This window comes from Palaemon carinicauda, chromosome 9 (assembly GCF_036898095.1).
Source record: "Palaemon carinicauda isolate YSFRI2023 chromosome 9, ASM3689809v2, whole genome shotgun sequence".
NCBI lineage: Eukaryota > Metazoa > Arthropoda > Malacostraca > Decapoda > Palaemonidae > Palaemon > Palaemon carinicauda.
In genome coordinates this window covers 113,345,222-113,417,310 of record NC_090733.1, presented here as the reverse complement: position 1 = coordinate 113,417,310, position 72,089 = coordinate 113,345,222, and the positions used below count along the sequence as shown (strand labels likewise).

Here is a 72,089-nt window from a genome sequence, read left to right as displayed (position 1 = left end):
TAACTCACAGAGATCGCGTTCTGGCGGAATAGGAAGCTTCCGGTAAGAATTGTGTGTTACGTCTTCGGAACACCATCAACTACAGATGGTTTTGGTTGCTGCCGAAGTTGCCGATCGTTCGTTTTATATCGCCCGACCTATAGAAAGACACGGGATCTTCCGTTGGCAGCTGAGCTATGAAGATTATAATTTATGTGCCTTGAAGGATCCTTTGCTTGGGCTTTTGCGACGATGTCTTATTAAAGGAGACTCTTGGAAAAAGTACAAGGCTTTGTATCGGTGTAAAAACGGAGTGCGGGGAATGAGGATGGAGGCAGAATGGTTCAACTGAACGGTGAGTGACGTGTAGTTCTTCAACAGGATTTTCCCAATATTCGCCATTAAAGTAAGGACATATCCAGATGACATTGGTAAATATATCATGTTGCTCGTCATTTACGTTGGCATGATAGTGTATGCGGAGAAATCGATAGTATTCATCTCTTTACTCATTGCCCAGATAGGTAAAGTTTATATAAATGCCTTCGATTTCCCTGAGGAATCTGACGAAGTGAAGACTCGCGGCACTGAAATCTCTTTTGAAATCTAGAAGGACACTGACGAACTAAGGAAAAGAGGCAATGATATCTCGAAAGAAACAGATAATCTAATGAAAGAAGATCTTGAAAACTAGAAGACAGGAGAGAACAGCGAAGAGGAGCCTCTAATGCCAGAGGTAAGACACCTAAAAATAGAGAGCTTCTAATGCTAGAAGTAAGGCACCTCAAAATGTAGATCGAAGACCCTCTAATGCTAAAAATATGGAACATGGAAATATATGTCAAAGAACTTCTAATGCTAGAAGTGTGGGAGCTAAAGAGAGAGGTCAAAGAACTTATAATGTTAGAGGTGTGGGAGCTATAAAGAGAGATCAAAGAACTTCTAATGCTTGAGGTAAGGGAGCTGAAAAGAGGTCAGAGAACTCCTAATGCTAGAGGTGTAGGAGCTGAAAAGAAGTCATAGAACTTCTAATGCTAAAGGTGTGGGAGCCAAAAAGAGGTCAAAGAACTTCTAATGCAAGGGGTGTGGGAGCTGAAAAGAGGTCAAAGAACTTCTAATGCAAAGGGTGTGGGAGCTAAAAAGAGGTCAAAGAACTTCTAATGCAAGGGGTGGGGGAGCTAAAAAGAGGTAAAAGAACTTCTAATGCAAGGGGTGTGGGAGATAAAAAGAGGTCAAAGAACTTCTAATGCAAGGGGTGGGGGAGCTAAAAAGAGGTCAAAGAACTTCTAATGCAAGGGGTGTGGGAGATAAAAAGAGGTCAAAGAACTTCTAATGCAAGGGGTGTGGGAGCTAAAAAGAGGTCAAAGAACTTCTAATGCAAGGGGTGTGGGAGCTAAAAAGAGGTGAAAGAACTTCTAATGCAAGCGGTGAGTGAGCTAAAAGAAGGTCAAAGAACAATGCAAGGGGTGTGGGAGCTAAAAAGAGGTCAAAGAACTTCTAATGCAAGGGGTGGGGGAGCTAAAAAAAAAAGGTCAAAGAACTTCTAATGCAAGGGGTGTGGGAGCTAAAAAGAGGTCAAAGAACTTCTAATGCAAGGGGTGGGGGAGCTAAAAAGAGGTTAAAGAACTTCTAATGCAAGGGGTGGGGGAGCTAAAAAGAGGTCAAAGAACTTCTAATGCAAGGGGTGTGGGAGCTAAAAAGAGGTCAAAGAACTTCTAATGCAAGGGGTGGGGGAGCTAAAAAGAGGTCAAAGAACTTCTAATGCAAGGGGTGTGGGAGCTAAAAAGAGGTCAAAGAACTTCTAATGCAAGGGGTGTGGGAGCTAAAAAGAGGTGAAAGAACTTCTAATGCAAGGGGTGTGGGAGCTAAAAAGAGGTCAAAGAACTTCTAATGCAAGGGGTGTGGTAGCTAAAAAGAGGTCAAAGAACTTCTAATGCAAGGGGTGTGGGAGCTAGAAAGAGGTCAAAGAACTTCTAATGCAAGGGGTGTGGGAGATAAAAAGAGGTCAAAGAACTTCTAATGCAAGCGGTGTGTGAGCTAAAAAGAGGTCAAAGAACTTCTAATGCAAGGGGTGTGGGAGCTAAAAAGAGGTCAAAGAACTTCTAATGCAAAGGGTGGGGGAGCTAAAAAAAAAGTCAAAGAACTTCTAATGCAATGGGTAGGGGTGCTAAAAAGAGGTCAAAGAACTTCTAATGCAAGGGGCGTGGGAGCTAAAAAGAGGTCAAAGAACTTCTAATGCAAGGGGTGTGGGAGCTAAAAAGAGATCAAAGTACTTCTAATGCAAGGGGTGGGGGAGCTAAAAAGAGGTGAAAGAACTTCTAATGCAAGGGGTGGGGGAGCTAAAAAAAGGTCAAAGAACTTCTAATGCAAGAGGTGTGAGAGCTAAAAAGAGGTCAAAGAACTTCTAATGCAAGGGGCGGGGGAGCTAAAAAGAGGTCAAAGAACTTCTAATGCAAGGGGTGTGGGAGCTAAAAAGAGGTCAAAGAACTTCTAATGCAAGGGGTGTGGGAGCTAAAAAGAGGTCAAAGAACTTCTAATGCAAGGGGTGGGGGAACTAAAAAGAGGTCAAAGAACTTCTAATGCAAGGGGTGTGGTAGCTAAAAAGAGATCAAAGCACTTCTAATGCAAGGGGTGTGGGAGCTAAAAGAGGTCAAAGAACTTCAAATGCAAAGGGTGTGGGAGCTAAAAAGAGGTCAAAGAACTTCTAATGCAAGGGGTGTGGGAGCTAAAAAGAGGTCAAAGAACTTCTAATGCAAGGGGTGGGGGAGCTAAAAAGAGGCCAAAGAACTTCTAATGCAAGGGGTGGGGGAGCTAAAAAGAGGTCAAAGAACTTCTAATGCAAGCGGTGGGGGTGCTAAAAAGAGGTCAGAGAACTTCTAATGCAAGGGGTGGGGGAGCTAAAAAGAGGTCAAAGAACTTCTAATGCAAGGGGTGTGGGAGCTAAAAAGAGGTCAAAGAACTTCTAATGCAAGGGGTGTGGGAGCTAAAAAGAGGTCAAAGAACTTCTAATGCAAGGGGAGTGGGAGCTAAAAAGAGGTCAAAGAACTTCTAATGCAAGGGGTGGGGGAGCTAAAAAGAGGTCAGAGAACTTCTAATGCAAGGGGTGGGGGTGCTAAAAAGAGGTCAAAGAACTTCTAATGCAAGGGGTGGGGGAGCTAAAAAGAGGTCAAAGAACTTCTAATGCAAGGGGTGTGGGAGCTAAAAAGAGGTCAAAGAACTTCTAATGCAAGGGGTGTGGGAGCTAAAAAGAGATCAAAGAACTTCTAATGCAAGGGGTAGGGAAGCTAAAAAGAGGTAAAAAAAAAACTTCTAATGCCAGGGGTGTGGGAGTTAAAAGGAGGTCAAAGAACTTCTAATGCAAGGGGTGTGGAGCTAAAAAGAGGTCAAAGAACTTCTAATGCAAGGGGTGTGGGAGCTAAAAAGAGGTCAAAGAACTTCTAATGCAAGGGGTGGGGGAGCTAAAAAGAGGTCAAAGAACTTCTAATGCAAGGGGTGGGGGAGCTAAAAAGAGGTCAAAGAACTTCTAATGCAAGGGGTGGGGGAGCTAAAAAGAGGTCAAAGAACTTCTAATGCTAGGGGTGTGGGATAGATGTTGCCATCGAGGCTTTGGGGAAGGCGCGGCGGCGTCTGTGTTCTTTCTAATGCGTAAACTTAATTAAATACAAGTAAAAACAGGGCATTAAATACGTACTATAAATACTAAACTCTTTCTTATCTTGACAGCATAAATGAAATCTTACAAGTTCCAACATGTAACTAAGCGCTCCCGAAACACGAGTCAACCTTTTACTTCTGCTTGGAGGATATCCTCGCAAGTAAAAGGTAGAAGTACAAGGTAATTCTCTGAAGCAAACTTCTCTAGCTTTAGCATTTAGTCCCAGGTACAAAGAATGCATTAGTCTAGTGAAGAAAGTCACATGATTTGAAATGCTATTCTTTTCTACCTTCCTTCCGGGGCAGTAGCCATGCCGAGTATGTTTTTAACTGACAAGCATGCACAGGTCACACATTAGAACATATTTTCTTTTATACTTCCCCTTCCTCCCTTTAATAAGAGGAGAAAGCAGTGATTGAGTTTCCTCCCCACTCCATATTTACTTTGTATGGGGTAATGATAACAGGCTTGAACTTTCTCTCCTTTTACTTAATGGAGAGAATTTTCCCTTTTCCTATGTACGAATTTTCCTGTCTAAAAATAGTAGGCTACAGTATAGGAGTAGGCTCTAACATCTTCAATATCCCATATGTGTGGCTGATTAGGACGCTATTGTAGTCATCCTTTCTCATTACTTTTCTGGAAGGAATGAACCTTCGCCACTAGGTTCAAAGAAAAAGACCTCCTGCCAACAAGTGGATCTAGTATGCTAAATGATGAGGGTTTGTACTCTGCATAGGAGCAAATGACAAATTCTTTAAGCAACTGTTTTTCTTAGCTATATAAACCATGAGTTTTTTATTCAATTTTCCCACCCGTACCAGTCCTGTATTCTTATCTCAATAGATTAACAAGTAGCTTCCCCTCAATTATCTCTTGCCAACAACTACCACCTTGTTTCATCAACTGTTCCAGCTCTCCTGAAAAGGTTTAAAGGTCACTCATGAATGGCAGAGGCAAAGGACAGAGACAATACCTTAGAGACTGCATATTGTAACTTGTAGTGAACGGTAGACATATAGTTTGGGAAGATATAAATGGAAATGATGTTGCAAATTATGAAAATCTTGAGCAGCATGCTCAAGGAGCTAAATGCAGAAAGGTGCCAGATTTTACTGGCCAGATTTGGGATAAGGAATTTAATAAACTTTTTTTCTAACATGTTCAGATGTGAGTCAGCTGCTGAAAACCAGGAACTTACAGTCTATTAAATTTCTTATTCCTGATCTAGAAATTAATCTCTTCCACCATCGTTCAATTAGTTTGATATGCATGTTGCATAAGATTCTTCATAATTTTGACCATCCTTTACCTTTAGCTCTTCCCAGACAGTACCATCCTGTTCGTTATACTAGGTATGTAGTTGTGAATGTTTATAGCCTGTTGTTGGGGTATTATAGCCAACACTTGTTGTTGGCACGGGCCTTTCCCTTGGTTGGCCCCGGACATTCTGGTTATATACAGGTGTGCGGACGGAAAGGAAGTGCTCGGGTCGGGGCAAGCTACCTCCGTCGCACAAAGGTCAAGTCTGACCAGCAATTTGTGTTTCTCATACAATTTTACATGGAAGATGCGGAGCATCAAATACATTGCATGAGATGATACATGCATTGGCTGAAAGGTCTGGAAAATCTGCATTGATTGATTATGTACAAACAGACCGTAGCAAGTACGGGTAAAAAATGATGAATATAAACTTGGATTCGGCAAACCAGAATGATGTCTTTACATAGTTAATTCTAATAGTCAGCCCTTCTCCATCACGAGGCTCAATACTACACAGTATTCTCGAAGTTTTATTCCAGCTATGACCAGGATGTGGAATGATCTTCCTAACCAGATACTACAGTTGTATCGGTACAACTTCAAGAGTTCAAACTTGAAGCAAATGTTTTTATGTTGAACAGGCTGACATAAGTCTCCTTTTTATAGTTTATATATGAAAGAGGTTTCAATGTTGTTACTGTTCTCAAAATATTTCATTTTAATTGTTTATGACTTTTCATATAGTGTATTTCCTTTCCACACTCGGCTATTTTTCCCTGCTGGAGCCCTTGGGCTTACATCCTCCTGCTTTTCCAAGTAGGAATGTAGCTTACCTAGTAGTAGTAGTAGTAGTAGTAGTAGTAGTAGTAGTAGTAGTAGTAGTAGTAGTAGTAGTAGTAGTAGTAATGATAATAATAATAATTCAAGCCGATAAAAATTAAATAATTTCAAGATAGATATCTCCAAAAACCTTGAAAGATTCACCATATTATTATTACTTTCTAAGCTACAACTCTAGCCGGAAAAGCAGGATGCTATAAGCCTAGGGGCCCCAGCAGGGAAAATAGCACAGTGAGGCAAGGAAACAAGAAAAAATAAAATATTTCAAGAACAGTAACAACATTAAAATAAATATTTCATATATAAACTATAAAAACTTTAACTAAACATGAGGAAGAGAAATAAGATCGAGTAGTATGCCCAAGTGTACCCTCCAGCAAGAGATCTCTAACCCAAGACAAACTTTAATATAGGACAGTGGACGGCCATGGTACAGAGGCTATTGCACTACCAAAGAGTAGAGAACAATGGTTTGATTTTGGAGTGTACTTCTCCTAGAAGAGCAGCTTATTATAGCTAAAGTCTCTCTTCTACCATTACCAAGAGGAACGTGGCCACTGAACAATTAAAGTGCAGTAGTTAACCCTTTGGGAGAAGAAGAATGGTTTAGTAATCTTAGTGTTGTGAGGTGTATGAGGACGAGGAGAATATGTTAAGAATGGGCCAGACTATTCGGTGTATATGTAGGCAAAGGGAAAATGAACCGTAACCGGAGAAAAGGATCCAATGTAATACTGTCTGGCCAGTCAAATAACCCCATAACTCTCAAGCGGTAGTATCTCAATGGGTGGCTGGTGCCCTGGCCAACCTACTACCTGCGCCTGCAACCTATATCAATAATATGTACACTTGAAAGAGATGTATTAGTTACAGAAGTATTGTCAATGAAAATGATCCAGTGTCCTGGACCTACTTGGAATGTTACATTTGAGTTTACACTATACCCAAATTTTTACCTAGAACTTTGTGAGAGGATTCAGTAACCTCTGGTTTACTCTCAAAGCTTGGGTCATTGCAATAAGACAGCATGATCTCCATAAGGAAACAGTTGGTTAAACCACAATGTATGTACAGTACACTATATGGAAAGTAAAGGACCTATTGGTTAAAAATTCAATAACAACACTAAGAAATGATCCACCAACTCCCATCTGTTCAAGTTGATGGAGAGTCTACAGAACGAAAGTTCGGGTAATAATATAGTAGCATTAACTGAAACAAAAAAAAAATAGATTAGATAAATGTAAGTGATGGAATGATTAAGAAAGAGAGTATAAGAGCTTTTAAAGATAAAAAGTGAAGAGGAGGGGTTCATGGTGCTCTGTAAAGACAAAAAGAAAATAGATATGGAATCGAAATACACATAAAAGGGAGTATCGTTAAAAGAAAAAAAAATAGATTTACTGTATTACATGTGGATTGTGCAGGGGACAGGGAAGTTAGAGCGAGAAACGTGGCGATAGGGGCAAAATGACAGAAAAGGTCGAAGAGGTGGAGGATGAAGAGGGCTTAAAAATAATGGGATATTTCAATGGCCATTTTTAGGATATCAAGTAGAAAATATAATGAAATTGCTAGAGTTAACGAATAATAAAAATATACTACTACTGAATAATGATGAAAAATGTAAAGTAATGTATACCTTGGAGAGACGCCACTAAAACAGTGATGGTAAATGTATAGAAAATGAATAAAAATGTAAATAAACGAAGAAAAAAAGAAAGTGGATATAGCCCATAATCTTTTCCATGTAGAGGTAAGTATAAACACTAGGACAGAAATATATATATATATATATATATATATATATATATATATATATATATATATAGAGAGAGAGAGAGAGAGAGAGAGAGAGAGAGAGAGAGGAGAGAGAGAGAGAGAGAGAGAGAGAGAGAGAGAGAGAGAGAGAGAGAGAGAGAGAGAGTGTGTGTCTCTGAGAACATAGGGAAGAGATGATAAATATCATAGAGAGTAGAGACGTAACAATGATAAACAATTTGATGAGCTAGAAGAGACAGCAAAAGGAAACCTTCAAACGAAGTACAGACGGAAAGACTTGGGAAGACGAGACATTTATAGAACCATATTAGATTAATAATAAAATCCGAGAGAAAACGAAAAAAAAAAGAGGAAAATAACAGACAAAAGAGATACTCGATAGGAGAGGAAAAGTAAAGAGCGTTCCAACTGTTTAGTCAACAAAAATAGAAATTATATATGATATAATAAAGGAAGCAATGTGGCCAAAAGGAAGTATATGGAAAAATATATAAAAAAATATATTGATAAAATAAAGGGTGTAAACAAAGAAAAAAGGGGAAGAAGAAAAGCAAATATATGTTAAAAGTGGATATAAATTGCCAAAGGAAGAAGCAAAAAGAACAAATAGATATATTCTGGGGGAAATCTACAAAATAAAAAAAATAAAAATAAAATGAAAGAGGTATGGAATAATGAAGAAAGATCGAGATACACAGGAATTAAAGAATGAAAATTCATTAGGACATACATTTCTAGAAGAAATACGAGAGCACGTCGATATGATAGTACCAAGAATAAGAAAAACTAACAGGAAAACCTTAACATAACTGCGGAAAAAGTAAAGAAAATTCCAAAACTAACTAGAACTAAAAAGGCAGCATGACCCGATGGACTAAAACATGAGCTAAAGAAAACGTTAATTAACAAAGGTAAATGTTTAGAAATAGTTACTAAAAGTCATCACAATGGGATAAAGGAAAATAAAAAGCTATAAACGTGTAAAACATTAAAAAATCTATAAAATAAAAAGTAAAGAAGCACACAATTAAAGTTCTAAGGCCATGAAATATTTATGAAGTAGGGCAATGCACATAAAAGAATTTAAAAGTCCAAACTGAGCACAACAGGTTGCCAAAGCTGATGATAGCAAGGTGTTAGCCTAGCTGATTTCAAGGAAGAATGGGATAAACGTAAAGATTGAGAGTTTCATTATTAATTTTTTATGGTACATGTAAAATAAGCATAATTACAATAAGAACAAGATTGGAAGTTTTGCAGTCATCTATAAGGCGATAGAGTGCCCGCAAACTAATTTTGCGGAGTGAGCAATTAGGAACCAGGAACCAGGTCTGTTATGGAAGACGAAACAGAAGACCACCTAAAGGAAAATATGGAAATGAAGGAAACCCAAGCTGGATTTGCTAAAGGGGAAAAAGTTGAAGAAATTTACAAAAGAAAAGAAAAGTTTACAGAAATTTCAATTAACTTTAAAAAGACATATGACTCAATTATGAGAGAAAAATAATACAAATCATGAAAGAATACAATATACACCTAAATATAACAATAGAAATCTATGAGGGGCACAAAACGAAAAACAAATTAGGATATGAACTAGAAAAGGATTTTGACCCAACAAGTGAGATAAAGCAGGGATGCACAGGGCCAACTACTTTATTTAAATGATTAGTTAATTAGAGAGAAAATGAAACGAGTTTGAAAAAGAAATAATAAAGTTTTGGACACTATTCTTTGCAGACGATAATTTGATAACAACAAAATATATAAAAGAGGGAAAAGAAACCTAAGAATAATAATAGGATTATTTAAGTACTGTGGGTTAGAAAATAAAAATAAGAGTCATATACAGATATTACATGGATAAAACCGGAAGAGATAGAAAGTATAATAGTAATAGAGAGTATAAAATGTTCAGGAACAGAGAGAGAGAGAGAGAGAGAGAGAGAGAGAGAGAGAGAGAGAGAGAGAGAGAGAGAGAGAGAGAGAGAGAGAGAGAGAGAGAGAGGGGATGGGGGGGGGGAGAAGAAACATGTTCAAGAAACAAAAGAAGAAAATGGAAAAGACAGAAAAGCTTGCAAATTTAACTTACATGTATTATATCATAGCAAAAATCTGCCATAAATTATCCACAGTGGAAACTTATATGAAAATGTGGCTTTACAAGGAATGCTATATGGGACGGCATTAATGAGCATCAAAGACAATTAAATAAAAAGTTACAACGAATAGAATATGGGGTAGGCAGAAAAAGTATAGCTCTACCATAAGCAACAGTAACTATTTATTGGAGAGATATACGAATGTCAGAAATGAAGACTAGGATAACAAGAGGAAGGATAGAAGAGGGAAGAGAGATGATATGTTAAAAAAACTAATTTAGGAAGAAACTGAAGAGAATGAAATAGAAGGATGAAAGATACTAGGAAATGGACGAAAGATATGAATATGAACGATAGAACTTTCAGGAGAATTGGAAGGGAAGAGATCAAGGCCAAGATTAGAGAAGTAGATAGTAAAAAAGGAAGGAAGAAATTAGAAATGTTAATAATGCAAAGGAAGATGAAACATCATTGGAAGGAGAAAGGATTAATGAGGTAGAATCATTTAAGTGTTTAGGAACTATGATCTCCAATACAGTGTCTTTAGAACTTGAGTTTAGTGAAAGATTGAAAAAAGCAAATCAGACGATGGTAATCAAATCGACTGAAATTACATATAAAAATCAGATTATATATCAGTTTAATGAGATCGGTGTTACACTATGGACATGAGTCATGTTATGACAATGAAATAATCTCCAATAGATTTAGTAGATTTGAGAACAAAGGCCTCAGAAGGATATTGGGAGTTAAATGGCAGGACCGGATTAGAAATGAAACCATAAGAGAGATTACTCGAGTGCCGTGTGTTGATGCGATCATGATGAGGGGTAGATGGAGATGGTTTGGGCATGCTCTTCGCCCTCCCCAAGAGAGATTAGTTCACCAAACGTTCAGTTGGGCTCCACAAGGCACTAGAAGAGTTGGAAATCCCAGGCCTACATGGCTGAGGACTATGAAGCACGAAGTAGGAGATGAATGGAGAAGTGTTCAATTAAAAGCTCAAGCTAGAGACGACTGGATAAAATCTAACCGATGCCCTTTGCATCAATAGGCGTAGGAGGAGATGATGATGATCATGAATATTGTTGCTTTTAATGTGCCAGAATATGAAAAGAAGAACTCAGAGCACAGGAAATGTAAAGACAAATAAGGGTAAATCCTTATTTGAATATGAAAAACACGTAAAAATGTGCAAAATTTATCATATATATATATATATATATATATATATATATATATATATATATATATATATATATATATATATATATACATATGTATATACATGCATATATATACATATACATACATACATGTATACATATATATATATATATATATATATATATATATATATATATATATATATATATATACACATATGATATATATATATATATTATATATGTATGTATATGTGTATGTATGTATATGTATATATATGTATATATATGAATATATATATATATATATATATATATATATATATATATATATATATATATATATGTATAATATATATATATATATATATATATATATATATATATATACATATATATATACATATACATACATATGTATGTATATGTATATATATGCATATATATATATATATATATATATATATATATATATATATATATATATATATATATATATATATATATATATATATATATATATATATATATAATCGAAACTACCATTAACATCCCTTTCAAATCGCATTAATTGCTGTAAATATGGATTTAAAAAATTCTCTCTTGCATCCACGCATTGTCTTAATCCTTGATTTATGCTTGTCCCAATAACTTTCGGTGGCCTGTGTGTACTCCTGTTTCTGTATCAATAAAGTCACGTGAGTGATTTACGGTCTGGTGTTGAAATCCTAATGTGATTGAATTTTTGAATAAGCTTTCCATTCATCACTGTATATTACTGATAGAAGGTAGTTTAGTCCAGTTCATTGAATTTCGGCACTGAATGCGCTTAATTTCTCTACCCAGGAGATTCTTGTTCTTTAACCAGTTGATAGCAGGAAGAGGATCATCCGTTAAAAGTGGCTGCGCAACTTGTTCATAAACTGCACGGTCCATGAGGGATTCTTTACCGCTTGGTTTTATGTTGAAGAGTAAAAACATTTTATATCTTAGCCATTAGAGAAAAATAAAATTTTTCTTTAAGTACCGTCATTGTAAAATAAATATCTATGTGCTAACTTATAGATTAGTTTGTTGGCACGTTTATTGCTTAGTCTCACTCGTGTCGTTACACTAATAACAATTAACTTATAAACTGGTAGTTGGTAGTTAGCTTGTTAGTCCCATTATTAGATTTAAATTCCTCACCTGAAGAAAAACGACCATAATTTTTTCACCTGAAGATAAACGACCTCGGCGTGAGTTGGGGTTCCCAACCTTCAGGTGATCCGAAAAAATAACGTTGAACGAACTCTGAATCATTGGAAAAAGTCAAACGTAAAGAAAGAAAAACTACACAGGGTCGCCGTTACAAAGGCTACAGCCCAACATTGTGCTCGACAAGATCTTCAGAGCTCAGTTTGTTTTGATTTTGCCCCTTCTTTTAGTGACTTCGTATATCTTTGTTTTCTTGGCTTTCTTTTAATTTTCATTCCTAAATCTTGTCATCCAAAGGTGAAAAACGAAAGCGTGTTTTTCTTAGCATTAGTGCTAAACTGGAACTTAAAAAGAAGTTGGAGTCTGGTGCTTCTGTAGCCAGTGTTTGCGATGAATATGGTATAAAGAAACAGTCAGTGATATACGCATTTGCGACTCGTTTTGGTGTTACCCATGATAAAGATAATCATATTGGACATTTACGTAAGAGCATAAAAGTTGCTTACAATAAGGAATTACAAGAAGCTGTTTATAAATGGTATGAACAACAGCGTTCTGTTAACCCACGAAGGACGACGGGCGGCGCCGTCCTGAGTCCTGACGGTTTATTGATATTTATATAAAGAAAACATCTGTAAATAATATATTTTTCACTCTAATATATAAGTATTTGGTATAATTGAAACCGCAAGAAGATGAGCTTTTTGAATAGGGCATTTATTGTTTAATACATATTTAATTACTTTGGATATTAAAAAAAATATCTTTAGCAATCACAGTTGCAAAAAATCAAAGTCACTTTGAAGCTGGATTATTACAAAACTTATTATTCCTATTTGTTATAACAGTGCTAATTTTGTAAAGAATGTAATTTTGAAAAAGTCCTAAAAAAAAACAGAATATTCTATTTAGTGATAGCGTGGTAAAAAAAAAAAATATATCAACATATCAAGTGACACCTTTTCACCATTTGGTAATGCGGATTTACAAAAATATTACATTCATAATTATCAAGCGAGTTCACAAAAGTAGCCGCAATTATTGACTTGAATTTACTGACAGTTTTCGTGGTCATCATTGTCCTCATGTTTTCTCTTAGGACGACCTTTCACCCTTTAGTAATGTTGCAGCTTTGGCCAGCATTGCTCATGAATGCCAGCATTGCATCCAGGACACCAGTGCTTCGAGCGCTTGGGACAAACTGCACATAATCTTTGCTTGCAACCATCTAACCTAGCATATACATGGCTTGAACCAGGTGAACTGACAGGAATAGGATTACGACCTGGCGACTGTGGAATGAGAGGGTAAGATGCAGCATCCGGGATTGACAGACATTCAATAATGTCACAAAGAAAATCATCTCTCTTGAATTGCCTATCAGTATTTTGCTGATAGATAATATAAGCATTTACAACTGATACATCTATAAGATTACTATAAATTTTCTTCCAGTATCTCCTGGTTGACCTTTGTGCAGCAAAATGATGAAGTTTTTTGTCCAAAAGGTCAACACCTCCCATACCAACATTATAGTCATTTATGACTTTAGGCTTGATTTTTTCTCCATGTCTTGGCTGCAATGTGACATTTTCAGCATGAGCATATGTTGTCAAAAGGTAAACAGGCTTGCGAGTTGCTTTCTCTTTGAAACAACAGGTAAGCAACTTTAATTTTCTTTCAAGGGGAGTACTGGATGGCTCTGGAGATTTCGTAACTTACTTTTACGGGTTTATTTCTCGCCCTCCATCAGACAATAAAAGTCTGTTCAGGAGGGCTTTGGTGTGTGAAAATAATTTCTTTCTAGTTAATATTTTGCTCTGTATCTTATCAGTTATTTCGCTAGCATTTGTATTCAGGCTTAATAGTTTTCAGGTCACTATTATAACACTTTCTAAAAAGATAAGTCTTCAGGTTTTTCTTGAAAGCTGCCACATTTTTGCTATTCTTGACATCAAGTGGAAGGTCGTTGAAGAATCTCGGTACAGCATAACTAAACGTTCTTCCTCCTATTGCATGATTCACACTAATTTCGAAAAGTCTATGTGGGACATCAGCATGTCTAACTCTTACAGCAGCGCTGGTAACTTGAGGATAGGGGACCAAGCAATCACGAAGATATTTAGGCTTATTACTTGTAAGTGCTTTGTGAGTCAACAAGCAAATCTTAAATTCAATTCTAGCCTTAACAGGTAACCAATGTAGATCGATCAATGCAGGAGTTATTCTCTCCCAAAGTTTAATGCCTTTTATCAGTCTAGCCGCCCGGTTTTGCACATTTTGAAGCTTTCTTAGTAGTGTATTTGGCAATTTATAGTAAAGAGAATTGCAATAATCAAGCCTTGATATTACGTGACTCATCACTAAAATTTTTGTACTGCCCTCTGTTAAATATTTTCTAATAAATGCTATTTGTTCCGTAACCGGAATACAAACCACGCTATTTACATAGGGTTTCCTTTCGGCGTAGCTGAAATGATGAGCCATTAAAGTTTTAACGAGGGTTTAACTAACCCCGCGCTAGTTAGCACGGGGGTAGGAGAGGGGTAGCTAGCTACCCCTCCCTCCTGCACACACCGGTGAGCTGCCTCACTTTACTTTTGGCTCGGACGATGTACAGACGTTTCTGTCCCGTCCTCGCATATTGACAGCCTTAATTTGTTTGCTTTTTCTTCCAGTGTGTGTTTGTTTGAAGTTGGCCTCTACCTTTGCTTTCCACCATGCGGAAATGCCTTGGACTTGCCGATCGCCCATGTGGAACTTATATGTCGGCGATTGAGACAGACCCTCACACCCTTTGCCCGCAGTGTCGAGGTCAACGGTGTAATACAGTGAACCCTCGCTACTTCGCGGTTCGACCATCGCGGATTCACCACTTCGCGGGTTTTTTCCATAACCCATATATATATATACATATCGCGGATTTTCTGGAAATTTCGAAAATACCGCGATATCTGAAGACCCCAAATACGATATTTCGTTACCTGTAATTCCATTAATACTGTAATTAGTAATATCTGCTCTTAGTGATTGTTCATTGCATTACATATGATATATAATTTAGCACAGAAAGAAATAAAACACGAAAAGAGAATGTGATCATACGATAATTCAGTACTGTATACAGTACGTAGTAAAATTAAATCGAACATAAAACGCAAATCAGATGCAGTCATACCATATTAGAATGGTGTAAGGCTGCTGATGGCTACTACTGTACTACAAATGTAATGGATGTGCTTCTTTTCCATGAATCTTTTGTATGTATACGTACGTAGTACTGCATCCAATAATATTCTGTTGCAAAAATCACATTTCGAATAAGCGTACGAGAGAGAGAGAGAGAGACACATCCTACAAAAGAATAAAATAGCATACGTAAAGCTATTATTATTATTGTTATTATTATTATTATTGTTGTTGTTGTTGTTAATAAAATTATTGTTATTATTATTATTATTATTATTATTACTGTATTATTATCATTATTTATTATTATTATTATTAATACTGTACGTACAGTATACGCGGGGTATCTTGTACTTTGAGTTGGTAACCTACGCATCATATAAGACGGCTTGTGATTGGTTCAAGCGCTGATAGATGACGAATCAGAACTCAAGTTTTGTTATCTAGCCTGTGATTGGTGTTTTGCCCGCAGCATCTAGGTTCTCGCGGCGGCCACTTTCTCTTACGCCGTATCGCTGAGTAGACGTTCTTAAGTTTGTGAACTTTAATCTGTGCTGTGTGCGACTGTTTTAAGTTGAACTTTTTGTTGAACTTTCTGTGTAAATCCTACTGTACAATGTCTCCCAAGCGTTCTGCTTCTACTAAGGCTGGTAGTGAGCCTAAACGCCACCGAAGGATGATGACGATTGCTGAGAAGGTGACGCTTCTCAATATGTTGAAAGACGGTAGAAGCTACGCGGCCGCAGCGCGCCATTTTGGAATCAACGAATCCACTGTTCGCTATATCAAGAAGGACGAGGCGAACATTAGAAAGACGGCTGCAATCACCTTTAGCAGATCAGCAAAGCGAGTCGTTACAACGAGCAATAAAACGATCGTACGCATGGAAGGTGCTTTAGCTGTGTGGATTGCCGACTGCCGGAAGAAGAACATAGCCTAGGATACGAACACCATCCGAACAAAGGCTTTGAGCTTGTATGAGAATTTTGCTGCAAAGGAACCTCAAGACGACGACGGCAACCATGCTGAAGAAGATAATGATGCAGATGAACCTCAACCAGGGACATCCACTGATTCCCAGCCTCAGAAACAACGTTTTTCCGCCAGCAAAGGATGGTTCGCGAAGTTTCAAAAACGCTTCGCCCTGAAAAGCGTTTCCCTGCATGGCGAGGCTGCTTCGGCTGACACTGCCGCTGCTGAAACTTACGTGAACCAGACGTTCAAGAATATTATCGCCGAAGGTGGATACAAGCCGGAACAAGTGTTTAATATGGATGAGACCGGCTTGTTTTGGAAGAGAATGCCGTCGCAAACTTTCCTGTACAAAGAGGAAGCCAAAGCCTCTGGCTTTAAAGCATTCAAGGATCGCGTTACCCTCGTGATGTGTGGCAATGCTGCTGGATTTTTGCTAAAGCCGGGGCTTATTTATAAATCGAAAAATCCTCGCGCTTTGAAAAATAAGAATAAGAATCTCCTTCCCGTGTACTGGATGCATAATCCAAAAGCATGGATTACAAAGATGCTGACCTCCAACTGGTTCCACCAGTGTTTCATCCAGCAAGTCAATGAATATCTCGTAGAGAAGGGCTTGCCATTCAAGATCCTTCTCCTTATGGATAACGCTGGTGGACACGCAACTGACCTGTCGCGTGAGGGTTGAGTTCCTGCCACCCAACACCACGTCATTAATTCAACCGATGGACCAGGGGGTTATCAGGGCGTTCAAGGCCCTCTACACGAAGAATACCTTGGCGGACCTCGCTGCGTGTGTGGATGCTGCCCAAGATGATGAGGATGAAGATTTTAACTTGAAGGCGTACTGGCGGCAGTACACCATAGCCACGTGCCTGAAGAATATCCAGAAGGCACTGCAAGAGATGAAACCTGCAACTGTGAATGCGAGCTGGAAGAAGTTGTGGCCCCAGATTGTTTACGACGACGAGGGATTTACACCTGCTGAGATTCAACACTCTGCAATACGGAAATCTGTGCAGTTGGCTGCCATAATTGGAGGTGACGGGTTTGGCGACATGACGACTGAAGACGTCGACGAGTTGTTGGACTGCCATTCCCAGCCGCTAACTGACGCAGACCTAGAAGACCTGACGAAATTGGCAAGCGAAGAAGAGAGTGAAACCCAGGAAGAGACCCAAGAAAATGTCGAAGAAACGGGCTTAACACTAGAACGGCTTGCCAAGGTCTGCAACCATATAAAGGAGGTGAAAGAAATGTTGCAAGAGTGGGACGAGGATATGGTTCGGTCTATGCAATTCTCCAACAAGGTCGATGACATCATGACTCCCCACAGGATGCTCTTAGATCGAAAAAAGAAGCAGCGGCAGCAACTTCCGTTCACAATGTTCTTCCAGCCTCGCAAAAAAGAGCCAGTTCCTCCTGCTAGTACACCTTCGGAAGAAATTGAAGAAGTTGAAGAGGTGTCCCAGGAAAAGACACCTCCGTCTGAAGAAACGTAAAATACTATCATTGGCTGCACAGTAGAAGACATCATCAGCTTCATCCTCATCATTTCTACTGTGCAGCAAATTCATCGCCATCATCATTCAAGTTTTTCTTGAACTTCTTTCGTGGTGAGTACAGTAACAATCTTCATTTTTTACTTTAATATTCTAACATTTTAATATTTGTGCCTGTTTTATAGTTTAGTACTGTATGCATTAAGTTAAAGGGAAGGTTTTAAAAGTCTACATGTTGTAACCTATCATATTTTTTTTGTTTAAAATTTACATTTACGTACGTAAAACAATCTCTCTCTCTCTCTCTCTCTCTCTCTCTCGTAAATTGTTTTCCTGCTTTGCTACGTACAATATGTACTGTACAGTACTGTATGATTTTATATAGATACGGTAAATTATATTTGTAAGGTAACATAATTTGTAAATGCTTTTACTGTAAATATCATTATTTATCACTTTCATCATGCGCGTTAAATGCCTTCTTTGTTCTGAGCGTGGTTGTTTACTGAGTGTACAGTACTTTATGACGCCGTCGTTTCAGGCGGCGTCATAAAGAAAAACATTTCATTTGGAAGTCCTAAGAAAAATTAAGTAAAACATTGGTAATAACAAAATCAACATACTGTATAATCAATATACAGTAATCGATGCAAAAACTAACATTTACACATATGTGTACACTAAATGAGTTTGTTTCTTCATTATGATCAGAGATGAATGTAAACAAAACATTGGTTGCCATTTTTTATCGTGCTTTTTAGCGTGTTTAGGAAACGCATGATATAAAATTGCCTTTAATATTTGTGCCTGTTTTAGTTTAGGGTACTGTAGTACATGCATTAAGTGTTCTGTACATTAAAGGGTAGTTTGTTAACAGTACTACGTACAAGGGATGGTTTTAAAAGTCCGAATATACATGTTAAATAAATAGGTAAGTATGATGTCACTACTTCGCGGATTTTCACCTATCGCGGCCGGGTCTGGAACCTATCTACCGCGATAAACGAGGGTTCACTGTACTTCTTTCTTCATCCTCCCCTCTCTTGGGGAATGCAGCATCCTGGGTCTCTGCATAGCTGACCTCAAACCTCTGCAGGTAAACAATGCTTCCTTGTGTTCCTAGTATTAAGTACAATACTATCGCGTCCCCCATACCCTGACGAGATGGTATGGGGACGTCCTAGCCTAGAATTCAATGTAAAGGACTTCAGGTCAACTTCCTAGGACGAGTCACACTTCATCTCTCCACACACACTTATGTAGGCCGCTCGTTTCTAGCGTAGCAATAAACTTGTGAGGTGCAGGGACTCTTTTTCTCGAAGTGCTACACACTCGGATTCTGAGTCCCCGGGTAAGCCAAAGCCAGTAAGGCTGGGGACTTTCCACCCAGCCTAAGGGTAAGTCACCCTATGTAAATAGAGTGGTTTGTATTTCGGTTACGGAACAAATGACAAATTCGAAGATAATTTGTAATTTTCCTAACCATACAAACCTTAGCTATTTACACATATTTGCCCTCCAGCCCTGTCCCCCGAGATAAGTCCTACCTCTAAGTGAAGTGAGGCAGCTCACCGATGTGTGGAGGGGGGAGGGGTAGCTAGCTACCCCTCCCCTACCCCCGTGCTAACTAGCGCGGGGATAGTTAAACCCTCGTTAAAACTTTAATGGCTCGTCATTTCAGCTACGCCAAAAGGAAACCCTATGTAAATAGCTAAGGTTTGTATGGTTAGGAAAAATACAAATTATATTCTAATTTGTCATGTTTCTCAGGTGATAGTTACACACTTTCACTGTGTTCACTATTTGATACCTCATTGACAAATTACAATCTATCAGTACACCCAAATTTTTCACAACAGGCACAATCCTAACATCAGCGTCGCCAATTTTTATACTTTGAAATAACTGGTAATTCTTCAAAGCCACCTTTGTACCAAAAAACATACATTCTGTTTTATCATTTAATTTAAGCTTTTTCCTCTGCATCCATGTTTTAATTTCAGTCATTATCTCATCAATTTTTTTCTTTGTATCTTGTGTTGTTGAAATTGAAAGGTAGAACTGAGTATCATCTGCATATAGTTTAAAGCCCACTTTTTGTTTTTTCAAGATGTGTGATAGCTCGATAGTATATATGTTGAACAAGATAGGGCCCAGAACACTTCCCTGTGGTACATCTTTCATAAGAATTCTCTCACTGGATCGGTTTCCAGAAACTTCTACAATAGTCTTCCTGTTCATTAAGTAACTTCGCAGAAATTCCAGTGCTTCCTCAGTCACTCCAATAGACTTTAAGTCGTCAAGTAAGTACTTGTGCACAACAGTATCGAAAGCAGCACAAGATCTAACATAATCAAAATTCCACACTTTCCCTCATCAAGAAGACCTATCATATCCATTATTGAGCATAAGGTAGTTTCTGTAGAGTGATTAGCCGATTGATTTTCCGGGAACATCTCTAACTCATCAATATGCGCCCATAATTGCTCACTTACGATTTTTTCAATAAGCTTCGACATGTAGGATAAATTTGAAATGGGCCTATATGAATTTAGCTCGTTTACATCACCTTTTCCTTTGTATATTGGTTTGATCAATGCAGTTTTTTCACAGAGAGAAAAACAGGATTGTGATATACTTAGGTTAATTATGTTCAGGTAAATATTATATACAACTTGCTTGTTTGGAGCTTCACTTATTGAACTGTTTGGGAAAGGGCCGTTTCCACAATATGTATTCTTCATCTCTCTCATAACCTTTAACAAGTCGCACATTTATTTTCTTAAATTTTATTGACTTCTTACCCTCCTTCACTGTCCTTCCAAGTGATTTTGGGGGAAACCTCTATAAATTTTCAATATTAAACTTACCCGATAATCATGTAGCTGTCAACTCCGTTGCCCGACAGAATTCTATGGAGGGATACGCCAGCTATCACAATACTAGAAGGGGGTGTATTTACCAGCGCCACCTGTGGCCAGGTACTCAAGTACTTCTTGTTGACACCTCCTCAATTATTCCTCTGTCGTGCTTCCGGCAAGACGTTCTGGGATACGCTTATGTTCTTGGAGTATTTTCACGACTTTGGTGAAGTATTTCTCTTTGATTTCGGCTGTCGCTTTACTGGAAAACTTCTATATTAGCTTAGTTAGCTTTTGGAATTAATTTGATTAATTTTGGTGACGAGAGAGTATGAACTCTCGTTCACCTTTCAATGGCCGACCCTTCCCTTAGACGGAAGTGTTGGTGTCTAAGAGAGTATAGACTCTCTTTCTTAATTTTGCTTAACAAAGTTATAGATTTATTTTATATCTCTCCGCCTCTTATAGGCCTCTTCGATTAACTTCCTTTTATTATAAACTCATTAAAATTAATTTTTATATTTGTTTATATTCGACCTTCCTAATAGTAGGCGGTCTTTTACCGAAGTTAATAAACTTTGAGCCCGTCATTTCGGTTTTACCTGTTAACATATTATGCTATTTCCGCCACAGAGTTTGAAAGATTTTCTTTGACAGTCTCGTACTGTTTTCAAAGCTGAACTAACGTTTTGTTTTGTCTCTGCAGTTGTTGACGTTCAGAACGTTCAACTTGCACTCTATCGTTACGATAGAGAAAGAATGTTCACGGTTTCACGTTGCAGTAAGAGTAACCGTGTCTAGCGTTTTGTTCATTCTTTCTTAACTTAATGGTTTTGATCCTAATAAAGGAACTTTTCAGTTTTTTCCTTTAACAATAATATGTTTTAACGATATATATGATTGGGCTCTTCTCTCAGGTTCTAAGTCAAGAGAGAGAGAGAGAGAGAGAGAGAGAGAGATAGAGACGGAGGGAGAAAGAGGATAAACGTTTCATTCAAGCCTGCCAGGCGTACGAGTAACGTCATTATCGATTTTTGCTCTTCTCCCTAGTCTCTTTAGGGGAAGAAACTAAACGTTTCTAGAGTGATCTAGTGTTTAGTCTCTTTCCAACCACTGATTTATCTTTCATTAGATTTTTCTGTTACATTGTAATTCTGTTTTCGCAATTACTAACTTTGAGAAAGGATAGAATTGCGTATTTCAGGTACAAACCACTTAAGTTTCGAGTTCAGTGAAATAAGTGCAAACAGAAATCAAAGTGATAAGTGATTGGTGCGTGAGGGTACTTTTGTGCGCGCCAGTCGTCCTCCCAGTCCGGGACCTCTTGCAAGCTCCCAAGCCCAGGGGAGAAGCAATGTCGAAGGGCATAAGGGTTCAGCAGGCCTTGATCGGCGCACAGAAGTATTCTCGGTGGTTGTGGGCGTGTCTTACCGAGACCGTCACTCCCACCCGCAGACGATTGAGCCCTTATTTTGCTCGTCTGCAGAAGAGATTAGGGGAGAAAATAAAGGCAGAGTAACGCTGGTCTCAGGTCTCAAGACTTCTTACTCGTTAAGTCCAGACCTATGCCAGACGTACGAAGTTAAAGTTCACAACCCGAATGCAGTCGTTGGGTTAGCTCTGACTCTCCTAAGTCATCAGTTGATTACACTCCGACTTAGAGGAGTAAGGTTCTGCCACAACAGATCTCTGCTGTTAAGGCTTTACCTCAGCAGAACTTAGTGTCTGCCGACCCCAAGTTAACTCTACTGCAGTCCATACAGTCACAACTTTCGGTCTTGATGCGTGAGTGTCGGGCTGAGAGTGTTGCACCGCCTGCACTCCCTCCACCTGTTCTCGCTGCACCTGTGCTCGCCCAGCCTGCACCTGCTCCGCCTGGTCGCAGCACCATCTGCCAGGCGTACGATGTTGTGAACTCTACTACAGTCCATGCAAGCACAGTTTTCGGACTTGATGAGTGAGTGTCGGGCTGAGAGTGTTGCTCCACCGCCTCCGCCTACACTCCCTCCTCCTACACTCGCTCCGCCTGATCACAGTACCATCTGCCAGGCGTATGATGTTGTGGACTCTACTACAGTCCATGCAAGCACAGCTTTCGGACTTGATGCGTGAGTGTCGTGCTGAGAGTGTTGCACCTCCTGCACCTGTGGTGCACCAACCTCCTGCACCCGTTCAGCCTGTGCTGCACCCGCCTGCACCGGTGGTGCACCAACCTCCTGCACCCGTTCAGCCTGTGCTGCACCCGCCTGCACCGGTGGTGCACCAACCTCCTGCACCCGTTCAGCCTATGCTGCACCCGCCTGCACCGGTGGTGCACCAACCTCCTGCACCCGTTCAGCCTGTGCTGCACCCGCCTGCACTCGCTGCACCCAGTCGCAGCTCCATCTGCCAGGCGTACGATGTTGAACCACTTTCGGAGTTTGCTGTTCACAGTGTTGTTCAGCCTCAGCCTTCTTTAAGGCAACCCTTGCTTTGGGATCAGGAGAGTTACACTCTTCCTCCTCCTCCCCTTGCTGCTCCTCCAGTGGTGCAACTCTCGGTTGGGGTACAACAACCTCTCCCCTCCGTGAGTCTGTCTGCTCAACCAGCGCTGCACCGAGTTCAACCCTCATCTAGGCAAGCTCATCTACACCATGCACTTGCGCCTCAGGAGCCTCAGCTTGCTAGAACTTTACCTTGTTCTGCGCAGCCTCAACCTTCTCATGCTCCACTCATCTCTCAGGAACAGGAACGGACTACTCCGCCTCCGTCCTCCGCTCAGCTGGTACAATCCTTGGGTGCAACTCTTGCTAGGAGTCAACCTCCTTCACCCTTGCACCTGCCTTCTGCTCCGTCTGTTGTTCAGCCTATGCAGTCTGAACCTCAGGTTTTCCCTCAAGTTGAGGAAACCTCTGTTGTTGTTCCAGCTCGTTCTGACTCTGCTGTTCAGCATACCATGGTTTAAACCCCATGCAAGCATGCATTAAGCACTCTAGCACTGGTCATGGAATTTCTGAGAAATGTTAAACGCCATGCACACGCTCTGCTTTCCTTTCAGCAGGCTCTGCTTACAGCAGGCTCTACTTCCTACATGCTCAGCATTCAGCATGCTCTGCATTCAGCATGCTCTGCATACAACATGCTCTGCATACAGCATGCTCTGCATTCAGCATGCTCTGCATACAGCATACTCTGCATACATCATGCTCTGCATACCTTACCGCATGCTTCTCAACACATCTTGGGTTGTTGCCAACTCACTAGACTGTCAAGCAGTTTCATAACGTTGCCTTCTAGTCTGCTGCTTTGCACCAGTGAACCCTCACTCAGAGAACTTAGCTTTTCTAGGATAAGGTCCCTGTAGATGAGAAAGTTCTTTTCTCCCTCCTTTTGATATTCCCTTGAGGACTCTGTCATTTGGAGGGAGCCTTTAGCTGCATAACCTCTTATGGACTTTTATTTAAGCATAACATGCTTACAGGGAAGGTAATGGTTACACTTCAGCCGCTAATCCCGTCTGTTACCACACCTGCTCCCATAGACCTTGAGCTGTGTTGCATGACATGCAGTCCAAGCTTAGTCCTTGTTAGAGGATTTTTTGTTTACGGAGTCAATGTGTCACGGGGAAGACGTTCAACAACCAACAGAAGGGACTTGTTGTGACGCAGTGGGCAACCTCAGCAACCCGTTAAGGAGTTGTCTGTACGACCCAGACAGTCTAGACAGATTCGGGTTGTCACTGTACTTCCTCGCTTGCCCATGATTGACAGTTTACAGACTGTGCAGCAGTATCATGATCTTGTGTCCGGCTCCGTCAGACGACTGGCTTTTAAGAGCTCCCTCAAGTCGTCGCTGTCTGGAGATTTTCAAATGGACTATGGATCTGACCAAGGAACTGGGCCTCCTGGTCAATTTTGAGGAGTCTCAGCTCGTTCCATCCCAGACCATTGTCTCCTTGGGTATGGATCTTCAGAGTCGAGCTTTTCGGACTTGTCCGTCGGCCCCAAGGATCTTCCAAGCCCTAGAATGCATCCAGAGCATGCTGAGAAGGAACCGATGCTTAGTCAGGCAGTGGATGAGTCTAACAGGGACACTTTCATCGCTGGCCCTGTTCATCGAGTTAGGGAGACTCCACCTCCGCCCCCTTCAGTATCATCTAGCTGCTCACTGGATAAAGGACATGACGCTAGAGACGGGCTCAGTTCCTGTTTCCGAAGAGATGAGGTCTACTCTAACGTGGTGGAAGAACAGCATTCTTCTCAAGGAAGGTCTACCATTGGCTGTTCAGTCCTCCGACCACCGTCTCTTCTCGGACGCATCGGACACGGGCTGGGGTGCGACACTGGACGGACAGGAATGCTCGGGAACATGGAATCAGGAGCAAAGGACACTTCACATCTATTGCAAGGAGTTGTTGGCAGTTCATTTGGCCTTGATAAACTTCAAGTCCCTCCAGCTTAACAAGGTGGTGGAGGTGAACTCCGACTACACCACAGCCTTGGCTTACATCTCCAAGCAGGGAGGGACTCATTCGAGGAAGTTGTTCGAGATCGCAAGGGACCTCCTCATTTGGTCAAAAGATCGAAAGCTCACGCTGGTAACGAGGCTCATTCAGGGCGATATGAATGTCATGGCAGATCGCCTCAGCCGGAAGGGTCAGGTCTTCCCCACAGAGTGGACCCTTCACAAGAATGTTTGCAGCAGACTTTGGGCCCTGTGGGATCAGCCAACCATAGATCTATTCGCTACCTCGATGACCAAGAGGCTCCTCTTGTATTGTTCTCCGATTCCAGACCCAGCAGCAGTTCGCGTGGATGCCTTTCTGCTGGATTGGTCCCATCTCAACCTGTATGCATTCCCGCCGTTCAAGATTGTCAACAGGGTACTTCAGAAGTTCGCCTCTCACAAAGGGACACGGCTGACGTTGGTTGCTCCCCTCTGGCCCGCGAGAGAATGTTTCACTGAGGTACTGCAATGGCTGGTCGACGTTCCCAGGACTCTTCCTCCTAGAGTGGACCTTCTGCGTCAACCTCACGTAAAGAAGGTACTCCCAACCTCCACGCTCTTCGTCTGACTGCCTTCAGACTATCGAAAGACTCTCAAGAGCTAGAGGCTTTTCGAAGGAGGCAGCCAGAGCGATTGCCAGAGCAAGGACGACATCCACTCTCAGAGTCTATCAGTCTTTATGGGAAGTCTTCCGAAGCTGGTGCAAGGCCAATGCAGTTTTCCTCAACCAGTACCAATGTAACCCAGATTGCTGACTTCCTGTTACATCTAAGGAACGTAAGCTCCCTATCAGCTCCTACGATCAAGGGTTACAGAAGTTTGTTGGCAGCGGTTTTCCGCCACAGAGGCTTGGATCTTTCCTCCAACAAAGATCTACAGGACCTCCTTAGGTCTTTTGAGACCTCAAAGGAACGTCGGTTGTCCACTCCAGGCTGGAATCTAGACGTGGTCCTAAGGTTCCTAATGTCATCAGGATTTGAACCGCTCCAATCAGCCTCTTTTAAGGACCTCACATTAAAAAACTCTTTTCCTCGTGTGCTTAGCAACAGGTAAAAGAGTAAGTGAGATCCACGCCTTCAGCAGGAACATAGGTTTCACATCTGAAACGGCTACATGTTCCTTACAGCTCGGTTTTTTGGCTAAAAACGAGCTTCCTTCCCGTCCTTGGCCTAAGTCGTTCGAGATCCCAAGCCTGTCCAACATGGTGGGGAACGAACTGGAGAGAGTACTTTGCCCAGTTAGAGCTCTTAAGTACTATCTAAAGGTCAAAACCATTACGAGGACAATCAGAAGCCTTATGGTGTGCTATCAAGAAGCCTTCTCTACCAATGTCTAAGAACTCAGTTTCTTACTACATCAGGCTTCTGATTAGAGAAGCAAATTCTCATCTGAAGGAAGAAGACCTTGCTTTGCTGAAGGTAAGGACACATGAAGTGAGAGCTGTGGCTACTTCAGTGGCCTTCAAACAGAACCGTTCTCTGCAGAGTGTTATGGATGCAACCTATTGGAGAAACAAGTCAGTGTTCGCATCATTCTATCTCTAAGATGTCCAGTCTCTTTACGAGTACTGCTACACCCTGGGTCTATTCGTAGCAACGAATGCAGTAGTAGGCGAGGGCTCAGCCACTACATTCCCATAATCCCATAACTTTTTAACCTTTCTCTTGAATACTTTTTATGGGTTGTACGGTCGGCTAAGAAGCCTTCCACATCCTTGTTGATTTGGCGGGTGGTCAATTCTTTCTTGAGAAGCGCCAAGGTTAAAGGTTGTGATGAGGTCCTTTAGTATGGGTTGCAGCCCTGTATACTTTAGCACCTTTGAGTTGATTCAGCCTCCCAAGAGGAACGCTGCGCTCAGTAAGGAAGACGATCTTATTAAAGGCAGAGTAACGGTTCAAGTCGACTTCCTTACCAGGTACTTATTATTTCATTGTTATTGTGGATAACTGATTATATGAAATATGGGATACTTAGCTATCCTTTAATCTTGTACACTGGTTTTCACCCACCCCCCTGGGTGTGAATCAGCTACATGATTATCGGGTAAGTTTAATATTGAAAAATGTTATTTTTATTAATAAAATAAATTTTTGAATATACTTACCCGATAATCATGATTTAATCGACCCTCCCTTCCTCCCCATAGAGAACCAGTGGACCGAGGAATAATTGAGGAGGTGTCAACAAGAAGTACTTGAGTACCTGGCCACAGGTGGCGCTGGTAAATACACCCCCTTCTAGTATTGTGATAGCTGGCGTATCCCTCCATAGAATTCTGTCGGGCAACGGAGTTGACAGCTACATGATTATCGGGTAAGTATATTCAAAAATTTATTTTATTAATAAAAATAACATTTTTATCAATTTTTTCATTGAAGATTATAGTAAACTTCTCTGCACAGACATTATCAGGCAAGACATATTTTTTCTTTAAACCCATCAAATCATCTAGGTTTTTGTGAAACTCCCTCATGTTATTAGTTTTTTTTACTTTCTCCGCTGTAGAATTTTCTTTCTGTTTTTTATAACAGGATGTTATAGTCATTTCTGGCCTTATTATATAGATTTCTGGCTTGTGAGGATTTGGCTCTTTTCCATCTACCTTCCATCTTACGTCTGTCTTTTTGCCCTTAATAGCTCACTATTTTACCATTTAACATTTTCGCGTACAACTATTTGTTTGCTCTTTATGGGACACATGGTATCATACATTTTTCCAAAATTGTCGTTATATTTCTTGGTATAACACCCAACACATTCTCTATCTACCATATGTTCACATTGTATGTTCTCACAAGACATTTGCACTACACTAGCTTCAATAAAATTCTCAGCATCAAAATTTTCCCGTTCCCTATATGTGATCCATTTTTTCAATACTCTGATGCAATTTAAATTAACATCAAAAGTGATGAGTTTGTGTTTTTGAGATATCAAAGTCTGGTTCCACTTCAAGGTTTCTTATTAGGTCAGAATCTTTCCCACATATGACAAAGTCGAGTGTATGACCATCTACTGACGTTAATACCAAAACACACTTTATTAAATTAAACATCTCAAATACTTCTTTGAGTTCTTTAGTCTTATAATCATTTTCATCATCTACCCAACAATTAAAGTCTCCACCAATTAATGTATATTTAATATCGTCCACCACACCCACAAGAATACTAAGTTCTTCAATGAATTTCCTCATATTACTCCCTGGTGGTCTTTACAATGATATTATATTGAATACTTTACTGTTTCTTGTCAGTTTTAAACAGATATATTCAAACATTTCAAATACTATTTCATTCATGATAGAAACCCTAAAGAAGGTTTTCGACACGAAGACACCCACTCCTCCAGTTTTATCCTTTCTTGGTACGTGGTAGAAATCGTGATTACACGGCGTCATCTCCTGAATCTTTGACTTATCACTAATATTTCCCTGCAACCAAGTTTCCGTTAATAAGCATAAATCTAATTCCATTTCATTAATAAGATTTCTAATCTTTATGGTTTTATTCCCCACCGATTGAATGTTTATCAGACCACACTTAACCAATGGGCTAGACTCCATGATCGGTTCTATTTTTTATCCTGGTAAGCTCCTCCTTGTATACTTTACAGTTTTCATCATATGTCTTATGATTCGTATCATTGTAATTCCTCATTGTGGAGTTAGGACACTTTAACGTATCTACACTACAATCCATGGTTCGGTGTTCCTGGCTACACTTGGCACACACCTGAGTCTTGCTACAACTATCAGCAGTATGACCAAATTCCTGGCTTTTATAACATTGAAATACATTGTAGGAATCATAAATTTTGCAGCATCCTTCAAGCGTGGTATATACTCTACCGTCCCTTTTACGGAAAACTTTCCTGATAGTTGGAGTACACTTTATAATGACATGTGATTTACCGCTTTGTCTTGATTTAAACTTCCTGATCAATTTAAAGTCCTCTTCATTTTCACATATATCATTCAACCATTCATTCTTCTCCTTTATAAAGGCAATTATATCATCTTCATTTTCATCAATATTGCAGACCTTGATCTTCGGTTTAAGTAGATCCTTTTTATCCACTTCTACCTTAATGTCATTCTTGACCTCTTCTAAGTAATTTTTAGCCTTTGCTAACCCAGCTTTATCCGCAAAATTAACTAGCAAGTGGCCTTGTTTAGAGGTTTTGACCTGTTCAACATTCGTGGTTATCTTCTTCATGATTGTTTTCTTGATCTCTGAAGCCTTCGTATTTTCCTCCGTAGATTTTATGATCAAAGTGTTTTTTCATTTCAACCTACTCGCATATGTGGTCTTGGTCGCATTCTCTTGTTCCTATTCCGTAAGTTTCTCTTTCAGCTCAACAATTTCTTGACACATATTGGTGTATTGAGCAGTTATCATATCCATAATACCAGAGATCTGTCATTGTACATTTACCTTCATCTCTTCTATGTTGATGCTTAGCTTCGTCATGTTTTCCCATGATTGCCTGACCCATGAACCATTGGGAATTGCAGTCTCAACACATCTTGGACATTTATAAATGATGTTCCTGGTTTGTAAAATATCACTTGTGCCATCTCTTAAATTTGAGCAAGCTTCTTCATCGTGGTACCATCTTCGGCATGCATCGCATTGTATCCCATATTCAACATACACCTCACAATGCCCACACATGCCATGATTGCCTCCGTCATCACATTCTTCATCAGCAGCGTTCACTTGCATGTAAGTTGCTTCCATTTTCTTTCCCTTGGAGTACCGTGTCAATTTCGGTAATAAATAGATCAAGATCATTCATGGGACTAGGTTTTTCTTTTCGTTTTCTAAGGAAGGGCATATTGAATAATTTTTCAATGACTTTTCAAGTAGCCCCACCCCAACACAAAAATGCTGGGTCAGGCCTTGCGCCACAGACCTCCGTGTTCCAAGTGTCGATCATGGGCTCTGGTGGAGAGAGAGTCGTATGTCGTGATGGGGAAGAAGCAAGCAAGGCGTTTGTAGGAGGGAGACTGCAATGCTCAAGAAGATAGCAGCAAAGTTTGTCACCACTGGTGTTTCCTTAGGGAGTGTCTGCTGCTGCTGCCCCTGAATTTGTCCCTGGGGAGTATGCTGATGGGGTTAGATCATGGATGGACTGGTTTTTCAGGCCTTGTTGGTGCACCCGGAACCCCTAGTATTCATTGCTCCCCTTCAAAGGATGAAAACTCTTTCTCTGTGACCTTGCAGGTTGTGGATGACAAGTTTGACCTAAGAATTTTAGGTAGGCCATCCATAACTTTTTTGAGGGCGTTGGTAGCCAAGGCTACCTCTCCTCGGGTGCAAGTCAAAACGTACCCCAAAAAATTGGTCAAAACGTACCCAATGGGAAGTCAAAACGTACCCAATGGGTACCCATTGCGAAAGTCAAAACGTACCCAATTGGAAGTCAAAATGTACCCACAAAAATTTAGTTCATATCTATCTATCTATCTATCTATCTTACAGAATATTATTTAGTTATTCTTAGTTTTTTTTATGGTATAATTGAAAACTAAATATTTGTACATTGATCTAGTATTAATAATAGTGTTACAAAAAAAGAGATAGATAGATAGATGTTGACCAATTTTTTGGGGGGGGGTTACATGTTAACTTTGAACTTTCCGTTGGGTACATGATGACTTTGAACTTTTCGTTAGTTACATGTACTTTAAAATTTGGTACATGTACTTTGAAGTTTTTCCAATTTCCATGCTGCATTTCCGTTGGGTACATGTTGACTTTCCGTAAGGTACGTCTTTTTTAGGCTGGCTACAGCTTCAAAATATTTCCAATTTCCATACTGAATTTCCGTTGGGTACATGTTGGCCTTCCGTAAAGTACATGTCCTTTTTAGGCTGGCTACAGCTTCAAAATATTTCCAATTTCCATACTGAATTTCCGTTGGGTACGTTTTAATTTCAGTCAGTTTTGACTGAGTACGTTTTGACTTCTGACTAGGTACGTTTTGACCAAATTTTTTGGGTACGTTTTGACTGTAACTCCCTCTCCTCTGGTGCCCCTGTGATTTTAATTATGTCCCAAGAGTACCCTGTGGCTAGTGGTGAAGGGTGTGGTGGTTCCCTCAGTGTTAGGAAGCCTGGAGGTTCCCTCCTTAAAGCTAAAAAGAAGGGCAAGTAAGGTTTGGTTGTCCCTCCCCAGCCCAGCTGGCAAGGTATCAGAGGTCAAGAGCCATGGCCACTGGGACTGGTAATGAAAATGGTAGGGGTAGGGTAAAGGAATGTGTTACCCTGGTCTTGACCAGGTGACACACGGAGTAATTGGAAAACACTGTTTTTAATTGCTTGGCATTTCATGCTGCTCTTATTCCTCATGATTACTGCCAGCACCCACTTGGTATAATAGTCGACTACCATCAGACACCCAATTAAACCAGTACTGGTTGTAGGAAGACTGACAAGATCCATACCAATCAACTCAAAAGGAGCTATGTTCACTATTTTTAAGGCTGGGGGTGCAACAACCTTCCTTGAGACCTTACAGGTCTTATATTGCAAATACATTCAGCACATAACCTTGATTACACTAATCAAGGATTTGTGCCAAATGAGTTGACCGAGCATTGCTGTCATTTTTCCTATCCTCCAGTGAGCATTTTGCAGGTGTCTCTGTAACCAGGTCTATCAGGACATTGAAGGTGACTACAGTGCCCTCTTGGTTTCGTTTAACTAACACACCCTGGTGCACCTCTAGGTTAGACTAACACCTATATAGCTAATAATAGCACGGAACCAGAGATGCAAAAACTCCAGAGTAGATAATTAATGAGACTGAATCTGTCATGATTTCCTTGGATCCTAGTTACCTGACTACTGTATAGGACAAGAGAGTATTCCTAGAGAACTCTCCATAGTCAGGTTCAGGGTCGGTCACCTTCGTGACATTGGTTCCAGCAGACAGCAATGAGATTGTGAATAAGGAGACAACTGAAGAACAGCAGTGCTGTCATACACTAACTGATCTTGGAGTGAAAACAGGATCAGATGGCTGCATCTAACATATTTCTGCAAAGGACAAAACAAAAGTTAATGTGTCTGTCTCTGGTAGCTATCACTTCATACCATTAATGGCGAGAGATCCCGCCCAGAGGAACACTTTAAATCTTACTGGACATAGCTTAGAATACTAGTGCGGGCACTAATCAACCCCTCTTAATTGTTCCCTGGACAGTACTGGATTAAGGGACAATCCACTACTACCTCAGGATTATCGGTCACTAAGACCTCAGTGTCAGTTACACAATGTTACACTTCTATCTTATGCCCCAAAAACCACATCAATTAGAGTAATGTAATTATGGAGCTCTAGCAGAAGGTTAAAGTGCACTCCAGCAAGACACTGAAGATGCACACACTGAGGTTCAGTCATTGATGGTTTACAAAAAACTATTGGGAAAGTGGGACCTGAATAGACCCAGATAGAAACTCCAAAGCTTGAACAGTACTGTACCTTGAAACTGGATAGCCTTGATCCAATTTCTGCAAATTTTGTCGAGTTTTAAGACTAGTCAACAGACATCTCTCAGAAACTGCCGAACCAAGGCTGAGAGTTGGCTGCGACATGTGACCCTTCATTCCAGCAGTTATGACAATCTCATCAGCCTAGACAGGTCACTCCTTCACCTGGGGATATCTTCCATCCTAGGATCTATCGGGGATTGAGATCTCGCCTAGAGGTCGTTCACACCTCCACTTCTGTGGCACCTTCTATCCTGGTGGCAGCCCTATTAAAACCTTCTGAGGCTTCATGGCAAGAAGAGGTTTTGTCTAGCATTCTCGCCTCTTTCATTGCAAAGTCCCGAGAGTGGAAGGATGCTAACACTCTTCCAAAGAATTTGGTGTTCAATCTCACGGAGGTTCCAAATCTTCAAAGGCAGATTCAGTTAGCGGCGGCTTCGATGTCAGTTAATGAGGTCAGCTCTAACCCTCCTAGACCTCTTTTCCCTTAGGTACAACCTGGTAATGACAATACAAATGATTTGAATGGCGCTTTCCTTCCACCTGCTCATCTAAGGCTCTTGACAGAGAGAAGGGCGAGTCTGAATCTGCTTTCAAGCAGGTTTTCACCTGCATTTGTGTGGTTAATGGAGTCAGAGGGGCCCCATACTCTTCTCCTCATGGGAGAGACGCAACCATAGATGTTCTATGTAGTGCTTTTAGAGCCAACAGTGGTCTAGGTTGGCTGCTGGGTCCATTTCTAAGGTAGACTAAAATCCTGGAAGAAAGGACTTCATTAGGGCAAGAAAAATTGTCAAAATTAGTCCCTCCTCTGTTCGTGAGACAGAGGAAGTACTATAATATCCAGGAATACTTCCCTTCTCCGCTGCCATTTGGCCAGGCAGGTTTGACCTTGTCGCAAGGCTCGACCACGGTGACGTTCTTGGCTGCAGAAGCCCTGAATATGAAGAGATTGGTGAAGGCGACCCCTTAAGTTTCTTCATGGATGGACTACTGGTCAAGGACCGTGAGCTATTTAGCCATGACAGAAGCTCTCTCTGACCCTGATAAGCATTGTGTGTTCAAGAACATTGTGCTCACAGGCACGAGAACTATGGAGTTCTTAACACAACGCTGTGAACCAGTGGGCTAACTGGATTCTGAAGAGGCATGACACCATCATTTCCGGGCGGTTACAGAGAAGTGGAGGAAGAAGAGCCAGGACTCCCTTCTTCATTAGGCCATAAAACCCCGACCCACCTTCTTGACACCTGTAGACCCTAGAGCTTCTCCTGTAGTGAGGCAAGCTCACAAGAGGCTAAGGATACTTCTAGGCGCCAAGAAGTCTATCCTTTTCTGGGTAAGAAGCAGAAAGGATGAGGGGGATGGGGGGAAAGCTGGTGGACGTGTTCTGTGCCCTTGTTAAAAAGGGCCTTTCTTCTGATATACCACCATTGGGAGGATGCCAGCAACTCATGTGGAAGCAGTGGCAACGCCACATGGCCGAATCTTGGACGGTCACTACCCTTTGCGAAGGTTACATTATCCCGTTTACCAACTCACCTACTCTGCTGTTTCTTCCTCCAACAAGATCACTGTCCTTTGCGGAGGGATTGGCGAAGGTCATTATCCTATGGGCAGAATCCAAACCATGATGGAGAAGGGCGCTTTCCAGGAGGTTGTTGACGATCTCCAGGTTTCTTCAGTTGACTCTTTCTTGTAGAGAAATGTCCTGAGGCTGGAGACCAATCATAGACCTCTCGGTCTTGAACAAGTTTGTCCGTCAAACTCTGTTCAAGATGGAGACCGCAGCAACAGTCAGGCAAGCTGCACGACTAAAGACTTCATGATCACGTTGAATTTAAACGACCCATATTTCCATGTCCCTGTCCATCCGTCATCAAGGAAATACTTGAGATTCATTCTGCACGAAAAGATACAATACTGTACAGTGAAACCTCTGGATATGAAAGATTCTGCTTACAAAATTTTCACGCTGCGAAACGAGATGCGAAGATTTTTTCCGGCTCGCATTGCGAAAAATGTTTCGTGATAAGAAAAGAGATTCGCCAGCCAGGCCAAGAATAAAATGGTCACCAATTAAAAGTATGAGCTCAGTTGAAGAAAATGGGTTGTTTATACATAATAGAAAATTTATCTCTATAGTAAGGGTAACTACTGTATAATAATAGTAGTGTATATGGTACTGTATGTTTTGTATATGTACAGTTTTGTATTGTACTGTATGTATTGTATTAATTTCCATTTATTACTCTATTGCATTATGTTCTAATAACTACTTAATTTACAGGTATCAATAGATAGGGTATGTATACTGTATTGAATGATTCAAATACATTTGGCTGTACAGTATTTCATTGTGGTTATACTGTAGCTTTATTTTAAAATTTAATCTGGTGTTTTTGTAGGGTTTGGAAAGAATTAGGTGATTTACATGTAAAATGTGACTCAATACAAATTTTCATGAAACGTAAGCCACTCCAGAACGAATTGATTTTGTATCTTGAGGCATTACTGTATACCAGTTCCGAGTGCTGTGCTTCGATCTGTCAACAGCCTCCCAAGTGTTCACTTTGGGCACACGCCTACAGCATTAGTCTCATTCCCTATCTAGATGATGGGCTAGTTCTGGCAGAATCAGTGGAGACCCTTCTCTAAGGCTGCGTTTACACCAAGCGAGTCGAGTCACGTCAACTCAAGGCAAGTCTTCACGCGTCATGAATCGCCACCCCAGCTTAACATTAATTTGTATGGATATTTGAAGAAACCGTTTACACCAGAAGAGTCGAGTCAAGTCAAGTCACGTCGCGTCGAGTCACATATAGGGCTGGACCCATTTTCTACATCAGTCACAGCAAGTCGTCGTCGTGTGATCATCATGAAAGTGGAGTCCCTAATAAGCTTGGTTCGAGAGCGCCCTCCTATATATGATCCCAGTGACCGCAGCCACCGGGATCGTGATGTCATAGCTGCCCTGTGGAAGGAGGTTGCTGCTGCACTGAAGTGTAGAGGTAAGACAACAGTTTTATTCTCATTGAACTATAAACTAGGCTATGAACTGTACATTCGCTATATTTACTCTGAATTAAACATTAGGCTTATTCACCATGAAATATACATTACTAGATCATTCGGTCTTGCCACTTAAGAGCTCCAGCCGGGGAAACAAAATATTCTTTCAAGAGATCACGAACTGCCATAGCTTCTGTTGTAGGCCTCGTGTTTCTTGTTGCTGTCAGGCTTGAGTTTGCATGGTTGGATTGTGTTGCATCATGAACATCATCACTTGGAGAGTAGTTGAAACTGTTTTCATGCTGAATGAAATTGTGAAGTACACAGATACTTTTCACCAATGATTCAGACACTTCAACACTAGTCTCCATCAATGTCTCAAGTACACCAAATTTCTTAGCTAGTATTCCAAAGGCGCACACTCCTGTTCTTCTAGCCCTGCTGATCTGATAGTTGTATACTCTTTTGGAGTAGTCCAAGTCCTTTCTACGATATGGTCTCATCAGATTAGGCTTCAGAGGAAAAGCTGCATCTCCCACAAGAAAGAATGGTATTTTGGTTGCAGTATTTGGTATTTTCTGTGACTGTGGAACACCTAAACATCCAGAAGTAAATGACTTCCCCATATTTGATTCAGTGAAAACAAAGCTGTCGCTGTTTCGTCCATATGATCCTACATCAATCAGTGTGAAGCAACAGTTGGCATCAGCAATGGCTAGGAGAACAATAGAATAGTATCCTTTATAATTATAGAAAAGTGATCCTCCTCCAACCGGACATTTCAGCCGACAGTGTTTGCCATCAATACTCCCAATACAGCAAGGAATACTGCATTTGTCGAAAAATTTTCTGGCTATTTCTTCCCACTGGTGTTCATTAGGCACTGGCAAATACTGTGGTTGTAGTGTTTCCCATATGGCATTGCTGGCTTCCTTGACAATCTTGTGTACTGTGGCCCTACCAACACGAAACTGGTAACCAAGGGAAGCAAAAGATTCTCCAGTAACCACATGCCAGGAAAGAAATATAATAACAAGCGTTAATTAAACATTTTTTACAGTAAATCGCCGTTCACTAGTGAAAGTCATTACCATATAATAGTGATCATGTAGCTTACTACTATACTTCGCAAAAATTATATATATATATATATATATATATATATATATATATATATATATATATATATATATATATATATATATATATATATATATATATATATATATATATATATATATATATATATATATATATATATATATATATATATATATATATATATATATATATATATATATATATATATATATATATATATATATATATATATATATATATATATATACTGTATACATATATGCACACACACAATGCTGATATAATACTATATTAGCCTAGCAAACACTATAAAATTAATAACTGTAATTCACTGTGCACAACTTTAATTTCAAATCTCTAACATTTCATGACAACTACTTAATTAAGATACTAAATTCTCCTTTAACTCTCTTACAGAAGGCGAATGTAAGGACAAATGGCGCCAGCTAAGAAGCAACTTCATGAGGGAAAGGAGAAGGATTAGTGACAAACCATCTGGATCAGCTAATACCGAAACAAGGAGGTGGGTGTACTACGATGACATGCAATTTCTGATCCCTCATGTGACGCCACGACCAACATTCTCAAACGTCCCTACACCTCCTGATGAAGACACCTGTCATGAAACGGAAGATACACCTCAAAATTCTTCAACTTCTGTTGCCATCGAAACACTAGACAATGTATCTCCTCAAGAAGCATTAAGTAATATCGAAACCTGTGAGGACCGCAGTACTGTCAAGCCTATTCTTCCCATGTCAAAGAAAACTGGTGTCACCAAGAAACGCAACAGAGATACTGCAGATGAGATGGATATGTGTTTTCTAGAAGAATTAAAACAACTGAAAGAACAAGCGTCTTCACAAAATGATCCAGATCGCCAGTTTCTCTTAAGCTTACTGCCTATGATGAAACAACTGTCGGCAAGGGACAACATAGACATTAAAATTGAAATATATGAAATCTTTCGTAGGAAAATGTTTAAACCCGCCCCCTCTGTCCAGTATGGCTACTGGACTGATCAGAATCAGTCACATACGCCATCAGCATGTACATCCGATGTAAGTGACAGTTACTCAGAGTATGCTAACCTTTGAAAAATAGCTTAGAATTTCATGATTCCTTACTTAAATGCCCAATTTATATAAAATACAGCATCAATGCACTCTGAGTGGTACCTTAACCTAACAAAAAAATTATTTATTAATATGTTATTTTCCTTAGTAAAATAAATTTTTGAATATACTTACCCGATGATCATATAGCTGTCAGCTCTGCTGCCCGACAGAAAAAACCTACGGGCGGAATACGCCAGCGATCGCTATACAGGTGGGGGTGTACATCAACAGCGCCATCTGTCAAGTAGGTACTCAAGTACTCTATGTCAACATAGAACCAATTTTCTCCTCTGTCCACTGGGTCTCTATTGGGGAGGAAGGGTGGGTCCTTTAATTTATGATCATCGGGTAAGTATATTCAAAAATTTATTTTACTAAGGAAAATAACATTTTTCAATATTAAACTTACCCGATGATCATATAGCTGATTCACACCCAGGGGGGTGGGTAGAGACCAGCATTACATGTTGACATTATTATGAGCTAAGTATTCCGTATTTCATTTTAGCAGTTATTCAAAATAACAAGCATAAAATAAATAAGTACCTGGTAAGGAAGACGACTTGAACAATTACTCTGCCTTTTTAAGTACGTCTTCCTTACTGAGCCTCGCGATCCTCATAGGATGCTGAGCGACTCCTAGGAGCTGAAGTATGAAGGGTTGCAACCCATACTAAAGGTCCTCCTCAAAACCTCTAATCTAGGCGCTTCTCAAGAAATGACTTTGACCACCCGCCAAATCAAGTAGGATGCGAAAGGCTTCTTAGCCTTCCGGACAACCCAAAAATATTTCAAGAGAAAGATTAAAAAGGTTCTGAAATTAGGGAATTGTAGTGGTGGAGCCCCCACCACTACTGCACTCGTTGCTACGAATGGTCCCAGAGTGTAGCAGTTCTCGTAAAGAGACTGGACATTCTTAAGATAAAAGACGCGAGCACTGATTTGCTTTTCCAATAGGTTGCGTCGAATATACTTTGCAGAGATCTATTTTGTTTAAAGGCCACGGAAGTTGCGACAGCTCTAACTTCGTGTGTCCTTACCTTCAGCCAAGCTTGGTCTTCCTCATTCAGAAGGGAATGAGCTTCTCGTATTAACAGTCTGAAAAAATAGGATAAAGAATTCTCTGACATAGGCAAAGATGGATTCTTAACTGAACACCATAAAGCTTCAGACGGGCCTCGTAAAGGTTTTTAAAATAGAACTTAAGAGCTCTTACAGGACATAAGACTCTTTCTAGTTCATTTCCAACCATACGATAAGTTTGGAATATCGAACGATATTGGTCAAGGCCGAGAAGGCAGCTCGTGTTTGGCTAGAAAACCAAGTTGTAGAACATGTAGCCGTTTCGGATGAGAATCCGATGTTCTTGCTGAAGGCATGAATCTCACTGACTCTTTTAGCTGTGGTTAAGCATATCAGGAAAAGAGTCTTAAAGGTGAGATCTTTCAGAGAGGCTGATTGAAGCGGTTCGAACCTGTCTGACATAAGGAATCTTAGAACCACGTCTAAATTCCAACCAGGTGTAACCAAACGACGCTCCTTCGTGGTCTCAAAAGACTTAAGGAGGCCCTGTAGATCTTTATTGTTGGAAAGATCTAAGCCTCTGTGACGGAAGACTGATGCCAACATGCTTCTGTAACCCTTGATAGTGGGAGCTGAAAGAGATCGTTCTTTCCTCAGATAAAAGAGGAAGTCAGCTATTTGAGTTACAGAGGTACTGGTCGAGGAAACGGATACTGACTTGCACCAGTTTCGGAAGATTTCCCACTTCGATTGGTAGACTCTAAGGGTGGATGTTCTCCTTGCTCTAGCAATCGCTCTGGTTGCCTCCTTCGAAAAACCTCTAGTTCTCGAGAGTCTTTCGATAGTCTGAAGGCAGTCAGACGAAGAGCGTGGAGGCCTTGGAGTACCTTCTTTACGCGTGGCAGACGTAGCAGGTCCACCCTTAGGGGAAGTGTTCTGGGAACGTCTACTAGCCATCGAAGTACCTCGGTGAGTTATTCTCTCGCGGGCCAGAGGGAAGCAACTAGCGTCAACTTTGTCCCTTCGTGAGAGGCGAACTTCTGCAGTACCTTGTTGACAATCTAGAACGGAGGGAATGCATATAGATCTAGATGTGACCAATCTAGAAGAAAGGCATCTATATGAACTACTGCTGGGTCCGGGATAGGAGAGCAAAGTATTGGGAGCCTCTTGGTCATCGAGGTTGCAAAGAGATCTATGGTTGGCTGGCCCCAGGTGGCCCAAAGTCTCTTGCATACATCCTTGTGGAGGGGCCTATCTGTTGGAATTATTTGTCCCTTCCTACTGAGACAATCTGCTATGACATTCAAGTTGCCTTGGACGAACCTCGTTACTAGTGAAAAGTCTAGACCTGTTGAACAGGTGAGGAGGTCTCTTGCGAACTCGTACCATGTCAGAGAGTAGGTCCCTCCTTGCTTGGAGATGTACGTCAAAGCAGGGTGTTGTCCGTGTTCACCTCCACCACTTTGCCTTGAAGGAGAGACCTGAAGCTTTTCCAGGTCAGACGTACTGCCAGTAGCTTCTTGCAGTTGAAATGCATTGTCCTTTGACTCGAGTTCCATAATCCCGAGCATTCCCTACCGCCTAATGTCGCACCCCAGCCTACGTCCGATGCGTCCGAGAAGAGAACGTGGTTGGGAACCTGAACAGTCAGGGGAAGACCCTTTCAAAGGTTGATAAAGTCCTTTCACCAAGTCAGACCAGACTTTATCTTTCCGGAAACCGGGATCGAGACCGCTTCTAGCGTCTTGTCCTTTTCCAGTGAAAAGCTAGATGATACAGAAGAGGACGGAGGTGTAGTCTTCCAAGTGACACAAAATGAACCACGGATGACAGTGTCCTAACCAGACTCATCCACAGCCTGACAGGGCAGCGTTCCTTCTACAGCATCTTCTGGATGGATAGTAGGGCTGGGGGTTGATCGTCTTGTTCAGCAATGTCCTCATCAGAGGGTTCCTCATCTGAAACTGATGAGGAAACGGCAACGGAGTGGGCAACGTCTGACTTGCTGAATCCGGTCGCACTGGTGGATGCGTGACGGAGCCGGACACAATATCATGGTACTGCTGCACAGTCTGTGAACTGTCAACCATGGGGACGTGAGGAAGTACAGCGTCAACCCGAAACTGTCTAGACTGTCTGGGTTGTGCAGTCAACCCCCTACCGGGTTGCTGAGGTTGCCGCACTGTATCACAACAAGTCACCTCTGCTGGTTGTTGAACGTCTTCCTAGTGCTTAACGTCAACGTGCGACTGGCAACCCACACTGGGTCGCATCGGTGGAGGAACCACCTCAACTGGCGGACGCGAGTAGGATACCTCAGCGTCAACAGGGCGCACAACCAACCGGTAGGAAGGTTGTTGGCCAGAAGGTTCTTCTCCGTAAAAAATCCTCTATCAAGGACACAAGCTTGGACTGCATGTCTTGCAACAAAGCCCATTAGGGTCTATGGGAGCAGGTGTGGCAACAGACGGGGTTAGCGACTGAAGCGGAACCATTTACCATCCCTGGAAGCCTTGTTATGCTTTAATTAAAGTCCATAGGGGGCTAAGCAGCTTAAGGCTCCTCTCCAAATGACAGAGTCCTCAAAGGAATATCAGTAGGAGGGAGAACAGCACTTTCTCATCTACAGGAACCATGTCCGAGAAAAGCTAGGTTATCTCAGTGAGGTTCTCACTGGTGCATAAGCAGCAGACCAGAAGGCAACGTTATGTAACTGCTTGATAGTCTGTGAACTGTCAAAAACTGAACTGTCAACCACAACAGGGCGTGAGGACATACAGCACTGGTGCATTAGTAGCAGACCAGAAGGCAACGTCATGTAACTGCTTGACAGTCTGTGAGCTGGCAACAACCAAAGCTGTGTGGGGAAGCCTCAACTCCTGACTGACTAGTCTGCTGCGGGCGAGTGGCGGTAACCACAATGGGTTGCGGAGGCTGACACACCGTGTCAAAACACGGCAGCTTGTGGTAGCTCACGCACGGCAACGGAGTGCTCCGTGTGCCTGTGGGAGTCAGCATGCGTCTGGCAGGGTCGACTGCGCATGGGTGGAGGAGCTCTCACAACAAGAGTGTGGGAGCAGGCAGCCATGCTGGGCGCACAACCGTGGCAGGTTGTAGGCAAACGGGTGCATCGTCAACTTTCTCCGCAGTCGGAGTGTGGGAGCAGGCAACAACCAAAGCTGAGTGGTGGTGTGTGGTGGGGACTGCCGTGGGTTGCGGAAACTAACGCATCGCGTCAAAACACGGCAGCTTGACTCCACCTTCCCACTGCTGATGCGGTAGCTCACGCATGTTAACGGAGGGTGCCGCACGTCGGCTAACGTGAACATGCGTCTGGCAGGGTCGATTGCACATCGGAGGTGGAGCTCTCCGCAGCCGGAGAGTGGGAGCAGGCAGCCTCAGCGTGAGCTGGGCGCACAACCGTGGCAGGTTGTAGGCTAACGGGAGCAGTGTCAACCTTCTCCGCATGAAACTCCTGCATAACCGCAGCTAACTGAGTCTGCATAGACTGCAGTAAAGACCACTTAGGGTCTACAAAAACGGCAACAGACGGAGCTACTGTCCGTTGTGACTGAGGGTCTAAAACAGCTGGTGCGGCAACAGACGGAGTTACTGCCTGTTGCGGTACCACCTTGCCTCTCTTGGGAGGTGTGCAGTCGTCGGATGACTGCAGCGAGTCCGAACTGACCCAGTGGCTACACCTAGGCCGTTGGACTTGCGCGGAAGGGACAGACTTGCACTTAAAAAGCTGCAAGATGTGGTCCATGGTTTCTTACGAGAAACCTCTTCCGCAGACGAGGAATAAATGGGCTCTCTCGTCTTTGTGTGGGTGGGGCGCTCTTGGGTAGATACGCCCGAAACCACGGAGGGAAAAACGTCTGTTCGTTGATCAAGGCCTGTGGAACCCATAAGTTGTTCGACATTACTTCTCCCCTGGGCTTGGGAGCTTGTAAGAGGTCCCGGACTAGGTGAACGACTGGCACGAACAGACGAACCCTCGGACGCAACACTGTAACACTTTGCGCATATCACTTTTGATTTTCTGTTTTGCACTTATTTCACTGAAATCGAAACTTTAACTGATTTCTACCTGAAACACGCAATCCTATCCTTCATTAAAAGGTAGTAATTGCGAAAACAGTCTTACAATGCAACAGAAAAACATAAATAAAGATAAAGAATTCAGTGGCTGGAAAAGAGACTAAACACTAGATCAAATAAACTACGTTTACAATCTCTCACCGCACAAAGCCTGGGAACAAGAATAAAACCCTAGAAACGTTTTACCTTCTTCCCCTACAGCGACTAGGGAGGAGAGTAAAAAAAAAAACGAGAACAACGTTACCCGCTTGAACGAAACGTTTATTCTCCTCTCTCTCCCTCCGTCTCTATCTCTCTCTCTCTTCTCTCTTGATTTCGCACCTGAGAGAAGAGCCCAATTATATATCGTTAAAACATGTTATTTGCTAAAGGAAAAAACTGAAAGGTTTTCCAAATAAAAAGTTCCTTTAATTTAGAATTTAAACCATTTAAGCTAAGAAAGAATGAACGAAACGCTAGAATCGGTTTACTCTTACTGCAAAGTGAAACCGTGATACACTCTCTCTCTATCGTAACGATAGAGCGCATGTTGAACGTTCTGAACGTCAACAACTACGTAGACTAAAAAAACTAAACGTTAGTTCATCTTTGAAAACAGTACGAGACTATCAAAGAAATTCTTTCATAAAACATTAAAATTAAAAAAGTATTAAATTCTTTAAAGGTTAAATACGAGATAACGGGCTCAATGTTAATTAACTTCGGTTCCAAGTTAGGACCGCCTACTATTAGGAAAGGTCGCATATAAACAAACATAAAAATTTATTTTTTATAAGTTTATAATAAATGGAAAGTTAATCGAAGAGGCCTATAAAGGCGGAGAGATATAAAATAAATAGAACTATAACGTGTTAAGCAAAATTACCAAAAACCTAAACACACTTCCGTCTAAGGGAAGGGTCGGCCATTTAAAAGTGAAAGAGAGTCCATACTCTCTTCGTCACCATATTTAAATCTATCCAAAACGAGTTCAAGTTTTGAAATGAAGAAAAAACCCCTGCATAGCGAAAGCTCAAAACTGGAATAGTGTACTTCACCAAATCGTTGTGAAAACAAATCCAGTTAGGGACGGCGTATTTAGTAGGTCTTGCCAGTGGCACGACAGAGAGAAAATTGGTTCTATGTTGACATCGAGTACTTGAGTACCTACTTGACAGATGGCGCTGTTGATGTACACCCCCACCTGTATAGCGATCGCTGGCGTATTCCGCCCGTAGGTTTTTTCTGTCGGGCAGCAGAGCTGACAGCTATATGATCATCGGGTAAGTTTAATATTGAAAATTATAAATTTTTCAGTGAACTTACTAATTGTGTTTCATCTGTTTATGAAGTAGACAACACAAATCTGAAGGTTTTTGTGTTTTTACTTATGGCACATAAAAACAACGTTTTTCGCGTTATTCTACTGCTTATTTTATTGCACTGACAAAAAACATATCTATAATTTATGATTATTTACGTGGAAAAAAATATTTATTTTATAAAAAATATTTAGTTTAGTTGCTCATTAAAATACCCTTAGGAAGCTACTGAAGGAACCTTCCATCAGGACGTCATGGCTATCTCACCCACTGTTGAGCACCACTGGACCACCCTCAGAAACGCCATGGCCCGTGCCGCGGAGGAAACACTAGGCTACACCACCAAGAAACGGCAGGATTGGTTTGATGAGAATGATGCTACCATCTCTCTTCTCATTGAAACCAAACGACAAGCACGCCTGACCTTGGAAAACCAACCAACAGCAGCTAACAAATGTGCTCACAAGGTGGCTGAAGCTGGTTGCCAAAGAGGGATCCGTGAAGGCCAGAACACCTGGTGGCAAAGAAAAGCTGCAGAAATACAGTGTTTCGCTGACCAATGTGACCTGCGCAGCTTTTATGCAGCAACAAAGGAAATATTCGGTCCCACACGGTCATCAGTGGGCAGCCTGAAGGACGCGGATGGGGCCACGACCATCACCGACAGCGAGGGCATCCTGGCCAGGTGGAGGTCTCACTTTGAGAACCTCCTCAATGACCAAGCAGACACCCCAGACGATCTCCTGCGAATGACCCCGCAGCATCCCGTCCGTCACTGGATGGCACTACCACCCTCCATCCATAACTTCAACAAGGCCCTGCAGCGCATGAAGCCCGCCAAAGCCCCAGGGCCAGACAACATCCAGTTGGAGCTCCCCACTCACGGTTGCCCCGGTTTGAGGAACCGTTTGATGCTCCTTATACTGAAAATATGGGAGACCAAGACCCTCCCCAGTGACTTCCGCGATGCAAACATTGTTACCATCTTCAAGAAGGGAGACAGGGAGAACTGTAACAACTACCGGGGAATATCACTACTAAGCATCGCGAGTAAGATTTTCGCTCGGATTATCCTTGACCGCCTCCTTATTCTCGCAGAAGACGTCCTGCCAGAGTCCCAGTGCGGCTTTCGACCTTCCCGCGGGACCATAGACATGATCTTCTGTGCGCGACAACTACAAGAGAAGAGCCTCGAACAACAACAGCCCATAATGTTCATCTTCTGGGATTTGAAAAAGGCCTTCGACAAAGTACCTCGACCTGCCATGTGGGCTGTCCTCAAAGGATATGGCTGCCCACCCGATTTTGTCAAGCTGGTGCGTGCCCTCCATGACGGAATGGTTGGGAGAGTCTGCCACCAGAACTCTCTTTCAGACCCATTTCCCATCAACGGCGGCCTGAAGCAGGGCTGTGTTCTGGCCCCAACGTGTTTCTCGCTATACACCGCAGCAATGCTCAACGAGATTCCCCCAGACACACCCTCAGTCGACCTACGTTTCCGCATGGATGGAGGCGCTTTCAACCTCGCCAGACTCCGCGCCAGAACCAAGACCACCTTGTGTGCAGTGCGAGAACTGCAGTATGCTGACGACAATGCCACCCCAGGTCAGACGGCAGAGGACCTGCAGTCGTTAGCTAATGCATACAACTCTGCCTATGAACGTTTTGGGATGCAAGTCAACACAGATAAAACCAAGACCCTCGTCCAACATCCACCAGGACTGATGCTCCCAAACTTCAATACCACAATGAATGACCAACCGTTAGAACAGGTGGACCAGTTCTCCTACCTAGGGAGCATCCTAACATCAGCTCCCACAAGCAAAAAGGACGCGGAGAACAGGATCAGGGCAGCCCACTCCGCCTTTGGCCGACTCAACTGCTGCGTATTTAACAACCACGCACTGACAATTACCACCAAAATAATGGTGTTCAGGGCAGTAGTCCTCTCCACGCTTCTGTATGCATGTGAAACATGGACGCTATATAGAAACGATATTAAAAACCTAGAACGCTTCCAACAAATGAAACTGAGGCAGATCTTGAAAATCCCATGGGAGAGCCACACCACCAACACTGAAGTCTTAACGTGCCTCGCTGACCAGCGTGGAGGCCACCATCATCCACCACCGCCTCCGCTGGATAGGACACGTGCATAGGATGGATCCATCTAGGCTCCCAAAGAAAATATTCTACGGAGAACTGACCCAGGGCACCAGACCACGAGGAGCCCCGAAAATGCGCTATAAAGATCAACTAAAGCGCACCCTGGCTCTAACTGACATCGATCCTTCCTCATGGGAAGAAACAGCCAGGGACAGGAAAACCTGGAGAAGTACAGTACACCATGGCACCGTGGACTTCGAGGAGAGGAGGAGACAAAATGAGGAGGCTAGGAGGAGAAGAAGGAGAGAGCGATTAGAACAGCCCCGCCCACCACCTACCCTCCCTTGTGAACACTGTCCGCGACTCTTCCACCACAGACTAGGACTTAACAGCCACATCAGGCATAAGCACCCACCCCATAGATAGGAGGCTGATGGCTAACGACAGAACCCAATACTCGGACACGAGTGGGCGCCGACGACGATATATATGTGTATGTATGTATGTATATATTTGATAGCATTAAAAAGACAGGAAGCCTAATTTTGATGAGCATTTATTTATCATAGCAAAGTTATTGATATATAAAAGAATCAATTGTTGATTATAGCCTACTCTAGGCTATTAAAGTGATAAATATACTTTATACTTTCATTAAGTTTAATAGGCTACTATAATTATACTTTAGTTATCACTTTAATAGCCTAGAGTAGGCTATAATCAACAATTAATTCTTTTATATATCAATAACTTTTCTATGATAACTGAATGCTCATCAAAATTAGGCTTCCTGTCTTTTTAATTTATAAATTAATAAATAATTGTTTTGTTAATTTAAGGTACCACTCAGAGTGCATTGATGCTGTATTTTATATAAAATAACAGTAGAGTTCTTAAACACAATATGGCTGCCGGAGACTTTACCAGTGCAACCCAAAAAAAGTGTTACCACCTCAAACCCGAACTTTCGGGGACACCCGAAGGTTTAAGAAATCGGGCGAAAGAGTTGTAGCATTCACTTACCAGCAGAAATACATGAACTGTCTTCATGTTATATTTATTTATTATTACCCTACACTGAAGCCTACTTGGATGATTATTGGAATGTTCAATAAAATACTTTTTACCTTAAAAAAATGGCCACTCTTTCTTCAGCTCCAACTGCACTCCTGTAGTTGGTGTTCATTTTCTTTATGGAAGGTTCAGTCAACTCCACCAGCTTCTTAAAATTTTCATGTGTCATCCTAAAGTAGTTGTAGAATTTTTCTGGATGGTTCACCAGGTCTGGGAATAAATGACAGAAGCTTCCAAAATCTGGCCTCTTGGTGTTCAGTTCATGCAGCCATATTTGTTTTCTCTTCTTACGTCTGCGACGACGAAGCCACAACAAAGTAGCCACTTCAACCAAGGAACTTGCATCCATTCCGTATGAAATCAGACAGGTCACTGATACTGACTTGACACGGGCTGACGCAGTCGGTGTAAATGGAGATGAGTCAAAATGAATCTCATCAAATGACGTTCATGACTTGATGTGACTCGACTCGCTTGGTGTAAATGCAGCCTAACACTGAGCCATGATTCTCAAGTTTTGTTATGATCTGAGGATCATGGTATACTTAGAGAAGTCCTTTCTAGAGCCTAAACAGTGTCTAATATATCTGGGTAAGCAGATAGACTCCTTACAAGGAAAACTCCTCCCGTCGCAGGAAAGAATTCAAGATTCAAGGAAGGGGGTCGCCAGTTCCCGCTCACCTGTGGCAGTGCCTGCTGGTTCACCTGGCCTCATTAGAGTACCTAGTGCCCAACAGTTGCCTTCACATGTGGTCACTTCAGTCGCAGCTGAAGACCTTTTGGTTTTAAGGCAGGAATCCCCCGGGATGCTCATTTCAGTGAGATCAGTCGCTGGATCTCAGATTCAAACTTTCTCATAGGGGTAGATCATCTTTCTATGGTTTCAAAATTTATGCTTTTAATTTCCCCTGAATTAAAAGCAAGTTTCATCAGTACTTGAACTAAGAATATTTTTTCAGTGAGGGAAACAGCGAGGCAATCGCACTTCTCTTAACAGTTATATAAATCAGTACTGTACTGTAATTGATAATAGATCTAAAGGAAGACAAAACCTTAAAACTTATCCCAATCTAGAAGAGGTCTGCATCAAATTGATGCGACAGAGAAACTGAAATAACAAGAGCCTTGGTGTTTTGCTTCTAGCCATTTCTGTCTGGAGTATCTCATTATTTTATAAAAGCTGTCTGTCTATTGAAAATAAAGAAAATGTATATTTTTTTTTAATTTTAGGGATAAATGTCAAACCAAGCTTCTGGAGAACTAATATGAACATCAGGGAAGGTTCATACAAATTTGTTAGACGTATTACTGTATATACTATAAATGATTTTTCAAGGAAATTTGTATAGTAATATCAACTTGTTTGTCTTTTAATAAATTTTAACATTACCAGTTTCTCTTGCAGTGTTAATGATGAAAATTAGCTCAACTTTGTGCTGTATATGTTAATGCAAATTATGTCATTTATGAACATGTTTATGTACAGTAATGCATAGTATATAAGAGTACACAAGCACTTTCAGACAGACAGGCAAAGATCACATATATTTTCCCCTACTATTGCAATAAATTGTTGATAATTTTATAATTTACAGATAAAAACCGAACTGAGCCCCAACAAGACTTATGTCAACTTTGAAGTTGTGGATGAAAACAACATAGAGGATGAAAATGACTCCATCAACGCCCCAGAACAAGACATGCAAGAAGTAGCTGCCACCAGTTGTGGCAGTGGCAAAATCAGCCTAAACAATAACCAAGCAGTATTTATGAGACCTGGTGTTCCCGACGGAATGAGAAAAATTGAACATGATCCTGCAAGCGTCCCCGATTCTTACGGATACACAGAGAGAGATGAATATACCATCTTTGGGGAGTATATCGCTTCCAGGTTGAGAAAGATATCTGACATGCGAATAAAATTGCAACTGCAAAATCAAATTAATAATATGCTGTTTGAAACAGAGATGAGGTTGTTCACTGCAAATCATCAGTAATTGTGAACCTCTAATTATTAAGCATAATCTACAAACTAATTTTAGTCATTTTTGTAATTACAAATGCTGTATATAGTATAAGCTGTATACTTTTATACCAAAAAATAAATCTAGATTGTCTAAACATTATTCTGTTAATACCCCATATGCTATTCTTTACCCTGAATTAACATTAACACCTGTGTGATTTCATACTAAATAATAGATATATCTAAACATTATTCTGTTTGTACTCCATATTCAGTTTTTTTTCCCCAAAAATTAATGCTGTTTTTCCCTGAATTACTTTATTAAATGTATAGTTAGCCCTCAACCTAGTAAAGTACAGTACTGTACTGTATTATAATTACCCAAATGGATAAGCAAAATGCTACAAGTCATAGGGCCCAACAAAAACATTTGCCCAGTGCAGGAAAAGAAATGGAAAAATAAATAATAAACTTTGAAAGCGAGAAATAACAGAATATATCAAGTAAATAACTATTTGTTCGTACGCAAAATACAAACCTTGTCCTTTAACATGGGACACCACATAATTAGGAGGATCAAAAGGAGCACTAAAGTCACGACCACGTATACAATCTTCATTACCACAATCAAGGGATTTCTATACAACACTGGAGATTGTAAAAAGATCATCATAAGTTCCAAACCCCTTGTAAAAGCCATACTGCAGACTAGTGAAAAAATTATTATTTACAGCATATCTATATATCGGTAGATGTTTTTTTGCCAAGAAGTATTCAAGAGCTGTTTGGGGTTAATGTGCTGTGGTATCAAAAAGGACTTTCCTGTGAAAGGCTAGAACTGAATCCAATACGACAAAAATAACAAAGAAATACTGTCTTCCCTGCTCTAGGGTCAGTGTCCCAATGTGCAAAACTCTTTAACTCGGTGACCTTTGGATTCAGGAGTTCTTGAACTTGAACACAGCACCTCCAATGCTGAAAATCAGCTGCTATGGGTGACTTCATTACTACATCATCATCGCATTGCTGAATGAATCAACACTACAGCTAGGAAACATGATTAAGATAAGTAAGAGGAATCACATCTTTGGTTATCACTATTTTCATTTTGAATAACATTAACATGAATTGAATTTTGGTCCAATGCGATATTCGAGTATTGTAAGCCAAAGTTTTTATTTTTGAATGGTATGGTGTTGTTAGCCAGTTGTCCTGGCTTACTGAAACAGATGGGAATTAGCTACAGTATTTACCCTTCCCAGTGATAAAATTTGATATCTCATTGAATAATAAATTTAGATTTCTTATCATATCAATTTTATTTTGATAAGATAACTTCTCTTTTGTCATAACTCTTAAGTCAATCTAATAAATGTTAGCAAAGTGTCTCTGCATAGAAGAGATTGCTCTGTCCAGTGTCTACCTTGCAACTATATTTAGAGAGATCCACATCATTATAAGGTAGCTTGTTTCAAAATACTCGGACCAATAAATCCCTCTCAACAGGGACTATCTGTATTTTGATGATCTCTCTTAATTAAAAAGCTGGTCCTGTCTCCATCCTTGAAACTCAAGATGCAAGAAAAATTGCTTCTTCACAAGTGTTTTTTGCTAATATGTAATTTTAGGACATCCAGAGCTTTACAGATTGTTCTAGGCATAGGTTGTTCACTAAAGACTACCTGAAACAAATCCAAGCACTACAACATTCACATGTGGTACTTGGGTTGTTCAGGACGCCTACATAGGGTACTCCGAGAAAAGGACCTTTTCAGTCAGGTCCTTCGGCGGAAGTGTGATGACAGGCATCCAGTGTTTCCTGAAGTCATCCCTTATGCGACAAGAGTCAGATTTGATAGTTTTTCTTCCCCATCTATACTAACATGCACAATTGTACTTTATTGCTTCCTGACAAAACTCCAGAAGCATGTCGCAGTGATGAAGAAGAGTTCTCTCCGAGTCTGCTAGAACCAGCCAATTGTCGAGATATCTGAGGAAACGAATGCCATTCTTGTGAGCCCAAAGTGACACGGATAAAATCACTGCCAGACCTTAGCTCACACAGCCACAAAAACTTTTACAATGCTTCCGGAAGGCTAAAATCACTGACAGACCACACACCTCCCGAAAAGAAGGTTTTCTTTTGTCATAAGCCATTTTAAATAACATTGGGGTCATGGAAATTGGACAGTAATTTGCAGAAGTAAAGCTACAACATCTACCTAATGGCATAACATTATCAATTTTTCAACAAGTCCAAAATGAAACTAAGTAAACAAAAAATGACAGACAAATTAGGAGCAAGATAATCACCTTTCTCATAAAATTTTTTTTTGATCAGGTACTTATCCATAAGCATCTTAATTTCATGGGACCAAAAAACTGAACTGGTCAGCTTAGCTTCAAGAAAACTGGAATGGGGAAGATAAAGTTTCTCATCACTCTGCTTACTGTCAAATACACCAGCAAAAGGAGGTGTTTTTTCCTTGGACCGCGAGTGGCAAGTAATTTTTTTTAAGCCAAGGAAATGTTATGTCTAAAACAAAGACTGCACACTTTAGCATATCTCACTATTCATGTTCCAGCACTGTACCAAAGATTATTTCTTTTAGTATAGTCAAATTGTATTAATTTACGGTTAAAGCTAACTTTGACCAATAGCTCTTGGTTGAGTATACAGTACAGTAGTTATTCCATGTCAATTCTGATCTATTCCTTTTTCAGGATAGTAAGCCTCCAGTTTCTCCAAATAAGGACATCAACAATAATAATTGAACAAGGGTTTATTCATGATACAGTAGTTCAACACTCAAGAGGGAATACACCTATCAATTATGTTGATAGAATTTTCCACTTGAAAGAACAACAGACTTTATATACAGGTAACTAATTTAAATGAAAAAGCAAACAAATTGCTATTTCAATCTGTACAAGACTTTAAATATATTTCTCTAGATAATGACACATCATGGACAGTGCTCAGTACTGATCACAATAGGGTCAGAATATACTGGACACATGTCCTGCCCATGCATACCTGCAAGTGGAGAAGACAGCAACTGCTGTTTGTATCAGCACTTTGTGTTGACATGAGGAAATAAAATAAGAAAGCTTCACAGCATTTTTATCCAAACTTAACAATTATTAATGAAATCAATGAATCAATGGATGATCAGATCTCCCAGTTGAAGGACCCATATTGCTGGTTATATCAGAAAATCAGTAAATGCAGGTTCAGCCAATTACGAATCCTACGTGTAGCCTCATTTAAGATTTGCTTATAACTTTCTTCAGAAGCAAGTCAAAAACTCTTAAATCATGGCAAGTACTGTAGTGGAAGAAAAAATTCAACCACTCCCTATGGTGAGCTTTGAAATTATCAACAAATACAAACGAGGTTTTTCTATCATCATATATCTTAGCCATGACGGTAAGATGAAATTAAATATAGCATCTTTTAAGTAAGGACTACAATAGATGGAGCACATACAAATTACTGTAAAAATTCCATATTTATTTCTACACAAATACAAACTATCCTCTAATTGGAGATTTATCGTTAGGAGGGAAGAAGTTCCTATAATCAACCTGGTTGGTTTAAACTCCTTAGATGTCAAAACACTCAGAACTGTTGAGGTGCAGAAACGGTGATGCTTGTCCAACTTACAACTGAGAAAAGTTTTTTTCTCAGGTGATAAGCTAGGTTTTTGTCCAGAAGAAAGATGAGGAACCAATATCCAAAAAGGATATGACGTCTGAAATGCAGAGGCATAGCTAGAGGTTTGGGGGTCGGGGGGGGGCCTGAGTTACTAGCGAGTCCCCCTCTCCCATATTCTAGCTAGAGGTGAGTGAAGCCCAGTTAGCAGACGAGAAAGGGCCACTATCTAAAAAAAAATAAAAACTTCTAGGTGCAGTTTTATACTTTCCAAAATGCTATTGAGGTAGGTTTTATGGATACTTTGAAAATAAAATGGTAGTTTTAAATATACCTAAATACATTCATTTTCTGACCCTACTTGACAGGTGCGGGGGCATTTTCAAAAAGACCCTCTCTGTCCTCTCCTTAGCTATGCCATTCCTGAAATGTATGGTTAATTAAAAGAAATTGATTGCATAGATCTGTATCCATCCTCCCCCTATTAAGGAGGATGAGGGAGATACTTCTATACTTACATGAACAAAAAAGTTACCTGGTACAGAATCTTACCTGTATCCATGTCCGATCCAGTAAATAATGGGAGGGAGAAAGGAAAAAGGAGAGATATTCTTACCTCTCCTCACAGACTTAGGTCATGACTGCTTTGTTAGAGGCTTCTTGTCCTTTTAATGATCTAGATTTACTATACAACCTGCTGAGCAGCTATCACTGGTCTGAGAGAAAAGGTGTCCAAGAACTCGTGGGTATAGTATACTCCTGCAAATAGTGGGCTGTGAAAGTTGTTTGGTGCCACTAATAAGTTCTTCCTAAAGGCAGGGGTTGACCCAATCACTCTGACTTCGTGTGCTCGTGATTGAGTGAGCTCCTTTGAATCCTAGGATGATGGTGGATATACTCGCTTGATGGTTTCCTGAAGCCAGAAGGATATGGTGTTGTATGATATCCTGAACCTGCCTGTGCTAAGGAAAAGATTAGGGTGCTGCAGTCCAAAGAGCAGATTCGACTTTAAGTAGTGCAGTAGCACCCTTGCATGACAACAAATATGCAAATCATCTTGATCATTGATTGCCTATTATTATTAGTAGTAGTATCATTATCATCATTATTATTATCATCACCATTATTATAATTATCATTATTATTATTACTTGCTAAGCCACAACCCTAGTTGGGAAAGTGGGATGCTATAAGCGCAAGGGCTCCAACAGGGAAAATAGCCCAGTGAGGGAAGGAAATAAGGAAAAACAACAAGAGAAGTTTAAGAACAATAACAACATTGAAATAAATCTTTCATATATAAACTATAAAAACTTGAAAATAACAAGAGGATAAAAACTTCAAAATCACAAAATGAAGAGAAACAAGATAGAATAGTGTGCTCAAGTGTACCCTCAAGCAAGAGATCTCTAACCTAAGACGGTGGAAGACCGTGATACAGAGGCTATGACACTACCCAAGACTAGAGAACAATGGTTTGATTGGAGTGTTCTTCTCTTAGAAGAGCTGCTTACCATAGCTAGAGAGTCTCTTCTACCCTTACTAAGAGGAAAGAGCAAATAAACAATTACAGTGCAGTAGTTAATCTCTTGAGAAAAGAAGAATTATTTGGTAATTTTAGTGTTATCAAGTGTATGAGGAAAGAGGGGAATGTGTAAAGAATAGGCCAGACTATTCTGTGTATGTGTCAGCAAAGATGAAATGAGCCATAACCAGAGACGGGTCCAATGTGGTACTGTCTGGCCAGTTAAAGGACCCAATAACTCTCTAGCGGAAGTATCTCAATGGATAGCTGGTGCCTTGGTCAACCTTCTACAGTATTAGTTGCAGAGAGGCACCAACTGGAGAAATACCCCTCCTACAATACTATCCATAGAGGATGGCCCATTTTGTTTGGTAGGAATCTCTAAGAGGATCTGCGGTGATATCCAAACATCTCTTGTGCAATGATTCATGAAAAGCCTTTCACTCTGAGATGCCTGATAGTCTCCACCAATGAAGTGACGGATTCCACAGAGTTATGGTACCTCTGCAGGTGGGGCTGAAAAAGTAAGTTGGGTCACCAGGGTAGTTATCTCTGTACCTCGACTAGGAGCATCAGCAGATCTGGGTACCATTAAGCCTGTGGTAATTTGGGAGCCATCAGGGTTATTCTAAGATCCCGGAACTTATCCCTGGTGATTAAGCTTGTTGGAGCTTACATTCTTCATGCCTAGAATGAACCAGGCTGACTGGTCCACTCGTCGTTTAGTGCCCACAAGAGGACCTGCTTCTCCAGCTCGTAGAGGTCTGGTGAAATAGTACAGTACCTCCTGTTCCACTGAAACAAAACAGTCTAAGGGATTGCTGACTCTGACCAGTAATGCATCAAACACCAAAGAAGGGATCGCTGATGGAGACGCCACTGAGGAAAAAGCTTCTCAAAAGATGAGAGATGTCTGAGGAACTGTTGCCATTGTCAAGCTAGTAGTTATTGCTAGTAGATAAATTGTGCTTCCTTCCCGAGTCTGCTGATGAAGTTATCTGTTAGAAAAACTTCACAGCTGCCATGTTTATCAGTATTCTCAGATATTCTTTGCTTGGGCACGAGACTGGACTTCTCCGGATTGACTACAATTCCCAGAACATGGCAAAAAACAAGAAATCTGTTTTGATGATGAAATGACTTGTTTAAGGGGGAAGAGATTGATGACCGGTCTCCAGCCTCCAGTTGACTTTCATACATGGAACAGAAAACTGTAAAAGCCTGGAGATCCATCCCATATGATCTCCAGCGCCTATTCATCCAGCATCTACTTCACCTCTGCTGTAGGGCAAGGATGGCTTTCTCGGAACTTAGGTGATATGACATACAAGTCATCCGAGTCTGAATGAGGGGAGAAAGAAAGTCGGTTTCCATGCTGAAGGACCTCTACCATCTAATCTTTGCCTCCATATTGCTGGCACTTTGCCAAATGGCTTGAAAGGTATCCACCTAATTATGGTAGCAGTAGGAAGAGATTGCATGAAAGGTGGGAGCACAGTCTATGTGCTCAGTGATGGGCAGGAGAGACTAGAGGTGCAGATTTGGTCCTCGACATCACTGGCGACTTCTTCAGAGCATACTTCAGAGGGACCATAGTTGAAGTTCTGGTAGATAATTCTGAAGTGCCGGCACCCTAAAAGTAACTGCATGATTGAAGAGAGAGTTATGGCTTGTCTTCGTCCACTTTTCCACAGTAGCACTGACAGTCATGGAATGAAAATATGGCTGGATTATGCAGAACTTTAGAGTTCCTCAATAGTAGTGACTCTTGCTGGCCTACTGGTGTCTTGAATTTGGAGACTATCGTATCGCTACTTTTTAGGACCCAGTTAGCCTACCTGTTGGCTGATCAGTATGCTGATAAGGTGACAGCTTTAGCAACTGACCAAACTAAGTTAGAAACATCTTGTTCTCAGTATTTGACAAAGTGGTGAAGTACAGTAAGCAACAGCTCTTGACAAGAGGTTTAACCAAGAAGTCACATGGAGGAAGCTTCCATGGTGGCAGACTTGGATGCTGAGAACAAAGTCCCCTTCATCCCAAGTCCTGTACCATGGCCTTCTACTGTCTTGGATTAGAGTTCTATTGCTTGAGGGTACACTCAGGCATGCAATTCTATCTTATTCCTCTTCCTGTTTTTCTCAAGTTTTTATAGTTTATATATGAAAGCTCTGATTTAATGATGTTACTGTTTCAATATTTTATCTTAATTGTTTATTACTTCTCCTGCAGTTTATTTTTCTCTGTTTCCTTTCCTCACTGGGCTATTTTTCCCTCGTGGAGCCCTTGGGCTTATAGCATCTTGCTTTTCCAACTAAGGTTATAGTCTAGCATATAATAATAATAATGATAATAATAATAATAATTATTATAATAATAATAATAATAATAATAATAATACAGGAAGAGATGAGGTGCAGAGGAAGGCGTGCTTGTAAGCTTCTGTTCCCTACCTCCAGGATAAAGGAAAACAGCGGCGCCCATGAGCGTAATAAGTACCAGGAGTAGGAAACACTGATACTTCTTCCTGAAGAGCGTTCAGAGCAGTTATGTGAACTTACCTGCTTTGACTCAAACACGAGGATGTGTGAAAAAGTCCCATGTTGTTTCCCAGTCTTGGAGCATGTGAGGATCTTGTGAGGTAGATTGGCCTTGGAGCATAGGAGACTTTATGTTCAAGGCAGGACCATCTGAGGTTAGGAAAATCTCATTACATCAGCGTAAAGCATTGAAAGGAAGCAGGTCATTGAAACGTAGGTACAAGGGGTCCAATAGTATAGTATCCTAATGCCTAACGGCTAATCATATAGAGGCCAACCACATGGAAGGCTGTCAATTGAAGACATACAAGGACAAAGTCTGATTAGTCAGACTGCATATATTATCATGCTCCTTACTGACGTCATAACCCTCATGTATGTCAATCGTGGAGATAAAGTAAGTGTATCCCATGTGCTCCTGGATTCGAAGTGAGAGTGATTACTAGGTGCACATGGATTCTCAGTGAATATGGATTCCTGATATGCATGGATTCCCAGTGCATGTGGAATGGTCTGGTTGAGTGGTCTCTAGGAATGGGAGACTAGAATGACTTACTTGCTGCTCGTTGGACATATGCTCCCCTATGATCCTGGTGCTGGGTTGAACTCTACCTACAACATGTCTGGAACTCTTTGAAGAAGGAAAAAGAAAGGGCAGCAAACTTCATCCTGATTAAGGAGCAGGCTACAGGTGCTAGGAGGAGCTATATACCAAAACAACGCTGCGTTGGATACTTAACCGATACTATACTCTCCTCCTAGTATGTACCGTTCTACTGGGTACATACTGAGGATGGATTGATCAGAGAAACACAACACCGGCCAATCGATCCATGTAAGAGGAAGTTGTCTTCTGCTTTTAGACCAACACAAGGCAAGAGAAGAGTGTACCAGTATTTATTTCCATTAAGGGACAACTCTCGGTATGTACTGGTTCCATCTTTCTCCCCAAGGAGAGAGAGAGAGAGAGAGAGAGAGAGAGAGAGAGAGAGAGAGAGAGAGAGAGAGAGAGAGAGAGAGAGATCATCTAGGACCAGCACCAACAATTGACACTCAACTACAGTTATCAGGAAACCACTCCAAATCCTCTCTTCTTCCTTAATATCACTCGTTTACGATTATCTATCAATAAATTTATCAAAATAAAAAAGCAAAAGATTAAAATGGCCAGTTAAGGGTGCCAATAGTACATATGTAATATCCGGTGGCTGAAAACAGATTAGAAGCTCAGCTGGGTGGGTGGGTCTTACCTGCCACCCTCCAGCTAATTACTGCTACCATACTGTATTAGGTTTTAACAGTCTTATCTAGCTTTGCTGTAACCACACTCTTATTAAAGGACAAAGGTTTGTATTCGTGTAGGAACAATCTTGAGTTACAACACATTGTAGGAAAGGATCTCTGTTGTAATCTAAGGATCTACTGTATTTATGAATATGCATACATTTGTGTGTGTATTTATATTACCAATAAAACTGAATTTCTCCAATGATTTAAGGATGAGTGTATAAAGAGGTGGGTAGTTTACATATGAACCCCCATTCTGTGTGAAAGGGTGAGGGTGCCAAATCCTCCAACCCCCTAAAAAATTGTATATACAAATTAGGGCTATATTAGCCAGGCACTGGGGCCTATAAAGACATTCAGCCCCAAGTGCAAGTGGGGAAAACCCTGCAGTTCCATTATGAATTAAAAATTACGGTAAAGTTTTACAATTCTACAGAGTATCATTTCGAACAGAAAATATATGTTTTCCTGTAGAAAATAACGTGATTTAACCGAATTTGACCTTCATTTCAACCGCAAACAAACAGAATAACCAGTTCGACTAACTTCAAGTAGCCGAACTGGTTGTTGTTGTTGTTGCAGTTGAAATGAAGGTGAAAACCGGTTAAATCACATTATTTACTAGACGAAAACATATATCTAATGTTAAATTGTTTAAATATATATAATGGGTCTTGTTCTGCCGCGGGCTCGCTTCGCTCGGCAGAAAACAAAAACATCAAGCTCTTATGTACTGGCAAGCGGCAATGTTGAGCTCCGCAAGCTAACATTAGCAACGCTAAATATAATAGTTCTTGTTCCACCATTGGCTCGCTTTATTATATATCAAAGAAGGTAATGTAAAGAAAAGGCTGTTTTACCATTATATACCGTTTCCCCAGTATGTTTTCCCCACCCAAAACCCCCAAGTTCCCACTGGGGGTTCCCCATTATCGGCGGATTAGATATATCTTTGGGCTCAGGCCATGTTGTCCTGATGGAAGGTTCCTTTAGTAGCTTCCTAAGGGTATACAGTATATGACTGCAGTGATATTCCCAGAGAATTAAACTAAAGGTTTCACAGAATTCTAACTTCTGGCGCAAGTATCCTTAAGGTTTCCCTTTAGGATATCGTATAGTAACAGGGGACGTATTCTCGACACGCCACATAGCTATCTGCACCCCACATAGCGTTTACGCTTCGAGGGGGAAGTTGGTGGCAAGATAAGGGAGGAGCCATAAGGCGCTCTCACACCGGATGTACTCCTCCTGTAAAGAAGAAAGGGGTACTGTACATGAGTAGCCTATTTGGAAGTCTATAATGATGGACTTAAAGTAATACTAGATTAGTCTTAAAGTAATCTCAATTACAGTGTAAGATTCCTTTCCAAGTGTAAGCTTAGGATAGGTAAGCTGGAAATGAAGCAGTAAAGACACATATTTGTGAATCCCGCCCAGCCAAGTGCCGCGACCTTACACCATTACTAACTCTAGGGCTTTCGTTCGGGTAAGCCCTAAGGGGGAAGCTATCCCGTAGGGATAGAGTAGCGCAGCTAGTACTTCCTCCGGGGTATTAGTAGTGGTGAAAGGGAGAGAGCTGAGATCATTCAGCATAATGAAAAGGGGAAATAATTATCCCCAATTCAAATAGGTCCCGGCAAGGGACTGCGCATGGATGTACAGAGTATGCTAGAAAATTATCTATTGCATAACTATACACCGTAGTTTTCTGTCTAGGGTATGTACTATACCACAGATGTACTGGCTATCGTATACAGTATACAGCCATACAACAGACACTGCCGGCGCACTGCTGGGAGGGTTCGAGAAAGAAGACAGCCCACTGTCGTAATATGAATTAGGTGGAGCCGGCAGCCTGCCGGCGCATCGGAGGCACACCAGGCGCCGGCGGGTCTCCGATTGAGGGTAACCCCTTCCGGCCATCAGTCTATGTGGCGGGGAAAGGGAGACGACCTTAAGTATTGATGGTAGATCGCCGACATGTCGGTGACCACCGGCAACCGGCAGGCAACCGGCTGTAGGTACTCCTACCCTGTCATCAATCTTTGAGACTGAGAGGACTTAGGCTACGCTGTCAGCTGTTGCTGGCAGAGTTGTGCGACAGTGGACCGGCACTTGATTGAGAGAGAGAGAAAGCAAAGAGGAAGGGAGAGGGAAGGGTGGCAGCTCACTACCCTAACCTCGCCTTCCTCGAGAAGGAGGGTTCAAATGGAAGGAAGAACATTAAGATCAGGCTTCCATCCAGCCGCAACTCAGCCGGCGGTCAGCTAGGGTTGCTAGTGGCGGTCCAAGGGAGGACCGAAGAACACTCTTAAGATAGCAGGGAGGTCTCCCGCCGGCAGACCGACCTGTCGTTACGCTATCCTATAGTTCAACTAAGTGCGGGAAGCTAAGCAGCTCGGTCTAGCAGGTGAAAGGACCGGGCCGACCCCACAACCCGCCGGCACTCGGTCGAGATGTAGGACGGTGCACAGGGGTGTGATGGCTAGGCCATCACTAAGGGACAGAGGGGGAGGGGAAAGGGTCCTGTGAAGGTGTGTGGGGGTTGGTATGAGCCTTCCCCAACACCCTAAAGGGGATTCTGTTTTAGTACCGGCACCATCCCAGGTGTAGGAAGAATACATTCTCCAGCCTAGGTTGGGTTCGTACAGTACAAGAACGGCATGGCCGTGCCGTCCCAAACTATAAAGAAACAGAATCCCAGGGCCTGCCTAACCTAGGCTAGGGGAAGCATATCCCCTAGCCTGAAGAAGGCAGGCGTAGGACAAGTCGCTAGGCCACAGGGAGGAAGGGTTGTAACCTTACCAGGTGTGGCCTAGGAGGGGAGGGCAGAGCTCCCCCCCCCTTTTGCCGTCCAGCGGAGACCAAAAGGAGAGTTCATTCACCTAATGGGGTAGCTGGGGGCAAACGACTGATACTCTGAGGTTCTGATCCTAACTCAAAGCTCATGAACTATGGGTCTGGACAGGGAAAGAAAATCCTAGCCTAACCTCACTTGAATACAGTGGAACCTCTGCATACGAATGTCCTAACATACGAATTTTCCAACATCCGAAGTAAAATTCGACCAAATTTCTGTCTCAACACCCGAAGTGTTGCTCAAACATACGAAGTAAACAATACGCGTACACGTGGAATTTTCTCGAAAGCGTCCACCGTGGTTTGTTGTTGACGCCACTAGACGGCAGCACATCGGAGGGATGCCAATCGAGCGTCGCCTTGATCAGTCCTCTCATCTCATGCGCATTGTGTGGTTGTTCTCTATTCGCTCCGTTATAAACAATGTTTTTTACCTTCCTTTTTCACGTGTTGTTTTCTGTGTTTCGTAATCATGGGTCCTAAAAAGCTTAGTTTCGGCTCAGGAAGTAGTAATAGTGGTGAGAAAAGGAAGAAGTCAATGCTTTCATTAGAACTAAAGCAAGAAATAATAGAAAAGCATGAGCGAGGTTTGCGTGTTAGCGATCTGTCCAAACAATATGGCCGGAATATGTCTATGATCTTGACGATCCTAAAACAGAAGGCAGCCATTAAAGCCGTGAAACCTTCGAAGGGGATCACGATTATTTCCAAACATCGTAGCCCTACCCTTGAAGGGATGGAACACCTTTTGTTAATATGGATCAAGAACAAGGAGATTGTTGGCGATACGATCACTGAAACGATCATTTGTGAGAAGGCCAGTGCTATCTACAGTGACTTGAAGGTGGCGGGGTCAGGAGGTGACGCGGGGGAGAGTTCAGCCGATCCTACGACAGAGGAATTCAAGGCGTCTCGAGGTTGGTTTGAGAAATTTAGGAAACGGACCGGGATTCATTCAGTTGTTCGGCATGGAGAAGCTTCGAGTTCGGACACCAAGGCTGCTAAAGACTTTGTTAAAAAGTTCGAAAGCATCGTGGCGGAGGAAGGCTACGTAGAGAAGCAGGTGTTCAACTGTGATGAAACTGTTCTGTTTTGGAAAAAGATGCCTAGTCGAACGTACATTACCGCCGAAGAGAAGAAAATGCCTGGACATAAGCCAATGAAGGATCGGTTGACTCTTGCGCTTTGTGCAAACGCCAGCGGGGACTGCAAAATTAAGCCTTTATTAGTTTACCATTCCGAAAACCCTAAGGCATTTAAAGCAGATAGAATTAATAAAGACCTGCTACATGTTCTATGGCGTTCTAATTCTAAGGCTTGGGTTACTAGGCATATCTTTGTGGAATGGGTAAACGTAGTTTTCGGCCCTGCTGTCAAGAAGTACCTTCAGGAGAGGAATTTGCCTTTGAAGTGCTTGCTTTGTTTGGACAATGCACCCGCTCACCCCCCCGGACTCGAAGATGACATCATCGACGAATACAAATTTATAAAAGTGTTGTATCTTCCACCGAATACCACCCCTATCCTCCAGCCCATGGACCAGCTCTACACCAAGCACTTATTTAAGCAGTGCTTTAATGTCACGCAAAGCACCAACTTAACTTTGCGTGAATTTTGGAGGAGCCACTTTAATATCGTGCACTGCTTAAAGATCATAGATCAGGCTTGGGAGGGAGTAGCTCGTCGGACCCTGAATTCCGCTTGGAAGAAGCTTTGGCCTGATGCTGTTGCTCCCAGATATTTTGAAGGTTTTGGCCCCGAGAATGAACCTGTGCTTGCCGCCGAGGAAGACGTCGAAGAGATTGTATCCCTTGGCAAGTCCATGGGTCTGGAGGTGGATGAAGATGACATCACCGAACTCGTTGATGAGCATCATGAAGAGCTCACCACCGAGGAACTCAAGGGACTGCAAGCCATGCAGCATGAGGAGTTCCAAGCGCAGTTGAGTGAGTCGGAGGAGACCGAGGAGGTAGGCCAAATCTTAGGTACGGCGGAAATAATACAGATGTTGGCATATCATCAACACGTGGTTGATTTCATCGACAAGCATCACCCACAGAAACTTCAGGTTTGCCGTGTACTTGAGCAGTTCGATGATGTTTGTTTAACTCATTTTAGAAAAATCCTCAAAAGCTGTACCAAGCAACTTCCACTCGATAGTTTCTTTAAAAAATCTCTAAAATGGTCTAGTGATCATGATGAAAAGAAAGAAAGTGAAGGAAAGAAAAGGAAGACCGAATCGAGTGAAAGTGATGAAAATGAAAAACAAGAAAAGAAAAAATAAATATAAAAAAAATAAGAAAAGAAAAAAAAAGAAAAAAAAATATGTAATTATAAAAATGAAAAAAAAAAAAAAATAAGCGAAGTTAAAGTTCACGTAGTATAAGTTGGTGTAAGTTATCGTACGTTATCGTAGTCGCCGTCCCTACCTCCTCGCTGATCTTCCGTCTCCTCCTGCGTAGCAGTCCCTACACCTGCGCTGGCCTGTCGCTAAGGTAAAGTGTTGATAAAAACCCCTTTTTTATTTATTATTTCTTTATTATTATTCTTTTTTTAGATATTTCTGTAATATTCAATTGTATTAATGTTATGTGTAATTATGTGTAGCCATTTATTAAGGAGTCATTATGGGTTTTTAGGCTGAGGAACGAATTAAACAAATTACCGTGTATTCTTAAGGGAATATTTGCTCCAACACACGATCGTTTTAACATACGAAGCAGTTTCTGGAACGAATTAAGATCGTATGTAGAGGTATCACTATATGATTCAAGGTAAGGAGGGCTAGGATGTAGCCTAGGCTACCTCAGAGGGAGGAGAGATTACCTTAGGTAAAGGTAACCGGGGAGGTGTGAAAGTATACAAAAGCCCCTAAGCCGTTACCTTAGGGGCAAAGGAATCGACTACCAAGATCATCAAAACCCCTTGTATACTTTCTAGAATGAGAAAACCCATGTGCAATCACTGAATCTTATATGTATAAATGCCTAATATCTTCATTTAATAAAATAACACCAGGAACACCTATTATATCATGCATGAAAGTAAACTAAAACGCCTAGGCTAGCATGTCTAGGCGACTGGACTAGCATCTCTAGCGTCATAAATTCGGCTACCTATACTTGCCGAAATTAAGAATACTATCGGCATAATATAACTAATTCCTAGCAATGAAGACTAAATAACTAATACTGATAATTGGTTAAGAAACCGGGATAGCTGTTCTGGCTAACTAAATAAAGCATGCGAAGTGAACAACAGCGTCAGGGACGCCTCCGGTTAGGCAATACTGTAGCTCCGCCACAGAACACGGTATTTAAAGATAAAAAGGCGTTACTTTATGGCCAGAGCTAATTTATACAATATATGAATATGGTACTAAACTTTCCAGAGGCAGAAGAAGCTGAAGATTGCGACATGCTGGCTGTAAATAACGAACAACTGGGAAAAAACACCTGGTCATAGACGCTACTACAGAAGGAATGGAGGACGCGCGCGGTGATGACGTCAGCCAAGATGGCGGCGTTTATGATGTCATCCGAGTACCATAACAGAGGAGGAGAACTTTGTAACGGCTCCTCCCATATCTTGCCAGTAACTTCCCCCTCGAAGCGTAAACGCTATGTGGGGTGCAGATAGCTATGTGGCATGTCAAGAATACGTCCCCTGTTATTATACGATATCCTAATGGGAAACCTTAAGGATACTCGCGCCAGAAGTTAGAATTCTGTGAAACTTTTAGTTTAATTCTCTGGGAATACCACTGTAGTCATATATACCCTTAGGAAGCTACTAAAGGAACCTTCCATCAGGACGACATGGCTATCTCACCCAAAAATAGATTTTTCGCTTCGCTCAAAATCCGTTATGTAAATTTATATTTCTGAAACTGTTCGTTTCCGACAGGAACGAGTGTCATTTTCAAAGAGAACAGACCTTTTTTTTCTGTAGAAAATAGTATTTTTTTTCCCTAGGTTACATTACCCTGTAATAAACTACAATAGAACCCAAATTACAGGTTGAACAGCAATATAAGAGAAAAGAAATGGGAACGGGTGTGAAATAGCAGGATATAAAACACATGGACCTTTAGGCTAAAGGAACAATGCAAAGGCCCTTAAGTAATGCCTACATTAGGTAGTAAGTTGGCCATAGCACCAGCCAACCGTTGCGATACTACCGCTAGAGAGTTGTGGGGTCCTTTGACTGGCCAGACAGTACTATATTGGAGCCTTCTTTCTAGTTACGGTTTATTTTCCCTTTGCCTACACATACACCGAATAGTTTGGCCTATTCTTTACATATTCTCCACTGTACTCATACACCTGACAACACTATAATCGCATTCAAGGGATCTTATTCGAATACTGCAACAAAAGGTATAATCAGATAAATGCAGGCCTATTACTATTATCTGCATCGTCATTATCATTATCATTAGACACATATATGCAAAATATAAAAAGTGGAAAATATACATAAGATTACACCCAAAACTAATGTTTACATGAACTAAAATCAATTAATATATAAACAAGTGGAATATGAATAAAATAACAACCAAAATTACATGAACTAAAATCTGTATTAATAGAAAATTAATGAATAAAAAAAAAAATAAAGTCCAGAAATGAGCATGTGCGTCTACCTAGCAATGACAGAACTAGCAAACAGTTGAGAAGTATATTATATCGAATCATTGCAAATAATTGGAAGAATAACAGTCGAGAAATCTATATAGGATAAGGGAATTATAACACCTTCATTACTTACCCTTTATTTATCGTTTCCGATTCAGGAACTTATTTGAAACTGTTCACAATTCACAGTCCAAACTGCCACTGAATAAATAAGGGAAGAAGTAGAAACACAATGTAAATAAGATTCCAATCCAAGATACTGTTTACCACCAATTATAACTTAAGACTCTTAAAAGAAAAGAGAAATTACAGTACAGTATATAATATCGTTTGAATATGAAGATTTTGAATTTCATTTTCCCGCAAGGCCACAAGGAAATAATGGTGAAAATAATTTGATACTTGCATACCAAGAAGTAAATCCTTGTAAGTAGGAAGCAACTAGTGTTATTGAATATTTTAAGTCTCCATGTTCACGAAATTGGCAAATATATATATATATATATATATATATATATATATATATATATATATATATATATATATATATATATATATATATATATATATATATATATATATATATATATATACAACACTGAGGTAACTGAATATGTTTAACTATAGAGTGATGCTTTTTATTTGATAATCTGTTTAATTCAATTCATTGCTTTCCTAAATACCGATTACTCAAAGTAAGAGGGAATGTAGATGGTTGAAAATTTGAATCAACTAGGACGAAGGGAGGCTGTAAAGAGCCATTAGTGCTGCGTCCAGGGAGCAAAGTCTTTTAATTCAAAGGGTTTAAATGTTTTTTTTTTTTTTAATTCAAAGGTTTTAAATATAACCATGGAACTGCACAGCATGATCTCCCTGTATTTCAAGAATGTGGGTTAAGCAGACCAGCAGTCTGGAAAGCGTAGCACCAACACTACTCATGTACTTTAATTTGTGCTATGCTCCTCGTACATTATTAACAAGGTTTGTTAAGGAGCCTCTTTATTATACATGTCATCACTATCTGAAGTACGGTGAACTAGTTATTTTGTAATAAAACAGTACAGTAAATGCAATGACCATAAGTTATGGGGACTGGGATTTAAGGGCTATGCACTATGGCCTTACTGATTTTTACCTATATTGCCATTTTGATATCAACGTAACATATTGTATTTTATAATTTATGTCAATCTTCAAAAGTTTATTTACTTAATTCATACTGGCATTCTGTTCAATGGAGAATTGTTTTGAAACGTCTTTGACCTTTATGGTGTTTTATATATATTGCTCAATTTGAATATCAGCATTGATAATTCGGTACAAACCAGTAAATATGACAGCTGTACTATTGTATTCTTCTCTAAGATTGAATTTCACAATGAAAAAAATGACAAGTCGAAGAGGCTGCTGTATACAACCATCTGTCCCCTCTATTTTCTGAAGGATAAAAATCGTGTAGAGTAGTTCCTTTTCTATTTTTTTTTTGCAGCCAGAATCACTACATCAATTTTCTATACAATGATTGCATTAGTTATTTTCTCATTAAATAGCCATTCTTATCATAAACAGTTATAACTGCCAAAGGTTTAAATCTACTGTTTTCAGCAAGATGTTTAATTTGATCTTTGCACATCAAGATTCACTATTAATCTCTGTGACTGGAATTTCACACTACTTTAAAGCCATGCCTTATAGCCTTTAGTAACTTTCCTTTTTTATTTCTATTTAGAAAATATCAACCATTAGTTTTCTCTTTAATTGGCAACCTGACACAAGGTCAAAACAGGAGTAAAAAGGAAATGGTTAAGGTCCATTTTTTCACAAGGACATATTAATGAACAAATTCTGACATTCCTTGCAGGTATAATAAACAATAAAACACAAATTCTAAATAAAACACTTTATTAATCCCATCTCAGTTAGCATTAATAGAATCTAATAAAGAACCTACAATCCCAGGGCTATTCCACATGTGGGGTTTGTCTCATATAAAACATAACCTTCAAATGATGACTCTCACAAATGAAGAAAAATTGTCAATAGGCACTGGTGTGAAATAATTACGAGAGAAAAGTTAATAAAAAGCATAACGTCTACGGTTCTTTGAGAATCATCATGTGGAGATTGAAATATATCGTTTTTAGAGTACATTTTTACAAAGAACACTTGTTTATTTTTTTACGAGACAGAAGAAGACTATTTACAAATTTTCTAGTGTTTTTAACAGTCACAATTCAATGCCATCAGAAAAGTACTAAATAATCAGTATTTCAAAACTTTTCCTCCTGTAAAGAGGTATCCAAAGACGGGGCATTGAAAACCAGTACTGTATATGTAAATGTATCGCGTTTTCAAGTCAGTAAACAATGAGACCTTAAGACTGAGCTTCACAAGTTGCCACAAGGGCTACCAAACATTCACAACGCAGGCATGATCAACCTTTGTGAAATACTACCCACCGCTCAGTATTAACAATCTTGATTAAAAATTAAAATGTAAGACCACAGTATGACTTAGATACATCCCAACACCTGTCTTGTGCTAAAAATATTGGTTCCAAAAATAAATCTCTCTTACATTTCAACAGCTGTACACCAATTCCTGATAGATCTAAGCCAAGCTGCGATTGCTTTATATACTGAAATGGCTATACCTAATAAATTTTAAGAACAATAATTACTTCAATTGGTACAAAAATAGTTTGTTTTTTGTTTAAAAGGCAAATTACCTTAAATTTTTTTAGTGATATATGTTTATACATTTTTTTGTAAAAGCACTAAATGATCCAATTTAAAATAATCATAACAACAATAAAAACAAGAGATGTGCACATTGTAAGTAGGTGAAACAATAATAATGGTTGCCACCAAGTTATCTGGATTGCTCAGGTAACTGGGTAAAATTTGTGGTGATTTCAGAGAGAAAGGCCACCGTAGGTCCAGGCACACTAAGGGCAGAGAACCGTCAGCTTTTCAAGAAAGACACCAAATTTCAGTCAGTTAACTGGTAACACTGTAACTCTGGCAAGACACATATTTGCTTTTAACACTAAAAGTGGCAGGGATGTCGTTAGCTGCTGCCTGTTACAACACATGGACATTCACCAGGCGCTTTATGCCATATATATGTATCAAGATATATATATACATATATGAAATATATATACTGTATACTGTAGGTACATATACACATATATGCATATACAGACATACATATGAAGTATAAAATATACATAACAGTATATTTATATATAATATACTATACATATGTAAGTACAGTATATATACTTACATGTGCATATGCACACACTGAAAGTACATATTAGCATATATATACAATGTCTAGTATATTCATACATATATACATATGTATATGTATAGTATATACACACATACACAATACATACATACGTTTAAAAAAAGTATAACGTTATTTTGCAATGAGGAGCAATGAAATAGAAGTAAAAACATTTATAAGTGACTTAAAATCTACAAAAGATGAACAGAGACAATCTAAAAAGCTAAAAAATGGATATACTGTAAAGAATTATTTAGAAAGAAATGCAATGCTTTTTTTTTTAATGTTTTGCGGAATGTGCAGCAGCGACAGTGATGATGTGAATGATGGATGACAACAATGATTATGCAAAAAGACCACCAGGGGGTAACATAACCAGAGTGAAGAATGCCCGTGAATCCCTCGAATTGGAATGTTCCAAATCTTAATTCAACGCTTAAACTAACTACATTTTTAAAACTAAACAGAAAGAAAAAATAAGATTGCTTCTCATTGCTACGTTCTTTAAAGAAATCAAGTTACAAGTTGCCAAATTTAGCTGTTAAATGTATAAAACGAAAAATAAATTTCAACAGTAACGTTCCTTATCTAAAATGGTACTCTATTAGCAGGCATATGGTACAGGCACAATTTCCTTGTAATGGATGTAATTTAATGGAATAACTAAGTATAAAAAGGCTAAAAATACACTGAGTACTGTACTAAAAACAACAGCTTCTTTGTTACATGTTTGTGCATTTGCTATGGAGCCCACCTGTTAAAAAGGAACCACCCTTTCTGTGAAATACAAGTTGAGAGCCAAAACATATTCTTTTTAATACAATTTTACATTTGTTACAAGCTCTTAATAATTCATGAGTCATTACAATTGCACAGGTAAGAAATTTTGTTAAAAAGAGACAAGGATCAATATATTAATATTACAGAGCGCTTTGGAAGTCTCCTATAGACTAAGTACGAAGTACAATATAATCTGCAAAGATAGTACTGTAGAGTAATTCAACATCACAGAAATATTTGACCAATAAAACAAATGGTAATTTCAGAAAATAACAAATTAAACTACACTGTATAAGTAGACTGCAGAATGTAACACAGACATCCAAAAATAATCCTGATAAATTTGCTAAATCTTTAATTATATTAAACTGGGCTCCACTTCAAATGCAGGTGTCTTAATTGAATAGTACCTTTTCAATAAATTAAATCAAATTTAAAATACAGGATAGGTGTAAAATCATCACAGGCTTTAAATTCTGAAGAAAAAAAAACAATTCTTACTATATGACGGGTATTCCATATGCCTCCTGCACGAGCTAATTACTGTGCCACAACTTGGATAGAAAGTGTGTGTTTGTACATGCTAGGTTAACCTAGTTGAGGCACTACAATTTTATGCTTCTGCTTTGAATCAACAAACTACAATTAATGATCAGTATATATATATATTTTTATGTATGTATATATATATCTAGTGACAGATAGAGAAACAAGGAAGGAGCAACCATTCTGAACCTTCCTTGTTCGGAACACATATCATGGACAAGTGGCAGCAATATCTGGGTAAAGATGGTTGCTCAAGCAACAATACATAACTCTGCTACATTACTTCTTTTATTATTATAATCTCTTGTACAAAACAACAGTATCAAAAACTAGTTCACAACACCTACATTATATGTGTTATGCAATAAAGATATCATTTATATATCACTGGGCATTTAGCTGATTGGACATATGCCCAGGAAATAATATTCTTATTTTCAGAAATAAATAGATATATGCGGTGAAACTTATTCACAAGTGAGAGCTTTGTACCAAAGTGAGTGAGGAGACCGCCACCGTAAGAAAAGTGAAAAATGAGGTATGATGCGCCACAGAAAATAAAATAATGATGTGTAGGGGATAATAATATTGTTTAGTGAAAGCAGCGCACCAATGACTTATCAACACTTGGAGCCTCAACTTCCTTAGGATATATTAGTCCTGACTGCACCATGGTGCTTCTGGTAACAATTGACAAGGAACCACTAAGCACTCGCACTTGCCACTATTCTCGCACTAGAGTTCCTCCGATGGCTGTTTGTACCTCATGGTTTCCCTAGGAAGGCTTAGCACCATAGATTATAGTTTATGTTTCAAACTTGGGACATGACCTTACAGCCTCACAGGAGGGTAATTGACTAGCACAGCACACTTCACCAGACGGATGTTTGTGACCGTAGTTTGGTGTTGGGTCGTAGTTGCCCCCTGAATTATACAGCAATTTTGAGTTATTGCTGATAAATGTGAAAGAAGTTAGAGTGATAATTCTTTTTAAAAATAACTTACATCATTCAAATTCACTTTTTTTTTCATCTCACAAATCACTATTTGCATGAATATTTGGGGGCTGACCCAGGGCTGGCTTAAGGCTGGTCAGTAACGAGAGGCTCTTTCCATGCTTTGCATCGTCGTAACGTAAATTACATTAGGAAAATGAAAAAAATTCTCGGTGGAGCAGATACTGAGAATCCTATGGTGATATCCTTAAAGGGATCACCATTTTTTTTTTCATGCAGGTCATGGCAGAGATCCTTCTCCTTGGGCTATGCCTATTGAGGATACTCCAAAGTTATAGGACCACCCTGAAAAAGATAAGAATACATCATATATTAAACAACTTTTTTATATTAACAATAAAAAAAGATCACTATGAATATAATAGACGATAAAAGTAACTTAAAAATAATTGAGTTGAATAATTACTTTCACTATTTCTTACTATTTTTGTGTTCTGTGTAATGTATTAATGAGTACAAAAGAACTTAAAAAGATATACTGTATTCACCTTTATAAAAATTTGTGGCGCACTGGACGGTTGAAAACCAAGAGTTGCCTCTTCCCCTTTTATTTCCTTTTAGTGTGCAACATCTCCATCAGCAAAGTCTGTGTTGGTGCTGCACCGTTGATGTGCTTGTAATACAAATATTTTTCACCGTTGTCAG

At 40.4% G+C, this 72,089-nt stretch overlaps 2 protein-coding genes across 6 annotated transcripts in view; one reads left to right on the top strand and one right to left on the bottom strand.

Moving 5' to 3' along the window:
* The first annotated feature begins 12,028 nt into the window (after positions 1-12,028).
* LOC137647053 (uncharacterized) lies at positions 12,029-49,465 on the top strand. 5 transcript variants are annotated; one of them, XM_068380205.1, is made up of 4 exons: positions 12,233-12,284; positions 34,785-35,505; positions 37,025-37,668; positions 48,929-49,465. In XM_068380205.1, exons 2-4 carry the CDS (start codon positions 35,373-35,375, stop codon positions 49,328-49,330), a joined length of 1,179 nt encoding a protein of 392 aa, XP_068236306.1. In that variant the 5' UTR covers positions 12,233-12,284; positions 34,785-35,372; the 3' UTR covers positions 49,331-49,465. The 5 variants fall into 5 exon arrangements, with proteins under 5 accessions (XP_068236308.1, XP_068236309.1, XP_068236307.1 ...); XM_068380207.1 differs by lacking the exons at positions 12,233-12,284; positions 34,785-35,505 and adding an exon at positions 12,029-12,188; XM_068380208.1 differs by lacking the exon at positions 34,785-35,505 and having other exon boundaries at positions 12,029-12,284.
* An 18,225-nt stretch (positions 49,466-67,690) lies between these two features.
* LOC137647052 (nuclear hormone receptor FTZ-F1-like) overlaps positions 67,691-72,089 on the bottom strand; it is a 98,804-nt gene continuing 94,405 nt past the window's right edge. The window contains 2 exon segments of the mRNA XM_068380204.1: positions 67,691-71,729; positions 71,933-72,089. The exon segment at positions 71,933-72,089 is cut by the window's right edge and continues 49 nt beyond it. Of these exon segments, the coding sequence (XP_068236305.1) occupies positions 71,992-72,089 (98 nt within the window). The 3' untranslated portion in view covers positions 67,691-71,729; positions 71,933-71,991.

What these genes read in the sequence shown, in the direction of transcription:
- LOC137647053 (XM_068380205.1), top strand. Translation starts at nt 35,373, where the DNA reads ATGAAAGTGGAGTCCCTAATAAGCTTGGTTCGAGAGCGCCCTCCTATA. An exon ending in TGCTGCACTGAAGTGTAGAG is followed by an intron (nt 35,506 to 37,024) that starts GTAAGACAACAG and finishes ACTCTCTTACAG; the next exon opens with AAGGCGAATGTAAGGACAAA. An exon ending in CATCAGCATGTACATCCGAT is followed by an intron (nt 37,669 to 48,928) that starts GTAAGTGACAGT and finishes TATAATTTACAG; the next exon opens with ATAAAAACCGAACTGAGCCC.